At 39.3% G+C, this 62,462-nt stretch overlaps 1 protein-coding gene across 1 annotated transcript; it reads right to left on the bottom strand.

Moving 5' to 3' along the window:
* Positions 1-5,584: 5,584 nt before the first annotated feature.
* GAN (gigaxonin) lies at positions 5,585-62,162 on the bottom strand. Its single transcript, XM_048816489.2, has 11 exons — positions 61,848-62,162; positions 43,799-43,913; positions 42,042-42,392; positions 41,311-41,528; positions 39,323-39,444; positions 38,740-38,852; positions 37,124-37,273; positions 35,852-35,988; positions 34,840-34,968; positions 25,436-25,545; positions 5,585-23,334 (listed from the first exon to the last, which is right to left on the bottom strand). The coding sequence occupies exons 1-11, from the start codon at positions 62,012-62,014 to the stop codon at positions 23,153-23,155; spliced, it is 1,794 nt and encodes a 597-aa protein (XP_048672446.1). The 5' UTR covers positions 62,015-62,162; the 3' UTR covers positions 5,585-23,152.
* Between the last annotated feature and the right edge of the window lie 300 nt (positions 62,163-62,462).

Here is a 62,462-nt window from a genome sequence, read left to right as displayed (position 1 = left end):
ACTTGGCAGCAAATTGGACCTCAATTCTTCAGCAACTTCAAATACATGAAAGAAAATGGAGGGCTTTGTTGAATTAAATCTGAGCAGCAGATCTGTTGTCTAATTAAATCCTCTTTCCCTACATTTTCCAATGTGGCACAGATTTCTGTACTGGCAATGCAGAGCGATGTGCCACAAAGTGGGAACAGATGGTCTAGGGGGTAGAGCTCTAGTTTGGGACTCCGAAGACGTGGGTTTAATTTCATGATCTGCCATGGGTTTCAGGTGGGCCAGAGCCATAAAAGGACTTAGGTATCTAACTGCCACTTTAGGCACCAAGTCCAACCGTTAGGCACCACTAAGGTCTTCAGGACCCCTGCTCAGCTGCTGTCTCATTTTGGAGGAATGAAAGTCCCCATGCTGCTTAAGGGTCTGTCAGTGAGCATCAGTGCCCATCTCACAGCTAAGCCCCAGCAGGGTTGGCTAGGCCTTGCCCTGCTTATCTCAGTCAGGAAGGTGTTGACAGAGCATATCTAACGCCCCAGAGAACATCCAGGCATGGGCGGCAGGTATCACAGGCCAGGGGAGGTGTGGGCCTGCCCTGCCCATACTCCGCCCCCAGGCTTCCTCCTGCCTGCTTCCAGTTCCCCCTCAACTGCTGGGGCTTGGGTTGGGACTCAGGACAGCGGGGACTGCGCTGCCCGGCTAGTGCCACACCGCTAGGACGACCATATTTTCCCAAAGGGAAAACAGGACCGCACAGGGCTGGCCCCAGCCACTCACCCGAGGCCCCCTCCCCCTGCAGGGCTAGCCCCAGCTGATTGCCCAAGGTGCTCCCCAGACTGTCACTGGTCCCTCAAACCCTGCCAATCCCCTGCTCGAGGCTGTCGCTGGTCTCTCGTCTTTCGAACCCTGCTGGCGCTGCTCTCGAGGCTGTCACTGGTTGCTGGAACTTTTCCTCCACCCACCTCCACCCCAGCCTCCCGCCTGCACAGGGCTGGCATCTCCACTCGCCCCCTGCACATTCCGCCACACTGCACCCCACGTTTTTGACAAAAGTGGGTGTTTGTCCCGTTTGTTTTTGATCAGTTGGCAAGAATGGGACAAATACCCTTTTAGGCCAAAAAAGTCAGGACGGCTGGGACAGAGCTTAAAAAAGGGACTGTCCCTGCCAAAATGAGAGGTATGGTCACCGTACGCACTGCGTGCCCACCTGGCACTCTGGGGTTGGGGCAGCCCGGGGCTGGCAGCTGTGGTGGTGGTGCTCTAGGCTCTGGCAGGGGAGGGGCCGGGGGCTAGCCTCCCCCAATGGGCAGATCACGTGCCACCCATGTATACAGGGGAAGCAGCTGCTCCCTTATAACCTTTAGCCCAGGGATTAGGGCATTCCCCCAGGCTGTGGGGAGACCTGGATTCAGTTCTCCTCTCTGCCTGATGTGGAGAAAGGATTTGAGTGGTGATCTCTTACCCCTCAGCTTCATTCTCATGCTCTCTCTGGCCCAATGCACGTTTAACTATTTGATACGAAGTGGAACAGCTTCAACGGGGGGGGGAGCGCGCCCTGCCCCAGAATGCCCTATAGCTGAGCAGTCAGGGCACTGCCCCGGGAGATTCTCAGTTCAAGTATCTGCCCCACATCAGGCCCAGTGGGGGATTTGAACCTAGGTCTCCTGCATTCCAGGTGAGTGTTCTAATCGCTGGACTATAGGATCCAAAACGGGTACCCCTCCTAGTGTTTTGTGCTGGGCCCTATCCAGTAGGCATGCTCAGAGCATGCGTACCAGCTCAGGTCCCGCTGTTGAGACAGGCAGGGGATTACATAGTCTGAGGATCTCAGCAGCAGAAATTTAGGCAACAGCTAAACAGGGGTTTTGAGGATCTAAAATTTTGGAGTTGGGTGCCTAAACCCATTTGTGGCTCTAGCCCTGAGTGTGTTACTGGCCAAAAGACACAGCCAAAGGAGCAGACATGATACCAAATGAGTTTGTGCTAGGAGTGCTGTGATGGCCGTCCACTCAGCCACTGTGGGCAGGGTGTTGCCGTACTCAGCAAGGCCCACGGTGCTAGGGAAGGCAAAAAATAAAATAAAATAAAATAAAATAAAAAAAGATGTTTTGAGAAGCACTGAGGAAGGGGCAGCATGGGAAGGTAGCTCTGCAGTTAACAGAACAAACACCTCAGTGTTCTGTAAATACAATAGGTGCCTTTCCTAAGCAGACATGAAAGGCCCATTGCTCAAATTCATCTGGAGGACAGAACTGCTACGTAAAAACCTTTTATTGTTGTTAAGTGCAAAAGCTACATAAACAAGAAGCACAGATCCAAACTCAACCGCCAGGAAGGTTGGTGCAGACAACCTGAGGGCTCCAGTGTAAACATGGGCTCGATGATACAGAATCTAATGTTGATTTACTTTTGTTGCTGGTGTTCCCATGGTTATTGCTGCGTAGATGGGCTCTGCCGTATCTCCTCTGTCTCACTGAGACTTGGAAACAACGAGGGGAGGTTGAACTTGGATTTATCTTTATTCCACGGGCCGGAATCCTAACTGCTGCTGGGTTTCCTTTGCCTTTCATGTACAGTGGAGATATTGCTCCCCCGAAGGCTTGAAGACTCTATTTTACCCCACCCAGAAAGTGGAGGCTTATTTTTTGTTTTAATTTTTGAACCACAAAGGGGACAAAAACCAAATGATTTGCAAAGAGTGCAGGTAGGAAAGTACTGTAATGTATAGACATAGCACTTTTCATGCAAGGATCTTAAAAGCACTTTGCAAAAGATGAGGAAACTGAGGAACAGAGAGGTTAAGTCACTTGCCCAAGGTCATACACTAAGTCCAGAGACAGGACCACAGATTTCCATGCTCTAGCCATGTATCACACAGTGGATGGCATAATAGCCTGAACCATCAGGTCTGAAAATACCACGTCTTGCTGGAACTACTGACAGCGCCTTGTCGTACTAAGATAGATACTGGCAGTGAACTATCTGGTATGCAGTGTAGGGCACAGGAGATCTCAGCCAAGGTGCGAATGGGCACTGAAGAGCCCAAAGCTATTTTCATAATTGTAGAGTTTAGCCCTTGGAGACTCAGACGAAAATGTCACCCTCTCACTACTTTTGCAGTGGATGTTGCCCTCCACCCTATAGTTAGCTGCATTTCACTGCCCACCCCCGATAGCATACAAATTACTTTGAGACTTTTGGAAAGAAAGCCTATTTATGGATATATAAAATATAAGGTCGGTAGCTTGGTTTTGCTCTCTAAAAGAGAAATTATCCATCTACTGATAGGAAGAGCATCCTTCCAAAGACAGATTCCAATGACATCGGGGGAACAGCATGCAGACCCCACCATGAAAGGGCAACCTGTCTGCTTTTTAGTATTTCTCTCTGCTAAACACAATTTGAGCAGAGCACTCCTCTTGCCGCTTAGCCACGTTATAGGCAGACAGCTTAAATGGCTGCTGAGTTTTGTGTATCTGGAAGGAACCTGATACCTCATCACAAATTTGTTACTGGACCTGGATTCATTCATGGAAGTAGAAACTGTTTTAGCCATATTGGCAGACGTATGAGGACATTAATTGGGCAGTCTGGGCTACCGCTGGCCAGATCCAAGGATAGCCACTAAGTCTACCCTCCTCAAACCCCTCTGGTGCCAGATCTGCAGTTTGCGGTTTTCAGTTTTGGAGGGTTGGGATGGGGTAGATGCAGAGAAGAAAGATAGGAGGACATGGGCCTGAGTTTCAGCCTCAATAAAAGGCCTTTGAAATTAAGCTTAGGCAGTCTAAGAGCACACATGAGGGTGGAGGACAGATTCCATATCCTAAGGACTCCAAATTCTGCTAGAGTTGCAACCAAAATAGCAGTTACCTGGGGCATGGACAAGGCATCATTTCTGGAATTCCAGCTTTCATATTACAGGGTCGTATCTTCTAAGGTACTAAGTGCTTCCCACAAGGCCCTGAGCATCCTCCAACTCTCACTTGCTTTGACAGGGACTTCGCACCTCCCAGGACTGAGCCCAAGTGGCTCTCTTAGGAAGTAAGGTACACAGGAACAGATGCACACCACAGCATTAACTATTTGCTGAAGCACAGCAGAGAGATGACATTCCAAATATCAAACCAGTCACCATCTATTGATGTTGCTGTTTATCACACTCAGCAAAAGATCTACAAGCCATACACCCATGTAGGGCTGCTAGTGGTTAAATAGGGTGAGTTAATCTGTGCAACACTAATTGACCAGTTATTCAAAAGTAATTGGGCCAAACAGTCCTAATACAAGCAAGTGAAATTGTGGGAGCTGCACCCACTTGCAGCAAGTCTGAATTTGGTTTCCAGTTTTGGTTTCTTTAATATACTTTATTGCATAAAGGAGCCATTCTAGAGAAGCGTCTGGAGAGGATGTGCCTCCAAAATGGTCAGAGCCATAGTTTCTTCACTGAACGCAAAAAGTGAATCTGGGTCGGCCGGAAAAAAGATCAGGTTTGACTGTTTGATCAAGTGAAGAGCCTGGGACAAAAATTCATGGCTTCTGGTGAAGAATTGTGTCTTGCTTCTCTAGCCTCACCATGACAACTGATAAGCTTCTGATTAATGAGAAGCAGCACTGAAGGAAGGGTCTTTCAGTCATGCATGCAGAACTCTTTCTAACCTATAGAAGAACTTGTGACTCTGATACTAGTTAGGTTTTTGTTACCTAGTACTTCAAATTGCATCCTCTTGCTTCTCCCAAGATCCATCCTTCTGAATTTCATTTATTACCCAAATCTAATTTTTATGAAAGATGTGTAAGCCCCAATAGTCCAAGAAAGTGCAAAATGTATCTCTATCATATTTTATATTAAGGTACCATTTATACAATGTTAATAATTAACATATGTTGTTATACCCATGTTTCAGAGATGAATATTGAGTGTTATAAATGATTATAACTACATCGATAAGTGGTGTTATATTGACCTGGACTAAATAGTTATCTATCAATCATATACTTACCCCTAATAAATGGAACATTAATATAAAGTATGCCTGATAAGGACAGAATGCATATATACCTTTTTGTACTTTATGTGACCTATTTACCCATCTATTTTTCTAAGTTTGTTACTTTGGTTAAAAGTTTCAAAAGTGCCTATGTGACTTATGTGCTTTTGAAAACTTTTATCTATTGTATATTTGACAGCACTTTGTGCATAGTTAAGTTTTCACTCTGTGTGTGTGTGTGTGTGTGTGTGTATTTTAAAAAGGTTTCCCTCCTTTTCTGCTGCTGCTTGAGACAGGAAAATGTGAGTGTAAAATCATAAAAATTGGCAAAGGGACCCAGGGTAAGGGGGAGCACCTGAAAATACTAATCATTCATTTAAAAAAAAAGACTAGATTTCAAGTTGTGTCCTCTTTTTAACCTTCCATTTAAAGAAGAAAAGGGGAACACTGAAAATTTCACTTGAAATAATCAATTTTGGTGGTTCAGTAATCATGTTTAAAAGAAATCAAAATTCACTTTCAAAGTTATAGGGAACTACATTTCACCATTTAAAAAAAAATCAGAAAAATAAAAAGATGCATTAGGTATAACATGGAGTAATTCATAAGTCTTCAAGCCATTAATGTTTTATTTTGTTAGTTTATTAAACACCTTTAAGACAATTACTTTTGGTCTGCACCCTTCTAAAAATATTTCAAGTTTTGAACGGACCTCCAATACGTAAAGCAAAGGTTACTTTACCATACACAAATTTCAGATCAAAATACAACACACTGTTTTCTGACATTTATAAAACCCGGTCAATACAAACTACATTAAAAAAGATAAAACACTTTCACTGATCCTTGGTACAATATTACAGCACAATTTGCACATTGGCAACTAACTCCCCAGAGCACAGTTCATGTGCTTTTAAAAGGGAACCTCCCCTTAGTTACCCACCATTATACTGAACATGTAAACAAAGTAAGTGCTACTTAATCCAGGAAAAAGTTTTTATTATCCCTTTTTGCATCATTAAAACATGTAAACCTTAAAGCAATTCTGCAAGAAAGGTTACTGATAAGACTCAATTAATTGTTCCACAGTGTAACTAAAGTTATGCAGGATTACTCCATGAAAATAAACTGATGGAGGTGGACCAGAGTTTGTTGGGAGATTTTAGACAAAGTACATTCAGCAACATATTATTCCTAATAATGTATTATAAAGCTCTCAAATCACATCCCTACCAAATTATTTGAGGGTACATCTTGAAAAATTACCAATTTCAACACTTGAAAGACATTCAAGTACACACAGTCCTCTTTTAACTGTTTATACAATTTGTTCCATTGCAAACCCCATTTTTTCAGCAGTAGGTCACAAAGTGCCGTTTAAAATTGCACATTTTTAAAAAAAAATATGAGAATACATGTTTGTTCATAACTATTCCTAAGAGCTTGGACTTTTGCTAACCTATGAAAGATGTGGAATCTCTTATTAAGCAAAACACACCAACAAATCAGAAAATATATACAACTATGATGAAAATTGAAGTGTGGGTTGACAAACATTCACTTGGAAGTCCCTAAGTAGCAAACATAACCAAAATGTTTTGGAGAAGAGAAACTAAATCAGAGTAATGACAAAATATAAGCGATCTGATTTTTGCAAACTGTATACCTTATGTTGCATAGGCAGTCGAGGCAATTGCTCATGCAAATTAGTTGTGCGATTCATATTTTCTGCCTGCAGTTTTCAAAATCAGTCTTTTTATTTTTCCCTGTAGTAGTTCTCCAGTAGCCTAATTTTGTTTACAATTTAATTGAAAGTTCAATTACTTTATTGTTTCCACTAATGCTAAAAGAATCTTGTGGATCAGTTAAGGGAAAATATATAAACCAATCCAATTACATGTATATTTAATTTTTTTCAACACATCTCATCTGGTTCTGATTCAGAGCCCATTAACTGGGATACCATAAGAACTCTGGAACTTTTCAGGTTGGTGACCATTAATGTCACAATGATATAATGAAGGAAAGTTGCATACTGCACAAGTAGTACATATTCTGTAATTAGCACTCAAATGTAAAAACTATAGGATGGAAAGAAATTACAATAACTATAAATTTGGTAACTTAATTGGTCAAGTACGACTGAATTACTGCACACTGCTCTTCTCAAAAGATAAAATGTTCCAGCATTCTGCCCACACTGCTAGGATTATTCCCTTAAAGCTACAAGTCCATTCTATAACTCACTATACTGATACTACGAAAAAACTTGGGGGGGGGGGGAATTAATGTACAGGGTTAGCTAACAGCTTTGTAGTAACTGAATGGAATGGAAGGAGGAACCATGGGAAAATTTCATGATGTAGTTTAAAAAATATTACAAATAATTTCTAACACAAAACAGTAAGTATATTTGAAAAATGCATAAAAACCCTGTCAATACAAAAATCCCCACTAAAATTACATAGCTAATGAATTTTAATCTAAATATTGTATGTGCTTTTCCTATAAAGGCCACTTTGACATCAAAGTACAAAAATTGTACATTTCCCAAAATAATGTTTCTCAATTAAAAATATTGAATATGGAAGCATAAGAAACTTCTAATCTGCTAACAATGTGGACTGGCTACTTCTAAGAAAGAAAAACATTTCCTAGAATCTAACATTTTCAGTAAACAAAAACAAAACACTTTCAGACTTTGTTCTGATTGCATTGTTCTATAGAAGAATTGGGGTCTAGGACTGAAGTGAAACCAACAAGACATTTAATTTCAGCCAAGCAGAGTTGATTTCAGACACTTCACAGTGCGATATGTCAGGTCGGAGGGATATGTACAAGTAAACAAAGGCTAACCTGAATTACAAAGGGCAAAAAATAGTAATGGGGATTAAGAAAGAGGCATGGGGTAAGATAAAAATATGTCCAGTAAACCAAAAAGTCCACCTAGAGGTTAATATAGAGGCGGCAAGTGAATGCAGGCAAGAGGTGGTAATTGAAAATTATTCCACTGATAATTTACCAGTAGAATGTAAAATTAGAGGCAAACGTTTTCCATTTTTAATCGTGTTAACAAGGGGATGAGTCAAAGGGGATAGAAACACCATAAGACAAAACAAACTTTACTGGAAGACAAAATAGTGAGAGAACTCAGGATCTCTAGCAAGACTCCGGAGCACACAGGATCCATCTCTGAATTCTAATGTAAGTGGCAAAACCAAAAGAGTGGCAGAAATTAAACAGATTTAGGCTGGGTTTTTGGTATCTAACTTCTTTAGGCTCTTTTGAAAAGTCCAAGCTACAAGTATTTCTGAAAATATCAGCGGCACCAGTGGATGACATAGGGACACATGCAAGATCTACATTTACCTGGAAGGATCCAGTAAGCTACAATGACCCAATAAACCATTGGCAAAAAGGAGTACAAATGCTATGAAGTTAATGGGATGACACTCACTCCAACTGGTGGTAGATCTGGCTCCATGTCTAGAAGCTCTGCTTCAACAGGAAGAGGTTATTGGCAATAGTAATAAGAGACTGCCTAGTGGGAGACACCGGGAAGTATATTATTTAGAGAGAGTCAGAATGCTTAACAAATCAGAGAAAAATCTGGCAGGAAATGGTGGATGTAGTTTATTTGGATGTAAGATTCTTGGGCATCAGTCCATCCAAAGCTTTCCAAAGCTAAGATCAGCATAGTATAAAGAGACAAGTATTTGAGTGGATAAGTAATTGGTTTTATTTTAAAGAAAAAATATCATAGCCAAAACATGCTGATATTAAAAACTAAGCACTTCAATAAGTTTCATCTTCAAAAAGCTTTAACCATTAACACCCCCATTTTGCAGAGGGAGTCAGAATAACCTGGGGAGACATTAAGGTGAGAAATCCAACCTCACCTCCATGACCATGGCAGGCCTCTCATGCAATAGAGCTATTGTGGTAGGGCTGATGGGGGAGGGGAAAGAGGACTGCATTTGGAAAAGCCACACAACACATGCACCCCTGTGTTGCAAAAGGATTGGCTCCATGGTGATCCTTGTGTGACTGCACAGGGTCCCCAGTTGCACAGATCCTCCAGTCCTTCCCCTATGGAAGAGGCAGGGTGAGGCTAAAGAGGATTCCTACGATCATGAGTCAAGGCTCTTCCAGACGCCCATCTCTCAAGCAGATACACTCAACCTCAGTGTGATTCCCCGATTTGGCCCCGAGTGACTTATACTATTCAGTTTTAAGTCAATTAATGAAGATCCAGAGTGGGGAATAAGATGGAAATAAAAGATCAGTTTCCATAAATTACAAAAAAAAAAAAAAAAAAATCCAAGTTAAAACCTTCAACAACCAGCAAGTTTACAGAATGACAGTCTATGAACAATTCAGTGATGTATTAACCTTGTTCTTAAACTGCGTATATGGGACTGACCAGATAAGCACGTCTCCAGAAAAACCTATACTTGGAGGCTTTCTTATGGAAAAGTGACAATATATTTTCCTTGACCCAGTCAGACAGGGTTTTACAGAAAAGTCCTCATAAGATAGTGCTGTCATAGAAGATATTGATGTAGGATACCGCAGGCGTAGCACTATGCAAAGGCTAGACATTATGGGGATGTCAGCATTCTGACTTTTCTAACACTAGTTTCACTGAATGACTAATGCAATTACAAATGCTCTATTGGGATTGTTATTGCATTGTCTAGTGCTAAAACATAGGAAGGAAACAAGGTGTGTGAGGTAGTATCTTTTACTGGACCAACATCTGTTGCTGAAAGAGACAAGCTTTTGAGCTACAGAGAGCTCTTCTTCAGGACACCTGAAGAAGAGTTATGTGCACCTCAAAAGCTTGTCTCTTTCAACAATGGAAGTTTGTCCAGTAACTTCACCCACTTTCTGTGTCTCATACCCTGGGACCAACACGGCTACAACTACACTGCAAAAAAACATTAAGGGCCCAGTAGGGATTGCATATGATTCAGCAGCAAGACTGGACCTAATAAAAAGCATGAGTGTTTTATTATTCTTTAGCCCAACTCAACAGGATCCACGATATTGTATATACCTGGTTTAAAGAACGCAAATCCTGAAGTCAGCGTAAGAAGGAAAACTGTGACTTTTCTTTTGAAGGAAAGATTAGAAGAATCTCAAATAGCCAGACACCAAAAGAAAAAATCGTGAAAAGTGTTCAAACAATTAATCAAAGTGTACACATCCCTATAGTTCTTTTCTATATGCTTGTAAAGAATTTAACTGTCAAATTCTTCCTAATATTTATTACAATACTTGCTATACTGCCTTGTAGTAAGACTTCCATATTCTTCACTCCCAAATTTCCATTATCTTCCACCAACATGGCAATACTGCATAAGAGGACAATTAGTTCCTCTGCCACAGGTATTAGCAGGGCTGAATTAATCACAGAACCACTGCTTGCAGGCCCACAAACCAAAGGGAGCCCTATTCTAGCCTTGTTCAGAACAAAAATGTTTTACGTTGTTGAGATTTGCATTTTGTTGCAATGTCGCAAAAAAACATTCCATTTTCATAAAAGGCCTGTGAAATTTTACTATTTCTCATTTTCACTCAAAACATCCTTTTTTGAGCAAAAATTCTAGCCTTTTTTAATGTCACTATTTTGAGTTTAAACTGTCTGATTTGGAACATTATCAACCTTCCCAATGAAGAACATGAAAAAATTGACTTTTTATAGCCATGCAAAAATCACGTTTTACAAGATTTCAGAGGATGGACATTGGACAAGCATGGAGTTAATTGCAATGAAATTGGGAGAACTGAAACAAAACACTTTCAGTTTCCTAAAGCCCTACCAGTATCACAGCAAAGTAGAATCACAAACTTCAACCATGATGTAGTGACATGTAATGCCACCTACATCTCTCATCCCAGGGCTTGTATAACCCATTTTTTCTTGCCCTGCTACATAGGAAATGATGTGGACCCATCCTTACCAAAACTCTCAGAGAGCTGCAGAGGCCACGTCTACACTGCAGCAGGGAAACGTTATTCCCAGTTTGGGCAGATATATACATACTAACTCTGCCATTTTTAGCATGCTCGCTCAAGCAATGTGGCCACACAGGCAGTAGTTCAGGCTAGCCACCGAAGCACAACCCTGTCTGAGATCCTGGGTATCTACTGGGGCAGCAAACCAGAGCCACATTGCTCTTTACAGCATGACACCTTGAGCAGAGCTAGCTTGTGTATGTCCACCTGAGCTAGGAATTACACCTCCCAGTTGTAGCGCAGACGTATCCAGAGACGATCTGTCAGTGGGTTTGGCTCTAGTGCCCCCTCCTTCAGCTTTCCTAAAAAAGGGGGAAGAGTCTATAATGAAGTATGGGGATGCTTTAGGTTCCATTACTTTTTGGTGAATTCCCCAACAGGCAAGTGGACAATGCATATAACTCCCATCCCCCCTTCACTTATGGGTTCCCTGCATGGAGGATTCTTAGTAAGTTTGTAATGCTTGCCATGGGGGTAGCTGACCCCATTTTATGTTTGGAGGAGTGACATAGGCTCATAAATGGCTATAATCCCATGATTCTTCCCCCTCCCCCAACTGGTGCAGGAGCAAGAGCTTCTATGTTCTCCATGGCATCAAAAATGTTTTATAATTGTCCGTTACTAATTCCCCAAACTAAGCTGATGATCTTGATTAAAAGAAAACAGAATTAAAACACAGCTTTTTATCCCTTAGCCGGCGTTTAAGGAACTTGATCATCAGACCCACTAAGACTGTTTTGTGCTGCTCTGCAAAGCAAATAAAGCTATACCACTTCAAGCTGGCACACCACGCAAGTGGCAAGGCTGAGGGAAAAAACGTGGGGGTAGAGGGAGGCGATATCCAGAGCTCCACTGTGGTGCAGTGGTCCCTAGCTGCTATAGTGGCCCTTTGTAGGCCACTGCACCAAATGCAACTTGGATCAGCCCTGAAGACTGTGCCTCAGGACTGGCCCAACAACCAGAAAAATCAGGGAGCCACATGGGTGGGAATGCTCCCCACAGGCAGGATGCATGGGGCAACCTTGAGCCAGATCCTCAGAACTGGCTGAAGAACTATGAATAAAAAGAATGTAATGGGTATCCCCTATGTTCCCAATGAAACGTTCCTCAATTCATAACTTATCAGTATACTCCACTGGCAGTGTAGAGAGCTCCTTGTTTCGTACTCATTAAGGGTATATCTACGCTGCAATCAGTAGATACAATCTAGCTAGATCAAAGCTTGCCCACGTAACAATAGCAGTGAAGCCGGGGCAGCTGATCAAGTATGTACCAGGGGGGTCCTGGGTGGATGAGGTTAAATCATTCGGCCAGGGCTTCGCTGCTATCATTAATCTACCTAAATCGAAGCTAGCTGCAGTCACACCTCCCAAGTGCAAAGTAGATGTACCATTTGCTGGAACATGCATAGTCATTACAATTTTAGTTTAACTGGGTTAAATTTATCTGAACTGCAATTTAATATGAATATTTTGAGGAAAGCTTTCGTTGTGAAATGTTTCATATTTTGATTTTACAGAAAGATCTGACGGGTATTTCTTAAAATTTTCATTTGTATCTTTAAGGCCCTTACAAGTTAAGGAGCTGTACAAAACTAAAGGTAATTGCATATAAGCACTGAATATTCAAGAAAAAAAGCACTAACAGTTATCAATTTACTAGTGTCATTTTAACAAGTCAAACAGTGTTTAAGAAATCAGAAGTGTGTCAAAACAGTACATTTAGGAAAGAAAGAATGAATTGGTACCTTTTTATTCAACTGAACAGAAGCTGGATACCTGAAGGTTCCAAGGTAGGTGGAAAAATCATGCTCTCAAATCTGGAAGATGGAAATCATCTTAGATATTCTGCTCTCCCTAGATGGGCAGGTTGGGAATTCCACACAAAAAGGGCCTGATCCAACATCAATCAAGTCAATAGGAGTTTTTCCATTTACTTCAAAGGAGATGTAATCAAGTCCACACAAAGAGCAGAATATACAGTAGGAATAGAGAGAAGCTTGTCCAACTGGTCTAGTTCACAAGTACAAAAAAATTTAATATATTAAAATACTTTCCTATTTAAAGCCATAAGAACATATGCCTTTGACTGCTTCTTACATTTACGGTTTTTACCCACGAAAGCTTATGCTCAAATAAACCAGTTAGTCTTTAAGGTGCCACTGGACTTCTTGTTTTTGTGGATACAGACTAACACGGCTACCTCATGATACTTATAAAAGTTTAGTTACTTTCAAGCAATTGTCTTGCAGCAGCTGCAGGAGAACCCCTATACCTGCTAGTGAAGACAAACATTGTTAAAGGAAACTAGGGAAAACCATCCTTGGACAATGGCAATATTCCACCCTGCTTCCCATTTGCTTCTAGCCTTTTGTTAAAGGCTAGAATGCAATCTAAAAAAAAAATCCCACAATTTGGCAAAGTGCAAAAAATAAAATAAAATAAACCACTGAGGTAGCTGGGTATAAGGGTTTATACACTTTTCACGATTTTGTTAAGGTATAAGGGTTTATCCTCAATCAAAAAAAAAAAATCACAAATTATTAAAAAGACAAATACTTCCTGCTACAAATACAACAGATACGTGGAAGCGTGCTACACGTGGTCTATCCATAGACCAATCATAGGTATTCAGGTGAACTATAACCCATACATGTTGTAATTCTAGATGTTTGATGGAAAGCAAGTCTTAACTGAAAATGCCCAACTGAATTATTAAAGATAAATAATGCAATGCGTAGCATAGAAGAAAGTACAAAGCCAACATAACATAAGAATGGCCATTGCCATTGGTTCTTATGTTCTTAACACAAGAATGGCCATACTGGGTCAGACCAAAGGTCCATCCAGCCCAGTATCCTGTCTACCGACAGTGGCCAATGCCAGGTGTCCCAGAGGGAGTGAACCTAACAGGTAATGATCAGGTGATCTCTCTCCTGCCATCCATCTCCACCCTCTGACAAACAGAGGCTACGGACACCATTCCTTACCCATCCTGGCTCATAGCCATTAATGGACTGAAACTCCATGAATTTATCTAGTTCTCTTTTAAACCCTGTTATAGTCCTAGCCTTCACAACCTCCTCAGGCAAGGAGTTCCACAGGTTGACTGAGCTGAGTGAAGAAGAACTTCCTTTTATCTGTTTTAAACCTGCTGACCATTAATTTCATTTAGTGGCCCCTAGTTCTTATATTATGGGAACAAGTAAATAACTTTTCCTTATTCACTTTCTCCACACCACTCATGATTTTATATACCTCTATCATATTCCCTCTTAGTCTCCTCTTTTCCAAGCTGAAAAGTCCTAGCCTCTTTAATCTCCCCTCATATGGGACCCGTTCCAAACCCCTAATCATTTTAGTTGCCCTTTTCTGAACCTTTTCTAATGCCAGTATATCATTTTTGAGATGAGGGGACCACATCTGTACACAGTATTCAAGATGTGGGCGTACCATGGATTTATATAAAGGCAATAAGATATTCTCCGTCTTATTTTCTATCCCTTTTTAAATGATCCCTAACATCCTGTTTGCTTTTCTGACTGCCGCTGCACACTGCGTGGATGTCTCCAGAGAACTCTCCACGATGACTCCAAGATCTTTCTCCTGATTAATTGTAGCTAAATTAGCCCCCATCATATTGTATGTATAGTTGGGGTTATTTTTTCCAATGTGCATTACTTTACATTTATCCACATTAAATTTGCCATTTTGTTGCCCAATCACTTAGTTTTGTGAGATCTTTTTGAAGTTCTTCACAGTCTGCTTTGGTCTTAACTATCTTGAGCAGTTTAGCATCATCTGCAAACTTTGCCACCTCACTGTTTACCCCTTTCTCCAGATAATTTATGAATAAGTTGAATAAGATTTGTCCTAGGACTGACCCTGGGGGAACACCACTAGTTACCCCTCTCCATTCTGAAAATTTACCATTTATTCCTACCCTTTTTCCTTGTCTTTTAACCAGTTCTCAATCCATGAAAGGATCTTCCCTCTTATCCCATGACAACTTAATTTACATAAGAGCCTTTGGTGAGGGACCTTGTCAAAGGCTTTCTGGAAATCTAAGTATACTATGTCCGCTGGATCCCCTTGCCCACATGTTTGCTGACCCCTTCAAAGAACTCTAATGGATCAGTAAGACATGATTTCCCTTTACAGAAACCATGTTGACTTTTGCCCAACAATTTATGTTCTTCTATGTGTCTGACAATTTTATTCTTTACTATTGTTTCAACTAAGTTGCCTGGTACTGATGCTAGCCAGTAGCAAAATGCCAGTGTATACAAAAGTAGAGTTGTTTGTGGCATATTCCATGCAGTTCCATGCAAATTTAGGGATCAAAACTGGGCTGGAGCAGTAACAGAGCCATGGTGCTAGCAAGGAAGAAAATGGAGAGGGCAGGAAGTAGTTAAATAGCAGGCCCTCCACAAGAATGGCGGGAGACCTGTGACCCTCTGATTCCATAAGGATTTGAAAGCTGCCCCTCTGGATTTCCAACACAGGTCTGCAAATCCTCTGCCCCTTGATTAGGCAACTGGTCGTTAACACTGCAGAGTGAGCTCTAGGCCCAAATTACTAGCTGTGTCAAATACGTGATGGATGCAGTTGAGGAGAGGGTCAGAAAAGAAGCCAGTTGCAGCCAGATTTCTACAAGGTCAGGCCCCTAGAGGCCATTCTGGCAGTTTAGGATTACTGGGGCACTGGATCATTCTAGCCATGGTTTCAATGCCAGGAGCTGCAAAGGAGGCAGCACGTGTGCCAGAATTTATGGGCCCTTTGCCTGGCATGCCACAAGACTCTAAGCGTGCGTGTCTGTCTCTTGGAGCTTGATATTTCCCTCCTCACTCTCATGTTTAATATTAATGACATTTTAAAAGCCCGCTATTAGTACTATGTAAGGTCTGAATCAAATGCACTTAAGTATCAATACAATATTGCACTACTCAGTATAATACTATCCAGTCTCAATGAGAAATATATTTCTCTAGTGTTTAAAAAACAAAAACAAAAAAACAAAAAACTCCAGGTATGAGGAGAAAAACTACTAGGTTTTGGAACCTCAGGAAAAAAATTAAACTCAAATGGGGCTGAAGATTAGCCCTTTTTTTGCCCCAAAATAAGGATGAACTGTATTTTAGCAGATCATCCACAAATTATTCTGTGTGTGTGTGTGTGTGTGTGTTAGAGCCACCAACTAAAAAGTTTAACACTAATTCTTAAAACATTTGTTCATGTGACTGCATCTCTTGATTTCTACTGAAAATGATCTGAAACCGTAACAAGTGCTTTCATGAATGCTACCTTAGTACAGTACAACTTGATTACTGTACCAGACATCCTTCTTTGTACTCCTGCTGGCTCTTAGTCAATATACAACCTTAACGGAAGCTAGTAAATTTCTTGTTCCAAGTTTTGGGGAACAAAGTCTTATTTGTCTGTAAAGCATTTATCATTTACCAGCTCTTATTCTAACCACGAAAGGTTGAAAAGGTATTTTTCTGCTGCTCTAGTGCTACATTTTTTTAAACTCAAACCATTAATACAAGCAAATACAAGCAATAAGTGACACAGCTTACTTCTTACCTTTAAACTAGAATCTATGTTTTCCTATTGTGCTCCATGAATAAATTAATCAAAACAAACAGATGCTGCCTAGCCGGAGCTCTCAAACATGAATTCACTAAAGAGAGAGAAACTCAGGAACAGCGAATGATAAATATGTTGTAGCCTACTTCCTATTGCACATTAAGACCCAGATTTTCAGCAATGGTCTTTGATTTTAAAGGTGCAATTTTGTGCAAAAAAATTGTTTTTAGCGTGCCATTAAACAAACACAGGTATTCATGTGCACGCACAAGATTACATCAATAAAAACAGTGACAGAGCTGGGACCTGGTTGAAAAATCAGGCCCCCAAACTGGATTTAAATTAAATACAGCTTTAAAAAAATACATTAACATTAGCACTGATTTGGAGAGGGAAGGGAAATCAGATTTAGAAGTACTTACTATGTATAATTAAAACCCCCTCCCCACATATTTACATTTTCATAACTGATCATTGAAGAAATAATTTAGGTAAGAATTTCTTCTAGAGATAAGAAGAAGAAAGCTTCCCTTCACCAAAAAGGTCTCAATATGATCTCATTTCATTATTAAATGAGAAGGCCATACCTAGCTGATGGCATAATTCATCTACAGTCTGAGCAACTCTGTGACAGACGTATTTGGTATTCACATGCTCGTCCTGGTTGGAATTGAATATAAAAGACACCATGCAACAAGATATAAGCTATTATGCTGAAAAGTTCCAGCCTTCCAGTTTAGTTTTAAGGCATTACAACATGGTCTTTCAGCTGATCTCCAGATATTATTGGGTACAATTTCCCCTTAGTTTTAAACATGTATGGTAATTTAATTTTTATAGGTAGCATGCAAGCTACCTATTTTAGGTTTGCCAAGAAAATTTAAGGGATTCAAATCACAGAGAAAGTTAAAGTACCTCACCTGTTGGTAATGCCTTATGGTTTAATGCATTTATTACCATAGTCCCTATTTTACATAACAGAGAAAGCTTTGTGTCGGTTTAATTAGGCACTTGGAAAGGTCTTAAAGCATATATTAATCTAGATTTTATTTAAAAACTGGTAACTAGTCCAACTATTAAGTTACAGAAATGTCATCTGCCATTTTGCCAAACTCAGTAGGGCTGCCATGTTATTATAGCATTTAGTAAGTACTGTCTGTAAACAAGTGGTTCTTCCTAGAGTGATGAAATTTAACATCACACCCTACAGAGGTTTTGGAGATAGGTTGTGTATTCAAAAGGCCCAACCTACCAACAGACCTTGGAACATTTGCTTGTGCATTCTGAAGTAAAGCATATTTATATTTATACACCCCCTGGACTAAATCCTACAGGGAGCCATGTGCTATCTTCAAGTCAATGGACACTGAAAGCAATCAGGCCCCAAATCTTATTAGATGAATGATGTAAGTGTGGTTGCCAACCCTCCAGAATTGTCCTGGAGTCTCCAGGAATTAAAGATTAATCTGTAATGTGATGAAACCTCCAGGAATATGTCCTACCAAAATTGGCAACCCCAGATGCAAGGCTTACAAAAGTAAACACTGTGCCTCAAAATATATGTATATTTTCCTTTATGATGTAGCATGCTCTTGAAACATGGACCCTACCTGGTAAAGAAAGCTTTTAATCACACTAATAAAGCAAGAGGATGGCAAACATTAAAAAAGTTACAGTACTAATGTCTGTCTAGAGCTGAACACTTGCCACCAGTTTAACATCAACAGCACCAAAAATCCTGCAAATTAACCAAGAATCAGTACATTCTAATTGAAAATAAATTTATATCTAATGAACCCTGGAGTCAGAATTTATACACGCAGCTCAGGAACAAAATAAAGTTAAGAGAAATCGAGACAGAATGCTTAATATGTCAAGAACAGAAAATATCCTGATCCTAAATTCAATTAAACAACACAAAACTCCTTGAAAAGTGTCATTGAGAGTGGCACAAAAATACACATTGGTTACAATATAAGGAACTGTAGCCTATGAGTACTTCTGTGTCCCTGTTAAAACTCACATTTGCTGTGACTTAACCTGAGACACAACCTTCTTTCTGCGGGCGAGATTAGTTAAAATGAATTGCACTTTATCTAAATATTATTATTGTCAGCTGCCATTTTTTATTTACATGCGTGTAACTAGTGCCCTAATAAAGAGCAGAGTGACCATACGCATCACGTGGAGTGATGTTTCAAGGCAGCAACGTACAGTAACACAAACCTGCAGAACAGTATTAAAAATAATAAAGAGATTTACAGTGTTTAAAAGAAGCATTATTTTACAAAAAAAAATCACTTTTTTTAACACAGTGAATTTTAAATATCCCTGTACCGCAACAGAAGAGTAGTGTATTATCTGTATATACAGAGAAAACCAAAAGTTTGGCACTTATAACAGCTTTCCTTTTGTTATTGCATACCACACCGTGTATGGCAAATACATAATACCATGAACAATCATCCTGTACAGACTGTATATTTATGGAACTACCGAATCAAGAAACTGCACTTAAAACGTAAAAATTCACTTTTGTACCATTGTGCAATTACCAAGACATGCAAGCACAAGAAATATTGCAAAAAAATTAAATACTACTACTACTGAACTCTTTTGAAAAAATTACTGTACTAACATCTCTACTGGAAATGAAACTGCCTGGGATTTTTGGAAGGGGAACCCAATGCATAAAGGTAAAAGTCAAGTGCTGCAGTAGCTTTGATGAATATCCACCTTTTATATTTTCAGTGGTAACTCCGACTCATAAGACAGTGTATGAACACACTTTTGAGTATTAGGATTCCACAGGCACACAGGACAAAGTTTGTCTGCAGTGATTAATAAATAAGCCTTTAAAAATTGGGATTAATTTCCAGATTCATCTTTTCTTGTTAGTTTTAAAGAGAGCTTCAGGGCTACTGCAAGTCACTTGATTGAGGACAGCAAAGTTGACATGGCATTGTCAGGATAAATCATGTGCTGTTGCTGGTAAAATATTAAAAGGAAAAATGACCTGTTTTGCTATAGTTAAGCAGAGGACTCTTAACTAGAGCTGTATAAAGGGTAAACAAGCAAAGAGGTGGTGAATTTGAAATCCAATCTAGCATTGGATGTTCAGCAGCACAAATTTCCCATATGATTATCCAATGTGTAGAAACAGACTTGGATTCCCAGGCTTAAAAGACCAGAGACTGGTTACTATACTGAAGCCACATTGGTTGGCTGGGGAGGAAAAGGTGCCAGGTGGATCTTTCCTTAGCCTTTGCCAGAGTCCTCAAAGCAAAACTTTACCAGAAACCATGCACTATACTAGTTATTTCTGTTTTTGAACATGCCCTCTACCCCTCTGGCAAAGAAGCCACAGGCTTACACTCTTAAAACAGGAATAGGACAGTGCCCACTATGGTTAAGGTTGCAGAACCATTAACCCCTATTTATTTTATTTATTTATTTTAATAACTTTCCAAAACATTCACATTTTATTCTGAAGTTCTCAATTCTAGCCTCCACCTTAAGGTGTATTTTTTTGGTAAAGTGAACAAAATTCTCTTTTCATTTATTTATTGTAAAGTTCAACCTAAGGGAAAGCAACACAAACCACCACTATTACCATTTTCAATTTTTTTTTTAAAGATAGGGCTAATACAAAAATGGCTGAAGTTTGAAACTTGACCCAAACAATTCTCACTGAGGCCTTTGAGTTTACAAAAAATACTTTTCATTAAGACACGACCATTTAAAAACTGCATACTAAGCATGCGTGATGAATGTTTTCCTTAACGCATGCACTGTGTACACAGGAAGTTAGTTAGCTGTACACTTAAATGTACACTTATTGGTTCAAAAAATTTAGGCCCCAGTCCTGCAGTAGTTAATAGAACTATTCACATGCTTAAAGTGTGTAGGTGTTTTAGAATAAGTTGCTTACACTCCTCTGTCAAATCCAACAGAGTATTTTAGCTACACAAGACAATTATTTTAATTTTCCTTTTTTAGAAAATCCAAAAATAACCCTAATGTTAATCCTACTTTACCTTGTTAAATGTAAACTAACTTTTACTTATTAACTTTTACCATAAAACATGGCCAGAGCACACAGAATTTGTGATTTATTTAAATTTATTTTGTGTATTTACTACCCAGTCTTGCTGGGTGATGAATACCATTTGCTCTCACTAACTTCAGTTCTCAGGAGGTATTTCTTGCAAGATATTAGCTAAAGTTTTCAAAAGCATCTAAATTATTTAGGAGCCAAAGTTCATTTTCAAAGTGACTTGGGTACTTAGGCTCTTTAGACTTAGAGCATGTCTATACACAGCTGCTATAGTGCCAGAGTATGGATGCTTCCCATATCAACAAAAGGGGTTTTTCAGTCAATGTAGCTAATCTACCTCTTTGAGAAGCAGGAGGCAAGTCACCAGAAAGCTCTTCTGTTGACCTAGCTGCATCTACACCTGGGGTTAGGTCAACCTCTAACTATGTTGTACCATGTATACAATTTTTCACAGCACTATGCAATATAGCGAGGTTGATCTAATTTTAAATGTAGACCAGGCCTTAGGCTCCTAAATGCCTAAGTTCTGTTTTCAAAAATGATTTATGTGATTTTGAACATTTTACCGTAAGCCTTTAATTTATAAAAAGTGGAAATCTTTACAAAACTTTTTCAACAAAAAAATCTGAAGATGGAAACAGAGGTTTACATTTTTGTAATAAAGAATATAACAAATTTAAAGACAAATACTAAGTCAAGTAAATTTCTACCGCCATGTGTACAAAACCATTAAAAATATAGTGATTAAAAATAGGTTACTACATACAGTTCAGATTCTGCAGCACTTCAGCATTACAAAAAAAAAAAAAAAAAATCAATGGACTAAATTCTGCCTGCAGTTATTGATTTAATTGGATTATTCTGTTAACATTACAGAATGATGATGAAAATTAGTAAGCCTTGGAATGTTTCATTAAGGAAAATTTAGATAGTTGAACACTAGCTATTTTGTTCTATTTGTGGCCTGTATTTGAGAAGATTATTTTGGATGGATCAAAGGAGTTAATCTGGATTTGTGTGTGTGAATAACTGAGGGCAAAACCTGGCCCACTGATTTTTGATTGAGGTCCTTCAAAGTTTCAGAGTGGAAAGAACAGTGTCTTGTAATAGAACCGGCAACACTACAAAGTATTAGAAGAGTCTTTTTAGGGTGGAGATAGGGATAAGTTTCAACTGCATTTCCAGCTCAATTTCTTCCCCTCCCTCCTTTTCTTCTTTCTTTCTTTTTTTTTTCAGTAGTGTTGTGTGTCACCCATCACAAGTAACAAAAATGAAATTAAGTAATGAGGTAAAGTGTGTTCTACCAGCAGATCTTTCGTACTAACATAACTCAATTAAATATTACTCGCAGTGGTAACAAGACTTAAAAGGAAAAAGCCATAAGACAAATTCTTCACTACAACTGAATTCTAAAACAAGCTTTCAAAGCCAAAAACCTTAGCACAGAAATCATAAGTAAACCAGCTTCTGATCCCAATATAAGTTGCCTGTACAATTTCCTTTAAAACAGGAACCTGAAATCAAGTTTTCCACAATACATATATATCCCTTTTAATGCCCCACCTTTCCTTCTCCCCTTTTGCACAAATACACATCCTCAACACTGCAAACGTGCAGTGATTTTTAAGTGATCTGAAGGGAAAAGGAGTCCTATTTCTCTCAGAAAAGCGACTCGTGCTGCATTCCTTTACCAGCCACAGTAAAGGTGTGACATATTCTACGCCTCAGTCCTTCCCTTTACTTCACTCATTGCAGCTTCCAAAATCCACACAAAGAATGCATGCTGGCCCACCCCCAATACACGGAATCTTCAGAGCATTTGAATGACACTGTGTAGAAAAACAGTTTACACATCTACAATATATTGTAACTCTTAGTTCAATTTTAAATATATTTAAAAGATCCTTAGGAATGAAAACATTGGAAATGAATGAAAAACATATGTACACCTCCACCCTTGTAGGCACAGACCTTGACTAGTGAGGAAGGGCTAGAAATAAAGGTGCAATGACCAACATCTCCCTTGAACCGATTCAGATGAAGAACAGTCTTGCAGTATACCAGAGAGGTTGATTTTCATACAGCATATCTGTATTAAAGCTATCCAGTTGAAGACAGCATGCTAATTCTTATCAATTCCCCTGAGGGGAAATGCACCTTAAATTTTTTTTTTACTTTTCGATACAATTTGTTATATTACCCATTCCTTCCTGCTTCAGACGCAAGGAACTCCCTCATTAGTGTAGTTTACTTTTTTTAGATAGTTAGGACTGAAGGTGTTCCCTTTGTCATGGTATTTTTTTTTGTTTAATATAGAGCTATTTATCCCCCAAACAAGAGCTGAGACTCAAGTTTTTAAGCATTTTAAAACAAAAACAAAAACAGATACCATACCAAAGCACAGCATATAATGTAAGTTTCAGTTGCAATAGCTTTGTTTTTCCTTATATAAAGCTATGTTACGGTGGACTGTGTTAGGTTTCTTCCCATCTCCTCCATTTTTGCAGGACTAATCATGGGGAAGGAACACGAATACGGAACAATCCTTGCTGAAGCTGCAGTCGGAAAAGCTTGCAGTTTGCAATCCGCAAGGCTGCGCAGCCAGTGCGGCGAAGGTCTGATGGAAATAATGGTTTAGTATGGTGCCATGTTCCTGTGCTCCTTTTAAACTCTCTAACGTAGTCATAATTGGTACCTAAAGTTAAATAAAAAACAGAAATTCATTGTACACTCAGTTACAAAGTATCAAGCAATTTAAATCTAATGATGCCAATATATTTCCAGACCAAATGGAAGAACAAAAACTGTTCTGATCAATTTCTGAATATGTTGGCAGACAAGTTTTCAAAAGAAAAGCTGAGAAAAACTTGTTTTAGAAGAACAAAACAAAGGAAAGAGCAACAACAAATTTGGGACCCATTTTACCTAATTTTCACAGTTACACATAGGTAGCTATGAAAGTAAATTAAAAATCTTTCAAGAGCCAGTAGAGAGGTAGGTGACATCGAGAGTAATTAGTTCCAAACATTGGTACAGGCAATGCCAATTTTAGAAGCTACAATGTTTGAGGATTTCAAAACACCAGTGGGATGGGTTCTTTGCTGGAAGATGGAGCACTCCATGTGAAAGAGAACATCTGGGAAAAAGAGGTTTAGCAATTATGAGTAAAATATGTATGTCGTGTTCATATGACACCTAGTTTCTGTTGTGACAGATCATCATTTTGGGCAAGTTCCAAAGCAAAGAATTATAATACAGGCCTTTGAAAAAACATGTAGAAAACAAAGTCAGACATTCACCACAAGTAAGGAATAGGTCCATATATTTCAGAAGCTAAAGAGATGTTCTGTGGATGTACAAATCAATATCCTATACGGATGTAATGAACTAATTCTTTAATGTTTCAGAGACCAGTATCCCACTCTAATCATTACTGGAAGTGCCATGGGTACCTGCTCTTCTTTCTTTAAACTACTATAAAGATTTCTTAGTATTTGCTTGGCAACTATGCCAGCTCTGTGTGTCAGAGCCATTTCCAGCACAAATCCAGGGTTTAACAAGAACGTCGGGGGGGGGGGGGGGGGGGAGCGGTAGGAAAACAAAGGGAAATAGGTTACCTTGCATAATGACTTAGCCACTCCCAGTCTCTATTCAAGCCTAAGTTAATGGTATCCAGTTTGCAAATTAATTCCAATTCAGCAGTCTCTCACTGGAGTCTGGGTAGGGAGAAAACCTGGATTTGTGCTGGAAATGGCCCACCTTGATCATCATACACATTGTAAGGAGAGTGATCACTTTAGATAAGCTATTACTAACAGGAGAGTGGGTTTGTGCTGGAAATGGCCCACCTTGATTATCATACACATTGTAAGGAGAGTGATCACTTTACATAAGCTATTACCAGCAGGAGAGTGGGGTGGGGGGAGAGAAAACCTTTTGTAGTGATAAACACCCATTTTTTCATGATTTGTGTGTATAAAAACATCTTCTGTATTTTCCACAGTATGCATCCAATGAAGTGAGCTGTAGCTCACAAAAGCTTATGCTCAAATAAATTGGTTAGTCTCTAAGGTGCCACAAGTACTCCTTTTCTTTTTGCGAATACAGACTAACACGGCTGTTACTCTGAAACCTATCTTGAAGAGGTAAACTTGTAACACTAGTTTCTAAAATGTTTCCTACATAACTTCATTGCTCTCCTTTCTTTCAAATGTGCGGTGATTGTCCTTGGTATATATTCTCTTAGCAACATTTACTAGTGCAAAGAAGCAATGACATCGTTGCAGAAATCTCCACAGCATAATCTTGCTATGAGTTATTATTGTTACTCAATTTGTAGGCTAAGCAGATGCACCAAATTGCTGACATACCAATGACAATGATTTTGAGGAACAGTTATGAGGTTCCTTCTCTATTGTACACACAAATCCAAGAACTTGCTGTTAGCCTTGGTCTATTTTCCTAACCTTAGCAGCAGTAATCAACCAAAATATCCTAAAAGAATTCTTAAATCTTCTGGGGCATTTTAAATCGTGTTGGTGCTCAGAAACACAAACATAGGATTCCCAGTCAAAAGGCTAAATTCTGCTGTTCGTTATCTGTCAATTTAATATAACAACTCCCCCACCCCCAAGGTCAATGGCAACTAAGAGCACAATGTGACTCAAAATCTTGAAACCTGGACCAAAATACAAAAATCTTACTCTTTTATTCTAAGAAGTCAATTTAATTAATTTTAAAACGTAAGAAAATTAGAAGAAAACAAGCAACCTGAAGTTACTAGTTCTGATTCTAACCTGTATCAAGATCTCCAATGACATAAATACTGGCCCCAATAGGTACAGCTCCATACACAAAGGAAGAACTGGCTGGGATGCATAAATTCTGATCATTTAGATAAATCCATCTGTAAGAAAAAGCAAAAATTTTGTACATGATTATTGACAAGATCTGTGCGCTAAAAACTCAGACGCTTTTCGACAAAACAGTTTTGCCAATTATAAACGTAAGCAAAATCATGCAAACTGACATTTTAGAAAGAGGCTCTCACTGGGAACTGGGCATCCAAGTTCCTTAGTCCTTGTCGATCAGCAAAGATATTGTGGAATAAGCTATTTAGTTATTCCACAATAGCTCCCTGTGTGGACGTTATTCCAGAATTCCACATGGAGAGTTATTCTGAAATAGCTTATTCCACAACAGCTATGCCGGTCAATTTCCCTGGGTAGACAAGACTTTAGCAAGCTTTGAAAAGTCTCAGTCTTTAATACTTGCTTTTACATCTATGCTGATTTTAGGACACAGTACAGGAAATAGTAAGCTCTTATACTATGTTTTTGTTACCAGTATCTCCCCCCCTAAAATTCTCATGCCAACCTTGTAGTCCTACTTAGTCATCGTCAGAGGTAAATTATTACTTAAGAAGTATGCAGCAGTTGATGAGTTTTATTTTCAAACCAGGAACAGGAGAGTAGACACTCAGAGTGCTTGAGGATTTTTGGTAAGTGAATGAAATGTCTAGCCTTTTCGGAGAGGAAGACAGTTTTTCCAATTTTATATCATGCTCTGTTTGGTTTCCACCCCTGTTGAAATACTAGGAATCACAGCTGTTTTCTCATTAAAAGGATCCTCCATCTTCAACACCATGGCAGTCTGACTTTCTTACTGACTGAAGAAGACCAATTGTTCCTACAGATACCCTTGCAAGCCAGAAAACTAATGTGCATTCACAACAAATATGCTGACAAGACTGGTTTATACAGTTGTCTGATTGTAAATACTTGAAGTACAGAGCTGCCAATTTAATTGTCTCTTCCATGGTTTTGAAGCAAATATCTACAGATTCCTGCCACATTTCTACAGATGCTGATATACTTTTATTTACAGTTCAGTGCAGAATAATCAAGACTACTTAAAAGTAACCTTACAAGGGCCATAAAGGACAATATGGGTAAGGACAAGAACTTTTGAGGAAAAAAATTTACAGGAGTCCTGAAGAGTTTGGATAAAATGCCTGGAGATTTAAGGAAAAATATCCCCACAGATGTTGCCGACTTTTTTGTATTCCTGTTCCATCCCCATCCATTACTCAAAAGTAAATTCTTTCTTGATTCAACTCAGTCAATTTGATGGGAAGCTGATATACAAATAAGTTATTTTAGAAAGAAACAGAACGATTTGTAAGGGCTGATTAAAACTAAGAATTAGACGCCTACATTTCTACTTTGCTCTGAGCTTTCTGTATTGTATGACAGAAGCTCACTCCAGTCTCACGGTTCAGTACATTCAGATTTATATCTTTAAAACAAGCAAATAGCATCATACTTTGTTTAAAACAAGGAGAAAGGATGGTCTTGTGCTCAGGTACAAGGCTAAAAGTCAGGAGACTTGGGCTGTATTCTTTTGGACAAGTCACTTAATCTCTCCAAAATATCCTTTCTAAATCACCACTGGTCTGCAACACCTTGGTAAACATACCAGTGCATTACCAGGGTCAGTGCTAATGCTGTAAATAATTTGTTTTAAAATCCATCCTTTTATAGAAGCCCAATCTTCAAACCGGGGTGGGGGGGAGAAGGAGGGGGAAAGTAAACAAGTTAGTCTGCTAAAAAACTGTAGTATCTTTCTCTGTGTTGAGACTGTTCAATGGGCTCAAACTACTTTGGAAATATCTTTAGAAAAGTGCTTCTGGGACACTACGCTGCATTCCAAGTTTCATCCAGAGTAAATTTTTATAGAACAGTTATAAATCCCTGAAAACAATGGGTTTGTAATGGAAACAGCTGTTCAAACTTAAGAGCTGTGTAGCAGCACAATTGAGAAACCTCAGAATTTATCATCATCAACAGTTGTTGCATCACTTCACCTTGAATAATGCACCCTTTTAAAACTCATAATTTTAGTTCTAAACTGCCATGTATATATTACATTGATTTCATCAGCAAGGCAGTCATGCAATACTGAGGTTTGTCTATAGAAGGTTCATTGATAGAGTAATAACTACATTGTTGTTCCCCTAGTTGATTTGAAACATTTGAATTATTACAGGATGGATGGTAGTTGTCTTTCCACTGTTTACAGGCAACATAGGTAATACACATTGTAATTGCTACCTTTTCCAGGGATCTGGTGGTGATAAAATGTATATAACCCCCCCCACCAGCATGTCCAACTACAGTTGAGACTAATGTTAGTGAAGGACTTCTTTCCTCCAGCTTGCATTCCCACTCCCCGCCACATCAGCCTTCCTCAAGTGTTGTCTTAAGATGATGAGCTTTCGAGCATGCCTTGAAAGTTTACAATTTACTTATCCATCCATGTTAAGTCATGGGGCCCGCCCTTACAGAGAACACCCTGCCAACAGCTCCCTCCTACGGACCAAGCGAAGCTCCAGCTTGAGTGCTTCCACTGATCTCAGCTGTGGTAGTATGGTATAGAGAGAGAGGCAGGGTTTTTTAGTTTGTTCCCATGCCCTAGTCCCCCCTCACACAAAACTTTTATGAAAGGTGGGTACAAATATCTGCTCTGCCTGATTCTTTCCATCCCCCAAGTTAACTTGATACAGCCTATCGGGTCCCTTCAAGTCTACAAGTATAGGTTTCAAGATCAGCTGAAATTTACGAAAGATCCAATTACTCTGCTTGTGGCTGCTCACTCTAGTTCCCATAGAAACTCACAGTGAATCACTATAACCTGGAAAAAGGACTTTTCAGTCTAATTCACCACTGCAGTCTTACTTTAAGATGGTGGGGTTTTATTCATTTATCTAGCACCAACTGGTACAACATTTGGGCATCTCGCATTATTTAACAAACCACATACACAATGTAACTTGTGTATAGGGAGAAAACCACAGCCAGTTCTGCAGGAGCCCAAGGACAACATTCACAATGAAAGGCAACATGAGACAACTTCTTCTATCACAGCACTCTAGAAAAGTTCAACTGTGAAGCCTACCAGAATAGTTGTGTTCACGCTGCCCTGCGGGTTACAATCTCGTGAATCAGAGGAAGAGAGAGTTTTACAGACAAACACCCCCTGCTGCAAACACACTGCTTCCCTTCTGTACCCCCGTGGGAGCTGTATGGAAACAACCCCTTACTGTTTTTGGCAATTTTACTTCTCTTTGCATGAATGAAGGGGATTCTGCAGAAAGTACCAGATCTTGTTATAGCTGTCATTTATGGCTGCAGCTGAAGAGATGTGGGGCAGGAGAGCAACCGTCTACCATCAGCTAACCCCTTACAGAGCAGACACTTTAGGAGGGCTGCTTCATTGGGTCTCTTCCATCTCCCTTACTAAAGGACAGTCATGAAGGCATAGATTCTAAGATTTCATTTTTGCTTCCACCTACTGCAAGGAATGCACATACCAATATTTTCACTACATCCGAGAATCTCATTCTGGATTAGATCTAGATAAACTGACAAAAATTTTAATGTGAATAAAAGGCAAACGGGGGGGGAGGGGGAAGGGGAATTTAATTTGATTTACAATAAAAAATAAGACTACTTTGAGTAGGAGGAAGTTCTGAGGTTGTCAACCCTCCAGGATTGGCCTGGAGTCTCCAAGAATTAAAGATTATGTTGTGATGTAATCTTCAGGAATTCGTCCAACCAAAGTTGGCAACCCTAGGAAGTATACCAATACAGAAAGGTACGCTGAATATGCAGAAGCGTGAGAACTTTTCACAACTCCACTGGAAACATGTTCTTTCTTAATGGACCTGACGTCAATTTGTGCTGGGAAATCACGTGAATCAATTCAGCTTTTGGGTTCATTTACACAAGGAAGTCACGGATTATGAGCCTATGTGACCCTAAAACTAGCTGAGAGCCCAACAGCTTTTCTAGTGTGGATTGGAACCAAAAACAGAAATAACAGAAGCTGTAATTGCTCATGAAAACTATGTATTTAAAAAATAGCCAAACTTTTCAGAAATGATTACAGCAGTTCTAACAGTTAAGCAAGGAAGCAACAAAAACAGGAAGGGCAAGAGGTCATTTTTCATCAGAGTTTGATTCAATTCCAGCTTATTGTAGGTTGCTTATTTGCCTGCTGTTTGCATAGTATGCAACTATACTGTACTGAGAAGTTCACAATACGCAAGAGCTACGAAGTACTCTTTTGTAAGGCTACTCTTTTGTGCACTTATTTTCTGTAAATCGTTCTGCTGAAATCAAACTGAAGGAAGAGGCGGCGACAGCTTCCTTTGTAACTGTAGACAGAGCTGATAGATAAGGCATGTAAGACTAACAACATATGTTTGTATATCTCCATTGAAGATGACGGGGGAGGGAGAGGGTCACTTGAGCTTTTCATTTTTTTTAAAGCAATAAGTGAATACAACTAAGACATGGCCCAAACAGCTGTAATTCATAATAAGAATTGGTAAGCGTTCTAATTCTGAATGAAAAGTGAAGTACACAGACAGAATACAGCAGTTTACATGAAAAATACACTGTCTAAAGTGTGTACCTACTGTGAACACAATCCTTACAAATAAAAAAAAGTGTCTATTTTCAATTTTACTTTATACATTTGACAGCACTTCATGCATCGTCCATATCTCCTTTACTGATACTGAAGATATCCTGGTACATTTCATGGGAGCATTTTTCTGTTTCTGGTTATAAATTTTGTTGCAAATTAAAAAAAAATAAAATAAAAAAAAAATCTGGACATCCTATTTAAAGGCTTCTCTCTCTATCAAGTACTGGAATATTATAGAAATTAGTCAGTCATTTTAAAAAATTCAGTTTAACAAGGCATCACTTCTAAAACAGCCAAAAAAAACGCATACAAATTTTAATAGTGCCTCTCAACCCCAAGACTATCAAAGCATCTCAAATCCAGTGTACAGAGCACCAGTGCTATGCAGCAGTTTATGGGGTTGAGGGCAGAGCCAGGAAGTCAGCTTTCTCACAGAATGTGGCACTATATGTTGGAGGAATGCAGAATTCTTATGGGCCACTCTGTACGTTTTTGAATGGAGTCATAGGATCCCCAATACTGACATTAAACAGGCAAAATCTTTGCTTAAAGTCATCATCCAAATTCTTCCATCCCCACACCTGATACACCAGGGTGAGCTGGATGTCGCTCAACAGATAAAACTTTGGAGGCATGAAAGACTGAGTTGCCTTGACCTGTGGGTCTTGAGAGTTCAGACACAAAGTCTGGTGCTACATCATAAAGCCACCTCCACCCCATCTTTTCAAAACTTCCTTTAAAGCTATCTAAATATATCCAAACTGTTTTAACTAGGACATACAGTTCACAACCGAACTCAAACAACGTGGATTATAGAACGATCTCAAGAGGCCTGGAGAGCAAAATACATTACCTACATATTGTCAGTCAAATTCATACGCCTAGATGCAAGATCATTCCAAAACCAAACTGATGCAGAATTTTAAAAAGTGAGATTATCAGATAGAGCAACACTTAAGACGTCATGAGGACTACTAAAACTATTTAATCTTGTCCACATCATATTATAGTGTATGCTGACACTCCACCTTGTTTCCCTTTAAAAGCTCTGACAGCTATTTTATTAATGGTCCTTATAATTAAGTTTTGTACAGGTCTCAACATTTAGACGTTTGTTTCTAAAAATGCCTCATCTGGTATGAAGAGATGTAGGCAAACTGCTAGGCATTATAAGAGGTTGTAATAACAGAAAAAGATAGTAATTTAGGTGGGGGCAGAGGGAAAACTATGAACACTAAAACCATATGTGGCAGCCTATTGTCAGAGTGAGATAAAGGCATTAACAAATTAAGGCCTCGCTCCTGCAATTCAGTTCATACCTTCTGCTTCCATACCAATGCACCTTTGAGCCTGTGCAGATCAGATAACCAAAATGAGGCCCAAGTTCTCAAGTAACAAGATCCAGGAGTTGGAATGCTACTGAAGGGGTGAGGGATATAAGAAGGGGATTGGATAATCGGCACATATATGTTGCTATATAAGTAATAAATATTATTAATATCAAATGGCTGAGTTGACAGCTGGGGATTTATTGAGAAAAATTTGTTTCCATTCACAAAGGAGATGTACTTCATGACAATGTACAGACTATTCCAGCATCTGCTACCTGTAACTAACCTCAAATCTCCACGATCTGCAAGTATGCAGCAGCTGTCGTTTTTCTGCTTCTCTCAGAGCTGTTGGGCCAAAACAGGCAAAGTTTTTGTTGTTGTTGTTGTTTTAATTCATTTTTGGGGCCCACTTACAATTTGATTTCCTGCTATGAACATATCAATGAGAACGTGAGAATCTTCCAGTCAATAGTCTAAAGATGTTTATTCATGCAGCAAACTGTAGAAGGGGATGTTGCTATCATCACAAGTGAAAGCCAGAGAACAGAAAACATTTAGTTTCTGTCTACACAACAGTAATTGGCTCTCTGTGGTACAATACACAAAAATCAACAGATAAAGGAAAAGTCCAAAAGGTTTTTTTTAAGTATCTTCCCAAAGTATGTATATTATGCACTAATCTCATTTCTGCTCCTCCATTTAACACAGAGGCGAAATCCCAATTATATTTCCTTAAACTTAACACTCTGGATAGCTGTGAGTCATATGCATACACACCAACACCACTGCAGCTTTAGTCAGAAAATAAGTGGTTCCAATATCATCCATGCATTTTAACTAGACACAAATTTTGAAGTGCACTGCCTTTCTAATGGTATTGGGATCCGAGATGTGTTTTCTCTTCCTTTATATAAGGGAAGCCTTTTTGAAGGGACATCTTCAAAGCATGCAGTTTCCTTCACAATTCCCCTACTATGGGGACAAGTAAATTGTCCAGTGACAAACTACTATGCAGTTAAGAGAAGACGGATTTTAAGAGGTAAACAGGTAAAGATTTAATATTTGTGTATATCATAGTAATGACATACTGTTGAATCATTCTGTAATATGAGGAGCAAATGTTACTCATTTAATTCAAAACTCATGCTCAGCAGAGTGTTAATGAAGTTATAATGATGTATATAACAAAGCATATCTTTTATAGGACATAAGTAGAAGATTCTGTACTCCAAGCAAAGCAGTACAGATATTTTTTATTATTATTAGAATATATTATCCACAGATTTGAACAATTATTTAAATTTCAGCCTTCCACTCAAATTCAAGTAATGAAAAGTAGGAAATGACAAGGCTGAATTAGATGAGAAAAATGAGTTTTACATGTTTTTCCAGTGACAGCCAATTTACCCTCATTTTGTTTCATTTTGAAACTTAACACACACTGTATTATATCAGTAACAAGATCACTTCATTATACCAGCAATCTTTCTTCAGAGAATATGAGCACTATTGAGACACTATAAAAAGTGTTTTGTTTCTTAAAATGCAGCCTTTTTGTATACAGTCTTTTTGAAATAGATGTGACTGCAATAGTTACAACTTCACTGGACTCTAAAATGCTTTTAATGACTAAGATGAACTATATTCAAGTTATGCAGCATTCTGAATGTATTTGAAATACTCAATGACTGCTAATCTTCATTACCAAGATTTATTCAACTAAAATATTACATGGTAATATAGCACCCTCTTCTGGTAAACAGCATTATAAAAAAAAATACTATCCCTTCTAGCTCTGGTTACTGAAGCTACCATACCATCCAAGACAGGAAGCAAGTGTTACAAAGCTGGAATATTACCATCATTTACTTCTGGACTATGGGCCAAATTTTTATCTTGGTCTTCATCACTTCTCCATTTTTGCAGGCACCAATAAACCTAGCATAATTTTACACTTGTGCTTCAAGATGCTTAGAAGTCCAGGTCCCTAAATACACTCTTAGTTATTGGCATCTGCAAGACACGGAGGCTATTGTCTGAAATCCTGGCCCAGATGATGACTAAAATGGAAGTGAAGGTTAAATTTTTTCTGCGGGGAGGGAAAGAGACCTTATAGTCTTGAGAGATATTCTTTAAAAATTTGACAAGTTCAATTAACATTGACAGTTACAGTATTACTAATTTGCCTTTTCCTTTACTAGTTTTACAAGAGTCAATACCAAAACTTACTATAAAGAAACCCATCATTGTAACTGCTGAATAGTTATAGCTTTACTCAGTTGAATAGAATCTACTGTGGTTCCTCATCTAACGTCTCTGCCCAAAAGTGGCATCCTTGGAAGAGTTTTTAAACCATTGCCAGTTATCAACATTTGTACTAAACCCACTAAGAAGCAATGACAACAACTCACCTGTCATCCCATCCATATCCAAAACTTTTTAGAAACTTTAACATGAATCAATCAGCATTGCTGGAAGTTTTAAAATTATCATGTTAACATGGGATCTGGAGTTCTACTCCAAACAACTTTTGAAAAACAGATGCAACCTGGAAGCATTTCAGTACAAAAGAGTGGCAGTCAGTGGGGGTGGGTGTTTAACACAATTTCAGAAGCTAGATCTTTCTTTTCTGAGCCCCCAACCCCCTTGCCATTTTTGTTGGTTTATAGTTACATTTTCCCCAAAGCCTCTCTCCCCTCTATTGCTATATGAAGGGACCATGGAAGCAACAGGAGACACCAATGACAGCTGGACTATACACAAAGTAAACAAACTGGAAAAAATATAGAAAAAGCTATTTTTCTTTTAGGTTATTTCAGTTATAGTCATCTTCGGTTTTACTTGTAACAATAGATAAAATATTTTCACACCAAAGTTGACGATGTCACTTTAAATCTCCATCTTCAGAGATAAAAATCAACCTAGATCCCACTATTTTATTTTCGTTCAATGGAAAGCCCACAAGTCTTTATATATAAAGACAAGGTCTTGAGACATGAACATTTTTATCCCCTCTATCCACTCCAGGTCACTCCTTGAAACTCTTAGAATTTTTGACAATTATAAAAACTAGAGCACATTCCTGATTTATAGTGAAATAAGGAGGGAAAGAAACACAGCAGATATTAGACCTTGTAAGTTATGAACAACCAGGAATTATGCATAGCCATTACCTTGCTAACAGCCACTTCCTTTGGTAAAATTGATACCACAGTTAGAAATATCTAGGTCAGTTTGTTTGAGGTAAGAGGAAAAAGAATAATTGGCATTTGTTGAAAAATTACATGAACTGCAATGCTCTATTATACCACAAGGAGAGAAAAAAAGAGTAGGAGCGGAGTTAGAGATTTTCTAGGTCTACTCCTAGAACTACTTACCTTTTAAACTCATCATGATAGAATTCAGATTTGCATGTCACCATCTCACTGGCCTGATTATCATCACGACTTCTGACTCCACCAAACACGTAAAGCTCTGAGGCAACTCCACATGCCACTGCCCCAAATCTGAGAGGCAAAAGGAGAAGGAAACAAAGAATATTTAACATATATACACCCATCACCCTGTCCATGCCCTAGCACAATTCTCTAGCTCTTCCATATTCAGCAGAATTAGATCAAATATGAAGTAATATTTAAAACCGCTCATAAGTCATTGTACAAAATAATAGAGCAGCAGAGTATCTCTTTGGAGACAAAGATCTAAGTTCAAATTCAGTATGAATTGTAATACTGACACAATACCATTTATGTTTTTCATCCTGTATAATAGCAGTAATTCTTGCAACATAGGGAGTCTACATGAAACAACTATCTTTGGCCACAGATCCTCAGCTGCAACTGAGAAGTATCCAATGCTTCTAGGAGCAAAGGGGTCAAAGGTGGCTTTGACCATGGAGTTGTCTGAGAATACTGCTCTAAATTGCAGTAGCAATAGGAGAACCAAAGGACTGTGTCAGCAGCCAGAAATCACTGGGGCCTACACAATGGTGCCCTGGCTATCCCCTTTCCCATCCCACCTCTCCAGCACTACATCTGAGGCAGCAGCTACTATGACAGCTTCACACCACCCGACAATTAAGTGAGACACACGGAATCCACCTTCAGGCCACTTTTGCCAACTTCAGGACTGCTTTGCATTACCAGAATGGCACAAAACAGCCTCAACTTACCAAATGACCCGGGCCTTAGTGTTAAAACAGCTGTTAACTAGTAAACATATACTAATGTCAGACACGCACACAGCCACACTGAAATTAACATTAACAATTGGATTCGTTTTTTTAAAAATAAGTGGGTTTGGACCATGTTTTTAAATCCATATCATTTTTGGTTTTAAATGATAAACAAGAGTCCTTGTAACCTGGATGTGCATGTGCATCTTATTCACCTTCTCTCTTTTAGTGGACAGATGGCTGTCCATTGCTGAATCCGAGGGTCGTAACATTCAACAGATTCGAACAGTTTTCCGTAGGAGCCTCCGCCCATGGCATAGATTTTCTTCTTCATAGCTGCATAGCAGCCAATCTTTAAAAAAAAGAAAAATCAGAAGTTGAAATCTATAGTACCTTAAACAGACAATGTTCTGTGTTCTAAAAGTGGCAATAAATTCATTGTTCAGTAGTCAGCCAGTCTCATTAATACAACACAGTCTGAGCAGTAAGGAAGCAATTTCTAACAATAAATAAATAATACTGAATTTCTAGTTTTCAGCAAAAGAACAACATTTGTATTTGCTTGGAAAAGAAAAGAAAACAAGTTCACATTGAGTTACACACCCCATTTTCACTTAGAATTACTCTGTAGAAACAGTAGAACAAGTATCCCCTAAAACTGCCCCTTATAATTAGCTAAAAAATATAAGACTTATTATGGATAGATAACCATAAATAACAGTCCGTTAGCTTATTAATCTCTGTCCAAAGGGAAAAAAGTACAGCAAGAGTGAAGGTAAAGCAATTTTCACATTGGACTGCAGTTCAGTTTGTACAGTGATGCCTAAATTTTAAACTCATTTATTTCCATTTATTATACCTTCTTACAATGATTCCTGAGGTTCTCTTCAACAAAATGTATTGACTGTACAAAAATGCATTACCAACATTTTGCTTACAAAATAAAGCCAATGAATTAGCTGTAGGATATATTAGCTTTCAAATTTTCATTAGTCAGACTGATGTAGTTGCACTAGTTTTTCTTCAAGTTTATTCATTTTTAGTAATAACATAAAAGAGATCAGACCAAATGAAATAAGATTTTACATTATTTTGAAAGGGCAGTATCATTAAACAAGTAAACAACATGCATAAAAAAGCCCAGCACAGGTTCCTTCTTTCATTTTAAAATTAATCACCATTGATGAATTTTGCATCTAAGGGAACGATGAAAGCTATGGAAAGAAAAGGACATTTGGTTTACCCAAACTGCATCTCAAACAGCAAAGTCTATAAAAATTTGGTCTAGAAAAACATTTTGCTTTGATATATAAATTAAGAGAAGAGAGACTCCTTTGCTCCCCCCACTCCACCCCCATATTATTTTCATTGAGAAATATTCACTTCAAGTAAAAGCTGTAACATAAACAGTGCAAGTATTTGAATAGGGACTTTAAAAAGAGAGTTTAACAATAATGCTTTTCTAAATTATGATAAAGTTCTCTTACCTTTCTAACCATGGTCAGATCTGGCTGCTTGGTCCAGGTCTTGTTATAAATGTCATAACACTCCATAGAGCATAGCTCCCTTTCTCCATCCTCACCTCCCAGAATATACAGAATTCCATCAATCTCTACCAAACCAAAATTATGTCGTGCCTATAGGAGACACCAATAAACACTGTAGTAGCATATTTACAGCAGTAATTGTTGTGTAATCATTTTTAACACTTGCCCTACCTGCAGAAGTTTGTAACTCAGATCACCTCTGTTTAAAAAAAAAAAAGTCATGATGCAAAATATCAATCTCCAGAGCAAGCTTTTAATTCTCTAATTTAATATAAGAACATAATACAGGACAAATAAGAGCATTATGTTAAAACAGAGGTTCAGCAAGTGAATTGTAGCATGTTTCTTTAGTATTCAAGTATCTGAGCTATGGACCATACTCCATTCTTCAACTAATCCGGAAGCAAGAATTTCCCCTTCCAGTGACCAGGTCTGGCCAATCAATGCTGCAAACAAACAATCTGCACCCATAATTCCCCATTGGTCCAGCTCTCTGGGTGGTAGCAGTGGTGGAACCTGTAGTTTAGTCTGAGTACAAGTATTTTTAAACACGTTTTCTCTAACCTTATTCAAAGTAGGCTGTAAAAACACTGCTACAGGTTCCACCATCATCACCAAAAGAGCTATGCTAAGATCTTCTCAGGTGCAAGGATAAGTTATTTAATAGGAGGCCTATGGTGAAGAAAATTCTGCAGCACAATCAACTTCTTAAATAAAATAAAATCCCATACCTGCTTAAAAAAATCAACACCCCATAAATGTGACTTTCAGGACCTAAATTCATAAAAATTGGAATAGTCACTTTTTGATGGCAGCTAAAACATGAAAAAAGAACCCCCCATCCCCACCCACGAAGCCAAGCTGGCAAGTTTATGATAAGGTTCTAGACACTATCTATGTGTTGCTCTGCCCCCATTTCCTGCCCATCCTTCTGCATGGTCCAATCCTCTCATCATGTTAGATTCTCAATACTATTTTTATATATACACATTTTTTTTTTAAAAGGCCAATAAACTCTAATGGGTTACTTCATGAACAGAACCAACCACCAGAGTTCATAAGGAATTCTACAGCTCAGCTCCATAGCTAGTTCTTCAGTAACAACCAATGTTTTCCAGCAGCTGCAGTTATTACTAATCCAAGCTTGGCATCTAGGAAATATACAAGAAAAAAAATCTGCACCATGGCTTTGGTTGGATCAGGTGCAAGCAGCTGGAAAATCAAATTGGTCTGACCTATATACTTCATCCTATAAGTACCATCTGTCCATGGTACTTATAATGAACCTCATCAACATAGCATCTGAGTGCCTCCAAATCTTTTAATGTATTTATCCTTACAACATTCCTGTTAGGTAGGGAATTACTATCATCATCATTTTACAGACCGGGAACTGAGGTACAGAGAGGCCAAGAGACTTGCCCAAGGTCACAGTAGAAGTTTCTGGCAGAGCAGGGATCTTCCAAGTCCTAAGCTAGTGGTCTAACTGCTACGCCATCCATCCTGTATTTTTCAAAGGAAAAATAAACCCCCATACAGTTGGATAGTGATCTTGCCTCGTTCATTGCTGGCAAGGAACTCCATGAATTGGTATCAGGATCATATTTTTCTCCAGAGCTCAGAGTTTCCTTATTTTCATCTTGACCTCCAAGTACAAACAAAAATCCTTCTGTAAAACAAAGTGCATGTGAAGTTTTTAAAATGGAAGTCACACCAATACTTGTCACAGGGCATTGAGCTACATCTTGGAAATCACGGGTTCCTAAAAATGCCTTATTGAACTCCAGACTGGCAAAGGATGTACTTTTCCCTGTGGTTTAACCCACCAGTGCAGACTCTACAGGCAAATTCAGCACTGGTGTATCCAGTGCAACACTACTGAAGTTATAGTGTGGTTACTTGAGTAAAACATTCCCATAGCGACAGATTCAGCAGACTCCAACAAAATATCAAATTATGATTCCATCAGAGGGAATCCTCACAAAACAAAGCAGCAAACTGGGGGAAGGCGGGTGGGGGAAACAACAGGCTTGAGTGCAGCTTGCTCTAAGAAAGCAAACTACATTACAAACTATACCCCATTTTGACAATCTGGTGAGTTTACACTCCATTGGCTTAAAGTAACATGCTGTCATTTACCTGCTGAGAGTACTCCATGGTTGATTCTTGGAATACTCATAGGGGCAAGTTCAATCCAGAGTTGCCTATTAGGATCATAAAGAGGGCACATGCATCGCATCACAGCTGTTGGTTTCCGTGACCTGAAAAAGGAGGAAATACAGATGTTCTATTTTATATATGTATGAATGAATACTTACAATGCAGGGTCACTAAAATTGCTTGCTCAATCAAGTATAGATTCATAAACGTGTGCATCTGGAAAATACCGCAAAGACATGGTCCCAGCACAAAAGAGCTTACAATCTAAGTTTGTAAGCATACAAGCAAGAGGGAGGGAGGTGGGGAGAATATGTGATGCAAGGTAATTAGATATGGCCCTAGCCAATGAGGAATTTTATATAAAAAGCAGAGTATACTATCAGAGAACATTAGTATTTCTTCTCCCAGTAGAATGAGTTTTAAATGTAACTGAACAGGATGTGTTACTGAGTTTTTATCAATAGTGAGTTAAGGTCAGAGCAGGGTCAGCAAAGAACAATTCCCTCCTCCCAACCCCACAAAATACTTGAAAAAGGAAAGGAGAATGGACATTGTCACCTTAAATTGCAATGTAACAAACAAAGAATCTACTTTGGCACTGCAGGTAGGTCCTGATGCTAAAGCAGAGATTTGATATTTTATTAAAATGTAACACTGATCTGAAAAAAAAAAAAACCCTGTAAAGTAAGTGTTACTTTTGGTGTTCCATATTTATTCTTATTCAGGACTTTCACATCAAACCCACTCAGTTTACAAGTCTGAACGAAATTTTTCTGGCACCAGCATATGGCACCACAAAAAGTGAGGCAGAAAGCCGAAGACACAACAACTATCAACACTGTTTTAATCCAAAGTTTGCTATGGAACCACACTGCTATTATAAGGACTCTCAGAAACCTCACTCAGCCAATCAATGGACTTATGATTAAATTTGATTAGAATAGTTTGTTTGTATGGTGTCTAAGGACTATGATAATGCTAAATATTTAACAAGTATTAAAATACAAATAAAGATGGATTTTCAGAGGTTTAAGTTAAGTAGCTCATTCACTGAAGAAATTTGACATTCTAAAATGGATCAAACATCAGGGTGTTCTAGGCACATCTAACCATGCTAAAAAACAAGTTTTGTAAATGTGCCCAATTAATTCAGCACTAAATGGGCTAATATTAACTTCACTTCTTTATCATTAGTAAGAACATAAGACTGGCCATACTGGGTCAGAGTAAAGGTCCATCTAGCCCAGTATCCTGTCTTCTGACAGTGGCCAATGAATGCCAGGTGCCCCAGAGGGAATGAACAGAACAAGTAATCATCAAGTGATCCATCTCCTGTCACCCATTCCAAGCTTCTCGCAAACAGAGGCTAGGGACATCATCCCTTCCCATCCTGGCTAATAGCCATTGATGGACCTATCCTCCATGAACTTATCTAGTTCTTTTTTGAACCTTGTTAATAGTCTTGGGGAAGTAACCATTCACAACATCCTCTGGCAAGGAGTTGCACAGACTGACTGTGTCGTGTGAAAAAATACTTCCTTTTGTTTGTTTTAAACCTGCTGCCTATTAATTTCATTTGGTGACCCCTAGTTCGTGAGTTAGGAGGAGTAGCAAATAAAAAATTCCTTACTTTCTCCACACCAGTCATGATTTTATAGACCTCTATTATATCCCCCCCTTAGTCATCTCTTTTCCAAGCTGACAAGTCCCAGTCTTCTTCATCTCTTCTCATATGAAAGCTGTTACACATTCCTAATCATTTTTGTTGCCCTTTTCTGAACCTTTTCCAATTCCAGTATATCTTTTTTGAGATGTGGCAACCACATCTGCATGCAGAATTCAAGATGTGTGTGTACCATGGATTTATATAGAGGCAATATGATATAATTTTTATGAAAGTTACCATCGTCCCACTAATTGCTTAAATAGTGCAAGTCATTTCTGTCAGTAACATACTGAATACTTACACTCTTTCTTCACCACCAACAGTCACTATACACTCAGAATAACCTCTGGGCTTGAAAGAGGCTAACATTGCCTCCCCCTGCTGTGGTGGAGTAAGTGGAATGTTGTTACATTCTTTGACAATCTCCCGTACCAGTGGTTCGCTCATCATCTGCTCACGCAAATAAGTTGAATCTAATCCTGAAACCCACACTGCTGACATGACATCCTTCAGGTGAACCTAGAGAACCAGAAAAATTCAATATTTCCAGAACAGTTTAAAAAACAGAATTTTGTTCACCATACTTTAGAATATAGCTTCAAGAGAATTCTTATGTGATGTATTTATTTTATACACAGAAAATACTGAAAAATATTTTATGGATAAAACAACTTTCTAAATAAAACTATTTTAGTAAGCACAGTTTAAGTCTCTAGGTCTTGTGGCAAACAATGGTTACTTCCCCTCACCCAACAATAAGCTCATACATCAAACACACAAAGACTAACAACTTCATTCAGTGTTTTTATCTGCAATAAGAAGGGATGCAGCTACAGTATAAGCAAGACTTCAGCTCAACAGCCCCAATCTACTTTCCATCTATATACACAGTGTAATATCTAAATCCTAGAAATGCAAGAATACAGGAAAAAGAAAATTTATCTACACTGTATTCCCATCAGGGAACTTTAAACAAGCATAGAATGTGGGCCCAATTTACTAAACAGACTACTTAATTTAGTGCATCCTAACCTTTCTTAATTCTGAATCATGGGAGATCCATCTAATTACTGCTTCAAATACATATCTTTCATTTCCAACATTCAGCTTTTCCAGGGATAGCACTTCTTTCAGTTTTTGGGGACTCAGTTCCAGGAACTCCTCTGTGCTGCTGACATCTCGGAAGTGAGTTTCCAGATACTCCGAGGCAAGGTAGTAAACGTGATGCAAACAATAGTGCAGTGCAAAGTCTCGAATACCAATACAGTTCTCAGCAGCTACACAACCTTCTAAAAACTCACAGCAGAGAGTTTTAAGATCTGTAAGAAGCAGGAGATCAGCTGCCTGCAGAACATCTTGGATAGTGTCTTCATTTAGCCTGATCTGCAAGAGTTTGTTGTAAAAAGTTACAACTACAATTCACAATTCTGTCTGATATAACTTTATAACTGGTTTCAGAGTAGCAGCCGTGTTACTTTGTATTCACAAAAAGAAAAGGAGTATTTGTGGCACCTCAGACACTAACAAATTTATTTGAGCATAAGCTTTCATGATGAAGTGAGCTGTAGCTCACAAAAGTTTATGCTCAAACTTTATAACTGATTCTTAAGGCTGGTCTACACTATCACTTACGTTGATGTTCACACTTACCCAGGGTATGAAAAAGACAGCCCCCTAAGTGACGTAAATTACATCCATGTAAGCGCTGTCCACACCTTATGGAGGTGAAGTAATTATGCCAACAGAAGAGTGCTCTCCTGTCGGCATACCTTGTCTTCACCAGATGCGCTGCAGCTGCGCCAATGTAGGCTTCAGTGCAGACTTGCCCTTAGTGGCTGAGTAATGGAATATAACACAGGTGTAGAGGATGATTCGAAACTACCATGCAGAAGGATAAAGCCACTGCTGGTGGGCAACTTAACTGGGGAGAGGGAGGGTGAAAGCTGGGTAGAGGGCATCTGAAGGGGTGTTTTGTCTGAAGGAACCATGAAATTGGTAAACTCATCTGGGAAAATGAACTATATTTTGCTGGTAAGACAAATCAGTACACGCAGAAAAGAGACATTACAGCCCCAAATGCACTTTTTTCTTCTTTATTGTGGCCTTGATGATGAAACTATTTTTAAAAAAATGGTTTCAGCTAACCAAGAGCCGATGCCACCTGATGCCTGTCTGAAGACCTGTTTGAAATTAATTTGGCAATGTCAGTCTGGTTCCTGATGGACAAAAGTGGATTTTAATCTGAGTTTTGCTGGGAGTCTTAGTAGGGACTAGGGAGGACTGAACGGCTGTGGAGACAAATAGAACTTTGCCAGCCTTAAATGGCTGGAGTTGATGGATATCGGCAAGGCAATGAGGTGGGAAGCGTGGACTGCCCAGATAGAAAATGTTCTGTGGGAAGGTCTTCAGTCTCCCAATCCAGACACCTTTCACAAGTATCAAATCACACATGCTTTAAAACCAACTCAGTGAAGAAACTAGTAGGGTTTTTCTTTTTTGTGGGTTTTTTTAAGTTTAACGTTTATTGTTTAAAGTTTGTTTCTTGGGATACATGACATTAAGCAGAGCAAGAGAAGCACATCTGAAGTGCTTACAATCTATTTTTGGTTCATACCAGTAGCCTGCATTCTGGCGTACAGAAGTCATTTCATAGCAAAGACTTAAAGCACAAAGTTCACTATTACTGCCTTTTTTGGATGACAGGATAAGACAAAAAGCAGGGGTTTATCTCTAAATGGTACTGCTGAATTAGACAGAGAGAGATGCAATAATTCTGTTAAGCACCGTACCTGCCCACTGAAGATGTAATCCAGTATCTCTCTCATGATTTCGACAGAGATCCCTTCGAGTTCAATCTTATATGTAGATCCATCATCCTTTGGAGGATTATAGTTCAATTTTGTTCTGGGGGGAAAAACAATAACCAATGAGTCCGCAGTATCTGATTACCAAAACATCATGGGTATCATGGGTAGCTTCTGCCTTGCAGAAGCTCTCAAAGCAAGGTACCAGGATATTGTTAGAAGAAAGGTATTTTTATGATATCCTACACAGATACCTGAGCATTCCAACAGGGTGAGGGGATCGGAATCTAGATGTAATGTATATAACAAACAGACTTTATACCAGCTATGTTGGAGAAATTAGGTTAATATAATTTAAGAGGCTAGTCCGATTAACCAGTAATCATGATTATGGCTACATTTTAGTCACAGGTATTTTTAATAAAAGTAATGGACAGGTCACAGGCTGTAAACAAAAATTCACAGCCTGTGACCTGTCCATGGCTTGTACTATATACCCCTGACTAAAACCTGGGTGCTCAGGGGAGCGGGGCACGCCTAGGGACTCCACTAGTGCTGATCTTAGCATCAGAACCCACCCTACTTCATTGTATGGACTTCACACAGAAACCCTCCTATTAATGAGACAGTGCTGTTTAGAGGTTTCAGAGCTAACCAAATGTACGACTGTCTTAAACAGTGTCCTGTTTCAGGCCATAATAATGGTTAACCTGAAATCACTTACTTCAGCCCAAATCCAAAAAACAAGAACAGAAAAAAAAAAAAATCTTGAGAACATTGTACTTTTACAGAATGGGCGATTATGTTTTAGAGAAAAAGTACAAATATAAGAAGCCCAGAAACATATATCTATTCAGAACCATGCAAATGCACACTGAATATACCCCTTTCAACCTTAATTCTATCCCCATATTCTACCCTGAGGACAACTGGAAACAATTAGACCACATTATCTATCCATTAGACAGGTTAACTTTATCAGTGAGCACAAAAATGTTAATAGCTTACTTTTAATCTTAATTAATTTATGTGATAGATAAAGTGGTCTTGGAATTTCTATTTGTTCTCAGTGTGTGAAAAAAAGGTAGGTATAGGTATGGAGGCTGGGCTGTGCTTAACTGTGAATTTCTGTAATTTAATTTTAAAAGATTTTGAAATTGTTTAAATAGAGATGTTTCAGCCAGTAAGTACACACGGATGGTAGAATAGCAGATATTTAATTAAAATTCCCAGGACACTGATTTATTCCGAGTGTCTGAGTTGCATACCTGCTGCATAGTCACATATCTAAGTGATTGGGGAGGCTGACAGCTGTTATTAGCAAACCAGCATGCATTGATTTACATAATTGCAGTTTGGTTGTTTCAGTCTCTAATTTGGGAATAGGCAAAGGTCTTTTCTCTGATTGGCTCCTATACAATTCTCCGAACTTTGGAGTTGTTTGGCATCAACAGATAAGACTGCTTCAGCTTTTCTTATGTTAACTTAAGGAAATACAACACTAAGATTTACATGCAAGGCAAAAAAACAACAACAACAACAAAATAACACCCCAACATATCAAAACAGCAAAGAAAACATTGTATCAACCAGTAAAAAGGGAAATTAGGGTAAGGAAGAAGGGGTAAAGTGGAGTTTTTGTTTGTCCACTTCTCAACTCGGCCCTCCCCTTCCAGAGCACCAATCTTTTTCCCTACCAGAATAGCTGCAATATTTGTTATTACATTGTATGCCCTGGGAGTAAGTACAGCCTCTTGCTCCAAATTCACCTTTGAAAACAGTGTAAGCAAAAGTATATTGTTATCCTGGGGAGAAGAGCCCTGCTGACTGAAGTGGAGAGAGAGATTTCTATAAGAGGAAGAAGAAAAATAAGGGAGAAAGGTTAAGAGGATTTTTTTAAACTATTTTCTTAAACCATTTAATTTGCAACAGGTTGAGAGCATATTTTATTAGGGTATTTTGAGAATTTGTTTTCCCTACTTTCACTTAAAATTTGAATACAGTGCTTAATTTCTAATATCAGTATAATACCATGAAGTTGCTTCCTATTTATTCAGTAATAAATACAAAATGTTGTGTGCGCAATTATATATAGATACCCATAAATAAATAAAATTATGAAATCCTGTCTTCCTGTTACGAAGCCACAGTGCATGTAGGATATCTGAAAAAATGAGCCAAAAAAAGTGTGTGATATCAGATGTGCAAATCCAGAATCTGCTCTTGAAAAACAATATGAAAAAGACAATATGAAAAAACAGAATGACAGCTGTTTAGTAAACATATAACAATTCACATATATAAAGGAGTACTTCAGATGAAAAGAAAAGGCCCATGTTTAAGGAAAAGTCTGAAGTTGACCAGAACCACACATTCACAACCAAGGGTATACAATGAGTTCAGCAGATTCATACAATTTCAAATCAGTAAAACTCAAAGTGACATTACTCTTGGTCAATTTAAGTTTGATCCTTCTAGGCACATCTAGAAATAAACATTTTACTTAATGACATATCCACCTTCCATAGTGCTGTGACACTGGGAATACCTTTCCCAGACCTAAAGAAGAGTGTTGTGTGGCTCCAAAGCCTGTCTCTCTCACCAACAGAAGTTAACCAATAAAAGATATTACGTCACTCATCTTGTGTCTCCAATATCCAACCAAGTCAGACACATTTGTGAAAGGGGAAAAAAATATGAATAAAATGCATAGCTTACTTATTGTGAACTGACAGTAACAAGATAGCAGTATATATTTCTATAGTAGTAACACCAGTTATAATACAGTTTTAACCTTCAGAATGCTGGCATGTTCCTCAATGACACACACACACACACAAAAAAAGCAGCCTAAGTGGAGGACATAGATATTATGTCTGCAAAGGCTCCACACTCTCAAAAAAGAGATGCAATTTCAGCCTTTTTTAAGAGTACTGCCCTATTCTTGTGTACCTCCACTGATTACAATAAGGAAGTCTGGGGCGCAGTCTTCATGGCGAGTTATTTTACCTTCGATAGGTTACAATAAGAAATAAATCTTGTCTTTGAAACTGAACAGTAAATAAATAAGTTTGCTAGTCTCTAAGGTGCCACAAATACTCCTTTTCTTTGAACAGTGAAAAATTCTCAGCTACTTTATCTCACATTGAAAACCACCCAGCTTCATAAAAATGCCTACAAAGCTATTGTAGGATGGCAAAAAACAAAAATCAAGAAATAAATACCTACAATTTCTCACTTAAAAAACAAACAAACACACACCTTCCTTCCCGGATTATCACTTTGCACCAGAAAGACTAAACTATAGGTAGACCAGCAAACCCTCCTAGCATAGACACATCTTAGATCAACAAAAGAGATTTGTTTTGCCGGTATAGTTTATACCAGTTCCTTGAAAAAAAAAAAAAAAAAAAAAACTGTATCAGCAAAAGCACTTTTTTGTTGGTATAACTGCATCTACACTTGGACTTTGGGCAGTTCAGGAGTATCCTTTACCAACACTGCTTTTCTGACAAGTTTCTAGTGTAGACCTAGCCTAAGGCTAAAACATGTTTGTCGTAGTGACTCAATCCCAAATTTTAGAAAGTGAGCTCTACTCAATACTAGTTAGAGAGATTTGACATGTCAAGGCAATACTCCAGACTCCCCATCAATAATAAGCATTGAAACCTCCTCTGCAGATTTAGGTACAAACCTGCTCCACGCCAAGACACAATTAAGGCTAACTTGGTCTCCTCCCAATTCAGGTCCCACATATGGGTTTGAGAGACATCAGAGCACCATCTCCCCACATTAACACTAAGTCTTGTTTAATTTTACCATTAAAAAAGCTAGACATCTGATAATGTGTTTGGGTTTATACCTGTAACACTCTCCTCTCATTAGGCTTGAATTTTGCGCGTGCAAAATTTTTTAGATCATATTATAAAATAGGTCAGACATAGAAACATGATGGAGCAGTTTAATACCACCCACTTCCTCCTCCAAAATACATGTTACAATGAAAGAAGTAGGATTTCTTTTTCAGGTCACACCCCGGCCCTTTGGCAGCACACATGAAAGATATTTGTCTTCACCACACCCTGTAAAGAGTGCCAGCTTTCCAAATATTTTGCCTACGTACTTGGTTTTTAGGTGCTCTGTAACGAATGAGCAATGTCAGATCCCAAGGCAAATAATCCACACAACAGCTCAGTGTAAAAAATAAAAAAGGGGAGGGGGAGGGGGAGGGGAAAAGGAGAATTTTTTTTTTAATTATTTTTTATTTTTTGTTTTGTAAGGAGGAGGAGAAGAGGATTGCATATAGTTTAAAGCTTTTCAGAGTATAGAAAAATTAAGTTTGGCTAAAAATTAGATAATTAAGTGTTTGCATATTAGAGGAGGAACAAGACAATTCCTTCAACAGCAGCCACAGAGACAGTTAATACATAGCATTCAGCATGTTTTTCTAGCACTATCAGCATTTCCAAGTTAGGGCCCCACTTCTATAATGTCACTGGAATTTTTGATTCATTTTACTGTGTTTTAAAGGCATTGTGCTGGATCATGATTTCATTTGCCCCACTAGAAATCTGATAGTATTCTGCTGCAGTCAATGGATTTAAGATTTACAGCCAGTGTGGATTGGAATCTGGCCGTCAAGCCTGAGGCCTTCTCTATAGTTGAAATTTAGCCATCAGCGGCAAGATGGATTGATTTAAATCACCATGTGGAAAGCCTTGATTTAAATCATCATTTTAGTCAACTTTTCTATTTGTTCTTCAGTTATTTTCTAAAAAAAGATATATCAACCAGTGAGAATGTAACTACTAAAATATGTTGATTTACAACTAAACAGAGCCTTTCTATTCGATTTAGTACATCTTCTTTGCTACCTAGGAGGGTAAGCTGTAACTATATACATTTATTTAAGCAATTACATAGCTTACTATTTTCAGATTCTTATTAGCTGTACATTGTTAGAAAATGGTGAATGATGGGTGGAATCAAATATTCATAACTTGAGAACTGAGCCAAGCAAAGCTTAGGGAAAGAGACTATAAAATAGGTGCATGAGACCACTGGGGTGAGCTCAATGGATGATCCTGATGATGGTGTATCCTGGAGTCAGAGGCTGGCTCCCAATGCCTGTGATGATTTTTCCAGTCTCTTGCACCCAGTAGGATAGCCTCTAGCTCCCCCACAGGATCAAGCCCTTAATATAGTACATGACCTGTTGAGACATATTTATAAAGCTTGATCTCAAAAGTTAGATGTTTTCCCCTGATTTTTCTTTATATAACAGAGAAGTAGCCTTTAACTAAAGTTTTTCATAAAGGTTTATGCGGATTCAGCATATTTTTTTAAAAAGAAAAATTATAATTTAAATAAAAACATGAAAAATATCCAATATAAATTTAAAAAAATACATTTTGATCCCCCCCCCAAGAAAATCACTTCTTTTTATCCACCCTTATCAGTGGGCAGAAACTACTTAGCTATGCCAGTGCAAAACCCAAGCACAGACAAAGAAGCTACAATTTGCAACAGTTGAGTTCATCTTGGTTCTAAAGTTAGATAATCTCAACTGGTACAAATTGCAGTTTTCCTTGTCTACATTTGTGATTTGTACTCATGTAGCTGCACAGGTTTCTGGCCACTGATGGAGAAAATCACAACTAATCCCAACTAGAAAATCTTGTCCACCACAAACACACTCATTAGTGACAACAGGCATATCTGAAAGTGTCGATCACAGCTTGTGTTCGTTTGAACTGTGATCAGAACCAATTCAGCTATGGGTACATTCTGCACATAGACAATCCTTAACCTTTTTGTGTCAATGCATTTGGAAAGTGAACTGAACTATTCTAAAGTAATCTTTAAAAAACTACAAAAACCCATACAATATTATTCAACAGGTAACAGCTTAGCTAGTATTAAAAAAAAGCTAGTCGTCATTATCTCTCTTTGATGAACTTTAACTTAGAGTTTCAATTATAAAGCTTCAAGCCATCATTCTGCTGCAGGTGCCACCTAAATTTGGCCATTATATAGCTCATGTTTTCTAACTTCCACTTCATAACAACTTGAAGTTGAAAATAGCTTGCAGATTCTTACTAAAACATTTCCATATGTATTAGGCATCATTTTGAAACTATTACTTGTCTACTTTGTCGTCTCCACTTCTGTTCAAAGGATGCCATGCCTGGAGTTTGGCTCTTAACCACATGAGCTGGGCCTTTGCCTTGCTTAGAAATACAAACTGTCTGCCAATTTGTTCACTCTGCTCTCAAACATCTTACCAACATGTACTAGAAAGGAACAAGACCAACTGCAGATTAGGGTTGCTAAATCTACACATTATAAAATATAAGATATATATTAAATATATGAGATGGCAGATCCCTGCTAATAATTTAGAACTTGCAACCTTATGAGATCATCATAATTGGAAAACATTGGCCTTAATGAGTTACCAGAGAGAAATCTATTTTTTCAGGTCTTTATACATGCCCATCACCATGGTACCTGAAAGAAGAAAGCAGCAAAATGCAGCCAACCTTTATAGCAACTGGAGGATGAAGTAGTGTGAATGAAAATAAATTATAAAAAAACCCAATAAAACAGTGTGAAGATAGGGGTGACATGATCATGCTACTCTGTAGATGTGAGAAGGCAGTCAGCTGGACAACTGAGATCTTGGGAGGCTATGAGGAAGGAACATGAGACAGTCAAGGAGAAAAAGAGATCAGATGAGGATTTCAGCAAAGGCAATGATGCACACAGCCAGTATTGCAGAGTGCAAACTCGCTGGCACAAGATATTGGGTAGGTCTACACAGCAAAGAAAAACCTTTGCCAGCTTACTCGGGCTCCAGCCCAAGCCCAGAAGCCTACACAGCAATGAAAGAGCCCCGCAGCCAGAGTCAGCCAGCACCGGGTTTTTCTTTGCTGTGTAGACACCTCCTAAGTCTTGGCTTCAGTGGGTGATTAAAAAAAAAAAGGGGTAAATATTTGCAAAGATAGCTACAGTTGCACTAGATAGAATAAAACTGTAAAAAGGTATAAACCCACATGCCTCAGGATTTAACCTATCATTAAGTATTTGGGATTAAGAATGATTTCCCTTTTATTATTCCATAATGTACACTATAGAGTTTCTTGCATTTTCCTCTACGGCATCTGGTACTTCCGAAGACAGGCTACCAGACACTATAAACTGATGGTCTGGTCCAGGATGACAATTCCTAGGTAGTGACAGGCTGATTTACATAAATAGAAGTGTGGTAGAAAGAGAGTTTGAGATCAAGGAGAAAGTACGTGGAGGAAACAATTGGTCTGAACTGACAAGGAAGCTAGAAGAGAGCGCTATTTGATTCCCAATTGGTTTCTCAAATTTGAATTCTCTTGTCCAAATAAAAGAAAATACAGTAACTACAACATTAAGTGAGGAGTTATGATCCTGAAAAATGCAACTTTAAGCGAAACGATGACAAGTGAATCCAATTTCCCCATAAGAATTCATGTAAATGGGGGGGGGGGGGGGGTTAGGCTCCAGGGAAATTTTTTCACCAGACAAAAGACTTATTTATATATATACACACACATACATACACAGTATAAATTTTAAACAAACAATTTAATACTGTACACAGTGATGATGATTGTGAAGCTTGGTTGAGGTGGTGAAGTCAGAGGGTGGGATATTTCCTAGGGAATGGCTTACTGCTAAATGAAGAACTAGCAATTGGCTGAGCCCTCAAGGGTTAACTCATTGTTGTTAATGTAGCCTCACATTCTACAAGGCAGCACGAATGGAGGGAGGAGAGCCAGGGCTGCCAGTTCACCCTGGTTCCAAGCCCCCACCAGCTCGCTGCAACGGGCTGCTCTTCCTGCAAGCAATGGACAAAGCAGGCAGCTGCCAATGACTTTATAAGTGAGCATTGCACAACTTTAAATGAGCATGTTCCCTAATTGATCAGCAACCTAACGATGAAACAACATTAACTGGGATGACTTTAAATGAGGAGTTACTGTAGTCTCTTTGTGTAGAACAGGCCACTGAAAACAAAATCAAGTTTATCAATTCAATAAACTGTGCATCTAGGGTATTGCACAGACCTTCACCAGTTCCATGGCTCTACATTCTTAAGGACTCGAGCAGTAAATATACATTTTTGGATTGATTGTGTTTAGTATGAAAGATAACAGATTAGTAGACATTCATATCATAGCGACCTCTGTCTCTTTAGTATTACAACTTTTTGTGTAAAATCAAAATGGGTTAGAGGCACAAAGGGATTTAGGCACTTAAATCCAAAATTTAGATTCTTAAAACCCTGCTTAGCTGATGTCCAAATGTCTAGGCACTTAAAATCCCTTAGGTACCTAAATTTCTGCCAGTGAGACCTTCTTTGTATAGTCCTGCTTTAACAAGCCCTAATTAACATCTTCCTTATCAACCTTAGCATGAGCATTGTATACTGCATTACAACCTCATTTTATACACAGTATATCATTATGCTCCACCATGCCCCCATCCAAATAAACACACTCTTAAAAAGCACTTCTCAGGAAGGCCAGACACATTGAGTTTCTCGGCCAAGCTATTTTTTGGGATATGGTAAACCAAATGAAAGTTAGAGGAAGTTTTTCAGAAAGCCAACAACTCAGATAAATTTTCAAGCATGGCGTTTAAGAAGTAACTCCATTTAAGTCAATAGGAGTTTTTACACTGACTTCAGTGGGGCCAGGATTTCTCCCCATCACTTTTAAAACTACTTTTGTGATTTATTCCAAATGTCCTAGAAAAATTCTACCTTAAGACGCAGGGAGACTGGTAAAGAAGATTAAAGCTAAGGTGAAAACTAGCTTCCCATAACATCCCTGGACTACAGAATGGCTTCAAACCCGGCACATTGAAGAATGTATTACCATTGTATATCATGATTTGTGTGTATGTAATTAAAAAGTAACTGAGCTGAAAGGAAGGGTGAGAGTTGAACTTTGGACTGTGGGTAACTATAGGAAATTTCAATCCCTAAAGTTAGTTTTATCAGTACATGTCGGAAAAAAACAAGGCCTTGTATCAAGAGTGCTTCTGCAACTTTAACTACAGCAGAATTTTGCATTAAATTACTTCATTGTTAATGTCACAATCTCATTCAGTTAAAGGAGACTGTTTTCAAATAGAAATGTTTATGAAACATCTATAGAAACCTTTTGTAACTGCAGAGAGCAACTGAACAAATGAACAAATAAAAAGCAAAGAGAAGATTCCAGCACTCATGAGGAAAAAGACAACATTTATATTAGCCAATAAATGCTGTAAGACAAGTGATACTGTGGCTGCTATATTATTTTCCTAATTAAAATCTTACATAAATTCTCGGACTGATTTTGAATAGCACTTGTTTATTAGGTCCAGTGTTAAGCAATGCTTAGAACTAAATGTATACAATGAGTAAGACATTTTAGTCATCTGGCTTCTCAGACTTCACAACAACAAATCAAAATGCTGTAAATCAACAGTACTTAGGATAGAGGGAAACACGGGATTAATAATGTGACACAAAGCCTTTCGCAGTTGGGTCTCCAATTCAAATCCAGTTCAGTTAAAAGTTGACAGAGACAGGTTAACATCCTAAGGTTGTTTATTGTTAATAATGTACATTATAGTAGTGCCTACAGGCCAACTGAGAACAGGGCCCCATTGCACTAGGCACTGCACAAACAGAATAGTAATCAGTCCCTGCCCCTCAGAGCTTACAGTCTAAATAGACCAGACTGACACAGGATAAGGGAAGGAGTACAACACAGGCAGAGTGAATTGTGTAAAGGCAGCAAACATCTTGTTAGTTTCAAGGCTTGTTTTATTTAAGAACCTCCATGAGATGAGTTGGTCTCAAGTTTTGAATGGAGAAGTTTGCACATGACCAAAAATACATAAATAAACTACAGTATTTGTTTGCCTGAAAGCTATTTCCATGAGACTGGGGTTAGAGTTAATTTTAAATAAATTGAAAAATACTGTGTGCTTATTTTTACATATACCAGATTATTGTACTGGAGACAAACCAAATTAGATTACTAGAGAAAAAGTAAGATGTGGTAATAGATATATTACTAAATTAGGAGATTATTTAGTAATAGCACCATGTGCATACGTCAGCTGCAGCTAAGCATAGCGACAGTTTGAAAACGAAGGACAAAAACATGTCCATGTAGCTGAAAGTCTAAATTTCATTTCAAATACAATACTTAACCCTTCAAAGCACTGACTGTATAATAAAGTTTATTTTATCTATAAATATGACCTCAGAAAATTTTTCTTTGTTAACAATAATCCTCACAGGCATATCTACAGCAAGGTCTACCATAAAATAAATGAACTGATTTGATCCTATTAGAGGATCATTTTAAGTCTCCTAGGCTATGTCTTCACTGCAGTCAATTCAGGTGCTTAGCACCCAAGTCAACCTAGATCAGGAGTGAACAGCCATAATGCACATCCCAAATCAAGTTACTGCATCCTCAGTGCTGCAATCACATGTGTGTTGCTAGGAGTCTTGGTCATATTCCATGTGCTGCATGCAGTAAGCTGAGCTGCTATATAATCTTTTCCCCAGTGAATTGTGGAAGAACTTGTCTGTCCTTCTGGGTACATGGGAGCAACTGTGGGAAGGCACTGGAGGATTATCAGCACTCGAGTAATTTATTCTTTGTCCTCAGTGCAAAGTGGGTCAGCTACTAGCCTGAGCACTAACCTACACCCCCCCAGCCAGATCAGCTAGCCTGGAATTTAAAGCATCACAAAACTCAGGTGAGAGGGTTTTCGTGTGTGTGGACAAGTGGGGGGATCAAGGGGCAACACCCAAGTAACAACCTGAGTTAACTGCCGTGGAGATGTACCCAACTGTCCAGCTCAGTGTAAATAGTGTTCTCTTTAATACACTATTACCCAGGTTAGGACAGATAATCTTTGCATGTTACTTACTGAATGTCACTTTTTTTTAAAAAGGCAAGAGAGAAATAACTTTGTAAAGTGCTTTAAGATCCTGTGAGGAAAGATACTATAGAAGTGCAAATTAATTTAAACAGCCCCAACAGTATTGTGAAGTAGAAAAGCATTATTATAGCAATTATACAGATGGAGAAAATGTGGCACAGAGGGCGTAAGGGTTACATTTTCAATGAGTCTCATGCAAGCGCACAGCACTGTTTGTAGGCCTTTGCAGGCCCTTGCTGTTCTGCACATGTAAGACAGTTAAGATTTTCAAAGATTTAGGTATGCACATTGAAAATTATGGTAAAAATACCAGCCAAGAACCTTAGTACAGATGCAGCTTATTCCAGTAAAAGAATGCTTTTGCTTGTATAAAGCTTATACCAGTTCCCTGATGGGAGGCAGGGGATCCGAGAGGTTAGAGTATTGATTGGGCCTCAGGTGACCTGGACTCTATTCCTGGCTCTGTCACTGGCCTACTGGGTGACCCTGGGCAAGTCGCTTCACCTCCCTGTGCTTCAGTTTCTCCCATCTGTAAAATGGAGATAATGACTCTGTTTCATTTGGTACAGCACTTTAAGACGTAATGATGAAAAACCCTATGAAAGGGGTAGGTATTATTATTACTCTAGAGCTTTTACCAGTATAAAAATGTTGTAAGAAGCCATCATCAGCAGTACAGACCTAGCTCTGTTCACCTTCCCTGGGTTGTGTAACAAAGTCCCTTTGGACATGTCAAGATACCAAAAGGGCCATTTCTAGAGGCTGCAAAATGGTATGCTGTAATTCTCCTCTGCTCAAGCCTAGTGATGTACAAGATTCAGGTGCCAGAGATGCAGGTGAAGTCTTCTGCCTCTTGTGGGTGAGAAACTTTGCCCTGGTTACACATTGTGGCATCAGATAAATATGTACATCTATAAAGTGCCTTTGGAAGCACTCACCCAGCCTCCCTGGATCTCACTGCCCTCATAGTATTACAAATGTGATTGGATGGAAGATCATGACAAGCCCGCAGGACAACTCAGCAGTGAAGACCTTACTGCCACTTCAGCCAACGAACATTCACAGATTAAGCAGATTTCCTTTACTTGCATCCCAGCTAATGCAATATGGGTGTCCACAGGGAAGCAAAGGCAGATAGGAACTAGCATATGTAGACCTTCTGTATGGTAAGCCCGTGGAGGTTCAGAATTGCTGAGTATTTGCCAGACCCTTCTTTCCTTTCCTTTAGCAGCTGCTATTTTTAACTGCAGTGGGTAATCTGTCTGTCAGAGGACCAGTGGGAAACCACTGCATCTTTGCCTCCTAACATACATGTGCCTAAGTCACAACTATCAGTCTAAGCAATCCTCATGCAAATCTAAAAACAGGCCATACACCTCTCTCTGTAGCCATGCCAAGCAGAGCCTCTCTCTCTGACACACCCTAAACTAAGTATTTACGTGTTGATTTGGGCAGACAGTACACAGATTTGGAAAATCTGACCAACGACTTGCCCAAGGTTTCAGTGCATGTGACACAGCAAGAAATAGAAACCAGAACTCCAGTCTTGACTCCTGTGCTCTAAGGATTATCTCTACTTCCTCCCAATTTGGTTACATTTAAAGTACCACCTCACATACTGGGTACATACAAATCTGATTTCCCAAGCATAACCACCCACTTCTTCCAGGCTAAGGAAAGCTGCTAGGACTGTTTCATTAATTCTAAACCTTAAACTGGGACCTATACATTGAAGTGAAGTGAACCCATATTGTGTTGAGACCTAGGAGATGGTGTCTGGTACTGAGTTCACAAGACAGACACACAAGGCCTCATTTAGAATCCTTAGTCTAGGCTTAAATTGGATGACTGGCTAAGCAGCAGTTCTGCAGAAAAGGACCTGGGGATTACAGTGAACAAGAAGCTGGATATGAGTCAGCAGTGTGCCCTTGTTGCCAAGAAGGCCAATGGCATATTGGGCTGTATTAGCAGGAGCATTGCCAGCAGATGGAGGGAAGTGATTATTCCCCTCTATTCGGCACTGGTGAGGCCCCACCTGGAGTACTGAGTCCAGTTTTGGTCCCTCCACTACAGAAGGGATGTGGACAAACTGGAGAGAGTCCAGCGGAGGGCAACAAAAATGATCAGGGAGCTGGGGCACATGACTTACAAGGAGAGGCTGAGGGAACTGGGCTTGTTTAGTCTGCAGAAGGGAAGAGTAAGGGGCAATTTGATAGCAGCCTTCAACTACCTGAAGGGGGATTCCAAAGAGGATGGAGCTTGGCTGTTCTCAGTGATAGCAGATCACAGAACAAGAAGCAATGGTGTCAAGTTGCAGTGGGGGCGGTCTAGATTGGATATTAGGAAACGCTATTTCACCAGGTGGGTGGTGAAGCACTGGAATGGGTTACCTAGGGAGGTGGTGGAACCTCCATCCTTAGAAGTTTTTAAGGCCCGGCTTGACAAAGCCTTGTCTGGGATGATTTAGTTGGTGTTGGTCCTGCTTTCAGCAGGGGATTGGACTAGGTGACCTCCTGATGTCTCTTCCAAACCTAATACTCTATGCTTCTATGACTTCAAGCTCCAGAATATCTTACAGTGACACCAAATATAGCAACCATCAAGCAGATCTTAGAAATGCAGTACCATTTAAAAATTAGTATGGTTTGTACAACAATAAATGGGACTAATGTTCACAGCACCTACATAAAAGTTAAAGATGAGCTACAGAGCAAAGTAATAAAATCATTTTAACTTTACCACTCCTTTATGATGCATAAAACTGACCTCATATTATTTTTAAGCTGGTTTTTGCCTTGTTTTTAGACTTTCTACATTTCACACACACATTCCCATAACATCTCAGTCACAGGCTACTTCCTAAATTTTACGTTTAGATGTGAAGAGATAATTCCCTTATTTGCCATGACCTATTTCATCTGAAAGGGAAAAACTACTGAACTGTCAAGTTCTGCTCGACACTTCTGTTCTCCAATGCCAGTACCCTGTCTTACCAGTTTTGCTAAACTAAAGACCCTGAGAAGTCAGGGAGTCAGGCTAGACAGCTGCGATAAGAAAAGGAGAAGAGTATAGGAGGCAGGGAGAAGGGTAGAAGTAGGGAAGATGAGCAGCCTTGGTTGGGGGGTGGGGAGGGGCAAAATTACAGTTGTATCTCAGAGTTTGGTTTGGAAGAACCTGGTTATATGTTGGAAGCTCAAGGGAATTCACTGAAGAGATGAGGAAACTGAGAGAAACATGATCTTTGAGTGTTAAGATATGTCAATGAAGGTTACTTTTAATTAGCAAGTTCCTTGTGAAGGTGGGATTTGTGCCTGAGTAACCTTAACTCTTCTAGCACATTATCAAGGGGTGCAGTGCATGTACTCTCAAAATGCATGATATTTTTCTTCTTCTTCCATAGAGAGCATCTCAAATTGATCTTATGGTATCAATCAATAACTCTAGTCTTTTAGTTAAAAAAATGTATAGGCTTTTCAATTGCGAAAGTAGCCTACTTAATGTAAATAGATACACTGTTACCCTGGTTAAACCAGCCTTGCAAGAATATGATCTCTCTAAACCCCTCTCGGCAGCCTAGTAACCTCAAAAAGACATTAACTTCAAATCCTACTGGGGACTATCTAAAATACTAACAAAAATGAGTAATTCTAAGAAATATTCAGTTGGCAACAAGGCATTTAAAATATTGGGCCAAATCCTACCCACATTACTCTCACTGATTTCAAACTCATGTATTTGATTAGCCTATCACTGACTTCCCTCCCTTAATGTTGATAGTTTTAAAAAAATAATGGATAAAATGCTTGTTGTTACTTATACATCTCATTTTATTTCACTGTCACCTGTTTCCTATACCCTCTCTCTTCTTATCCCACCGTGTCATGTCTTACTTTAGGCCCCAATCCTGAAAGCCAATCTACAGAGCAAATCCTTGTGCTCTTGCAGAGAGTAGGGCCCTAGCACTTAAGTTGAATGGGTAGGGAGTAGTTCTTTTTTGGTCTCTCTACTATCATGCAGAAGTAAAAGTACTACAGAAATAATCATGAAGTCAAATTTAAATTTTATAAAGTTCGTGGCTGTTTCATTCTGTATATTTTTATTTAGTTTTAATTGCTAAGCATGTTGAAGCTATAGTACTGTATGTTCAAATATCACATTATCTGAAGTGTGTGTAGAGTTGCCATAAATACAATAATACTGAAGGGAAACAATTTCTAGAATGCATTTTTCCTTAACCCAAATAAAACAATGTATCTCTGGGTGTGTCTACACTGCCCCACAGTTTGGGCAACAGGGGTGTAAATAGCAGTCAGCAACAAAGTGCTGCACTGTAACTCCCCCATGTGGATGCAGCAGGCACGCATCAAAAGGTTCCTAGTTCACATTAACATAGTCCTGTTTGAAGAGGACCATGTTAATGTGCAGCACATTGGGGTGCACACTGCTATTCACATCTCTGTAGTCCAAACTGTGGGGCAGCAAAGACACGCCCTTAATTCTGACAGGGCTGATGCACGTAGTCAGAACTTTACTAAATACCTTAGGGAAACATGTTCAATATGTGATGCACAGCATTGTTCCAAGATGCTGATCTTCAGTGAGTGTGGGTTCATTTATGTTAAAAACTTCAAACAGTTTGTAAACTTGGACTAAATTAAACTGAAGTAGTATTGCCTGACAGATTACTGTTCAAACAACCATCACACATGTACTTCCCAGAAAGTAGTCAACTACACACGTCATCTACATCTAGCCCAATCTATGCAGATTATCATAACATTTTCTACAGGCAAATGCAACTGGCGTGGATCTGAGCAAGTACCCAAGTATTAACAGAGGCCTGCCATCATTTGGGATTTACTGTACTTTAATAATAGTCAGCCGTATACTGCCTCTTCAGGTACAAGAGAATTAGACATTTTTCACCTGCTAACAGTGGTACAATCCTTTAAAATGTTTAAAAAATAATCATTTTTAGTTCATATACTCTGAGTCACACACTGCCACGTACTGTAAATATCCTGCCATCAAAGGCAAAATTGTCACATCATTGGATTCTTAAGCTTTGACTACACTAGGAAAGTTTCCCACTGCTAGCAATGGCTGCACCTGAACTCAGTGTAATTATGGTTTAATTGTGAGCACAGTCCAGAACAAATTGTTCAGCACCAATTCAGAAACCAGGATTGTGTTGACTATTGTCTATTCTGTCCTACACTTGCAGTTAAACTGTGACCCCCTTGCCAATAACAGCCAGTTTTCGCAGTGCAGACTCCGCTATGGTATGTTTGGTGAGATCCAAAGAACATTTCATTATATTGTTAGGGTAAGAGAACTCCAAAATTTTGTACAAAGAAAGAAGCAGCCCATTCATGTTGTGTTTAAAGTTTTAAAGTTAAAATAGGTGTATTTCAGAACCAATAAGTGTCTGCTGGAAGCTTACATATTGCCAGAAATAAAACATCTGACACCATCTGTGACACAGGCAATATATTTAATACTAAACCAAGCTTTAAAACAAACAAACAAAAAACAACTTTAAACCAACAGTGAAGCAGGATAATGACTAGTTTACAAACCCTGGAAGAGCCAAACTGTCACATGAATTTACAAAAAGCAAATACCCAAGTCTAGAGTGCTGACTTTGTTTAGAGCATCTGACAGACCATAAACCCAGCATTTATAAAGATGAAATTACTTAGCATATGTGCATTGCTCTGAGAGCACTATACAAAGTACATACTATTGAGAACAACAAACCATACTGAAACACTGCCCTTTACTTTCATAATCTCCCTACCACTCAGAATTAACTTTTGTTTTCCTGGTTTGTTGGTTTAAATCATGCCCTTAATATTCCCTAAGTAGTTTGGAAAAGACAAAGTGGGTCAATATCTTTTATTGGTATGAGAGGCAAGATCTCCAGCTTACACAGAGCTCTTCTTCGGGTCTGGGAAATGTAATAGTTTAGGACATATTCTGTTTAACAAACAAATAACCTCATAATAAAGGCATGAGTTAATGCAACAGAATATCACCTTTTCCTCCAAAGGCATTTCAGTTCTACACTCAGTTATATAATTTTAATCAACTTGAATTGCAGCGTTGGCCAAGTTAAACTTTTCTTTTATAAAGCGTTTTTTGGTGTGTTTTAATCACTAAACTGTAGCAGCTCTTTCTTTAGAATGGTAAAATACTCAGAAAAGTATTAAAAGCCTTAGATTTAATTGACAGCATATCTATATAGCAGATTGTGAAACTTCCATCTCAGCTGTTTACAACTTGTCTCCAAAATGCCAAGGGCAATTAGATTTCCTCCTTAAAAACAAAAGCTTTTTTTCTTTTAAAGTTATAGGACCACAAGTACACACAAAAAAACCCACCCACTTTCTAATTATTTCCCCTAGGAGAATGTCAAAAAGCTAAATGCAGGATGTCTCTCCCCTTAATTTTCAAAACTAAACAGGTTTCAGAGGAACAGCCGTGTTAGTCTGTATTCAGGTCTCTCCCCAGCTGAGATTGTGTTTGCCAGGTTGTAATGGAAACAAGTGGATAAGCACTTAAATAAATAATGTTGGTAAACAAAACAAAAATCAGACTTCCTGTATCAATTTACTGGCAGCCTCCTAGGAAAAGATGGGCTGGGCGGGGAATTGGCAGAGCCATCCCACACACACACAGCAAGTGTCCAGGCACTGCAAGGCTGGCGCACGGGGCTGAACTTACTTTCGGGGGCGGGGGGAAGAACCCGCGCTCTGCTGGGCCCCTGTGCCCGCTGCCCTTCCCGCAGGGCAATGGGCTCGCCCGGGGCTCACCTGCCGATGGGGGCCGCGGGCAGGTGCCTCCGAGGGAGCGGAGGGTCTCGAGGCGGAGTCAGGGCCCGAGCAGCGGCCTCAGCGCGGGCCGGGGCCCGCTGCCCCCTTTCCCTCGCGGCCACGCCAGGGCCCTGCGCCCCTCCACCTCCGAAGGCGCCGTCCCTGGGCTCCGGCCCGTGCCCCAGGACCCCGCTCCCGGCCTTGTCAACATGCCCCCGCCGCCCCCTCACCTGATGTAGGGGCTGGCGGCCGCCAGGATGTTCTTCTGCACGGGGATCTCCGCGCCCTCCAGCACCAGGTGGGCGTCGCAGAAGCGGCTCTCCTCGCGGAAGGAGCTGAGGGCCCGCAGCAGGCGGGCGGCGTGCCGGGGGTCGCTCACCGCGCTCGGTCCCGACATGCCGCCGCCCAGGGCCGCGTCCCCACCGCCCGCCAGGGCCGCCGCTGAGACCGGGGCCGGCTCCGTCTCGCCCGGCTGCCGCGTCCCGCTCCTCCGTCCCCCGCCTGCTCGGCTACCGGCTTCCTCCCTCACTGCCCCGGCACCATCGCGCCCGGCCCGGCTCGGAGCTGACATCATCTCCCTGCGCTCGCCGGCCCCGCCTGGCGGGGAGGAGCCGGGGAGCCGCGCGGGGCGGCGGCGGCGAGGGCGGCTCCGGCCTCGGGGCTGGGGAGAGGCTGCCGCCCGGTCCTCCCAGCGCGCCGCCCTGCCGCAGCGCCCGCGGGGCTTCCCGCCAGTCGCTCCGCTCCCGGCCCAACTCCCCTCCTCCCGCGCTGGGGCTGGCCACCCCGCGCCCCTCCGCCTCAGGGCTGAGCCCCAGCCCCCTTCAGTTGACACGGGTCAGCCGGCG

This window comes from Caretta caretta, chromosome 12 (assembly GCF_965140235.1).
Source record: "Caretta caretta isolate rCarCar2 chromosome 12, rCarCar1.hap1, whole genome shotgun sequence".
Taxonomy (NCBI): Eukaryota; Metazoa; Chordata; order Testudines; family Cheloniidae; genus Caretta; species Caretta caretta.
This window is presented reverse-complemented; position numbering and strand designations above follow the sequence as displayed.

Bases quoted from the DNA above. Each gene is read 5' to 3' on its own strand.
- GAN (XM_048816489.2), bottom strand. From the start codon at position 62,014: ATGTCGGGACCGAGCGCGGTGAGCGACCCCCGGCACGCCGCCCGCCTG. The intron at 41,529-42,041 runs GTTAGGATGCAC...CTGGTTCTCTAG, and splicing joins ATGATTCAGAATTAAGAAAG to GTTCACCTGAAGGATGTCAT. The intron at 34,969-35,851 runs GTGAATAAGATG...TTTGCCTCTCAG, and splicing joins TGTCCACTAAAAGAGAGAAG to ATTTGGGGCAGTGGCATGTG.